Below are 71,201 nucleotides of genomic sequence, written 5' to 3' on the forward strand. Positions count from 1 at the left end.
AAGTGTAAATAAGAAAACAGAGAAGTTTCTAGTTTGTGCTGGAAGGAAGAGGGAGCCACCTGGGATTTAGTGGAGTTGCCCTGGTGGGCAGCACCAGCTTGAAGATCTATGGACTCCTGCTGGGCACCCTCAGAGAGGCCTTGACCCCAGCACTGCAAGGGAGACTGGCAGTTCCCTTCTGGGATCTCTGGCGACTGCCCTGGTCCACTTGTGTCCCTGCCGTAGACCCGCTTGACCTGAGCAGCTTGAGTAGGCCTCTGCTTTTACAGTCTGTCAAGAGCAATTGCATTTCCCTATTTGTCCACTTCCTGAGAAGAATCACATGGTTGGCTTTCCTCATGTCCTACCCAGCCCTTGTCCCCAGACCAAGCCCCACCTGACTGTTCTAAACACCTCTTTTCAATGTGGTATTCTGTTTGCTAACATGGATACAAATCTATGCCTCCCAGTCTCAGTGAGTTTGACCAATGATTTTTCTGTCTGGGCATTGTTCCTTTCCTGACCCCATGTTTGCCCCAGGAAATGAGTTAAGTCACTGCTCACCCTATTCTTGATTTTGGAAGTGTCTAGTTACTTCCAGCTACTTCCCAACTGTCATATTGGGAAACTGATAACTTCTGGGTAACTAGTATACTTACAATGTATAGTTCTCATTGCATCTATTCAGATGGTTATTTTCTAAAGTAGAAATGGTCTCTTTAAACAAACATGGCCTTCAGTGTTACTTGCAGATCTGAGAACAGTTATGCCCTGCCCCAGTTCATGTTTTGGTTGTTGGCTCTCTTTTCTCATTCCTCCCCAGTCTCCTTAACTTGTCTGTTTTACGGCAGTTACTATAATCAGCCTTGCACTAGCGCTTTGCTCTCCCCACCCTCCCCAACCTGTTAGATTGTGAGCTCTTAGAAGACAGGGGTGGCCCTTCTTGTCTGATTCCCCTTCCAGATCTAGCACAGTGCCTTGCATCAAGTAGATTTCAATAAATATATGTTAAATGGCATTGGTTGTCCTTGACTTATTTTGTCAAAGCTTGGTTTATCAGTTCTTCCTTTTTTTCTCCACATTCTGGACTTCCAGCCCCTGTCTTGCCTCCCCCCATGCCCTGCAACTGCCTGCTGGGTGCCTATAGGAGAAGGGGGGATCCCTGGAGACAGAGAGTTGGTCTTCCTGGAAGTTCGAGCTGTCCCTTGGCAGAAGGGGCCTGTCATTTAGCCAGGTGCCTCCATTCACCACAGCTGAGGCTCTCCCCTAGGTCTAAATTCCAGGTGGAAGCAGAAGACCAGCTTTCCCCTTAGCTTCTCCCCCTAGGAATCAGAAGTGAGGTGACAGAAGGGGCTTTTGAGACTTAAGAATTGTCCAGCCTCTGTGACCTGCATAGGAACAGGAGGGGGGAGGTCAGTCTTCTTGGTGCTCAGTGACTGGCCCCCTCTATAGTGTCCGTTGCCTCAGAAAAGGCAGGCGACAAGGACAGGCTGCTGGTTCCCTGACCGTCTGAAATGCAAACAGAGCTCGGCCTTGAAGTCAGCTGCCCCATTCTGGAAGGCCAAGTGAAAAATGGGCTCCAGGAAGTGCGTGGGTTGGCCCCTTCTGGGCCACAATGTGCCCCAATAGGAGAGAGCTGCATTTTGGAAAGGGGCATGACTCCACCTACCAACCTGGTCTCCCTGGAGGTGCACAGGCAAGGCCTATGTCTTCTTTCCCCCAGGTCCTCTCAATTACTCTACCCAAATGCAACTTCCAGGCAGGTGGTGTGATACTGCCTCACCCAACCGAGAGCCCAGCCATCTCTGCTTGAACCACTCATTTGCTTTGCTGGTATGATGTGCTTGCCACCAAGAATTTTACCTCTTTTTCCTTCAAACATGTGCAAGCTCTGTTCGGGCAAGCTGCCTTGTGCAAAAGTCAAGGCCACAGGTCCACTTGTTATAAATGGGTCCAGGGAGAGGGGACAGGCTGGGGCTTTTATCTTGGTGTCTTGTGGGCCTCCAGTAGGAGATGGAGAGTGTTCATCTCTGCTCCTCTCTTAGTGCCTCTGCCTTCCCGAGCCCTGGAGCTTCTCTCAACACCACCCTCCTCAGTCCTCCCAGAAGTCTTACCTGAGAGTTCACTGACCCCAGACCCCCACCTCATGGGCCAGCATCCGAGCCTCCCTCATTGCTAAGGAGGCTCCCACCCACGGCCCTCTGTCTCAGTTCACTTCCGCCCAGCTCACATACCAGCTGAGAGGGGCCACTGGCATTGTCTTAGTCCATTCAGGCTGCTGTAATAAAAATACCATGAACTAGGTGGCTTCTCAACAGACGTTGATTGCTCACAGTTCCGGAGCATGGGAAGTCCAAATCATGGCTGGCAGAGCTAGTATCCAGTGAGGACCTGCTTCCTCATGCATATGTGGCTGTGTCCTCCTGTGTTGGAAACAGTGGGGGAGCTTTCTGGGGTCTCTTTTATAAGGTCACTGATTCCATTCATGGGGACTCCACCTTCCTGGCCTAGAAGCCCTTTAAAGTTCCCACCTATGGAACCCATCTCATTGAGGGTTAGGATTTCAGTGTATGAATTTGGAGGAGACACAGACCTTCAGTCCATAGCAAGTGTGTAAGTAGAAAGGGAGTGCTTCTGCTAAAATGCAGACTAGTCCCAAGAGTCTCCTAGCCCACTAGCCTGATGCTTCCAGAGCTGTTTCAAGATCCACCCTCCCCAGTTCTTCCAAGAGAGGCTGAGCATCTGCTGGGTACCAGCCCTGCTGGCCCAGGTCGTGATCAGAGCTCTGTGCTAAAAATGCATTTCATTCAAAAGAGACAGCTGGGCTGCCACTAGCCTCACACTGAAGGGCATCATTGATATGAGTCTGAAGTGGCCTAGCAGGACTGGACAGAAGCCATCACACTGGTGATGGGAGAAAGGAGAGATGCACATGGGGAAGAGTGCCCTGCCCACCATTAATGGATGTGAAGGGACTTGGGCTTTGCTTGGGTTTGTACATTTGTGAGTTTGATTTACCCATTGGTGAGCTGTTTGACCTTGTAACCACTGAGAACATATTATTGCTTTAATTCAGATATTTTAAAATATGTAATAAAAAATGGCCCCCAAAGTTTTCAGACAGGACAGTGGAGAAAAACCCTGTATACTCCCTCACCCCTCACCCCTTTTCTGAGCTTCATTCAACAAGCACTTATTGAGCACCTGTTTGCCAAGCTCCAAAAGAGATGATGCAATTCCTGCCCCCAGGGGCAGAGCACCAGAGAAAGCCAGACATATAACCAAAATGTCACCACAAGTGGGACCTGTGTTCACCAAGCTGGGCTCCTGGGATTTGGGCAGTTAAATGGAATCTGGTTACACTTCACTTAAAAAAAAAAAAAAAAAAAAACTCCAGAGCCAGACTCTGTGTATAAGATTAGCAAACGAATCGCCCTCCCTCCATCCTCTGGTCCTGTTGATTTTACATCCCAAAGACCACCCTGGCTCAGCCTAGCCTGGGAGTCAATGGTGGTGCCCATGACGCTGCTCAACCTGGTGGAGCAGCTCCAGGAAGTGGACAAGGAGCTGGTGGGTATCTCTGTGGAGCTGGGGGACTGGTGTGCTCAGAGGATTCTGTGGCACGTGCAGGTGGGGGCAGGAGGCTGACGCTGGCTGCCAGACCAGTCCTGTGGGGCTGGGGCACAGGGCAACCCTCATTCCCCATCCCTGGGCCCACACCCACCTTCCGAGCTGGGGGCTGATTTTACAGACTGGGAGACACAGGGAGGTGTAGCCCAGAACTCTCCAAAAGGGGTGGGGGTGGCGGGGAGGACCCCAGCAAGCCAGGTAGGGGTGAGGCCAGGAGGGTGGGGTCCAGACCCCAGCCACGTCAGGGGCCACAAAACCTGCTCAGGCTCGGCTTTATCCCAGGCCTCTGAATGTTCCAGAATAGCCACTTCAAAGTCCAGTGGGAAAGTGGCAGGGCCTGGGGGATGGGAACGTAGGCAGCCTTGGCCTTGACTCAGAAGCCTCCACCCTCCCAACGCAGACCAGGAGCCACCTGCACTCAGGAAAGCTGAATGGGATACGCTGAATTGTGTGGGGTGGAGACTCTCGACCTTGAACCTCAAAAAGTCTCACAACACCAAGCCTGACAGAAGAGCACAGAAGATGGCCAAGGCCAAACCCCATATCTCACTGTCAGGGAATGAACTTCTGAGATTCAGTCATTCTGAAATTTTCTCCAAGTGTAACTATTATTACAATTTTGTGATCCACTTTCATCCTCCGACTTTCAGGAACCATGCTTCTCAGTTGCCTGTGACTGATCCATTTGGTTCCTGTGCTGCACATTTGCCTGGTTTACACTGGCCTCAGCATGACCTCTAATGCTTTGCAAGAATTTGAGAAGAAAGATTTCAGTAGCATGTTCTCCAAAAGGAAATTTGTATTTAGGATTAACAGTTTGGTCAAATCTCAAAAACCCATCGTCTTTAGTCACGAGAAACTTCGGCCTCTATAGCACTTCATGTGACAAGATTTCCTTTAAATTTTCTTTAGCAGTTTAAGCATTTTTTTAGTCTGGTTTGTCTTGAGAGTATTGTTTTTCTCTAAAACTTGATTCTTTATTTCATACATTCACATTCTTTATTATTTCAGAGTCAGAGATGATTTATCAAACCCAGTTGTACACAACTTTGGAGATTTTCCTTCTGGAAAAGTTTACAAAATGAAAATTCCCCATAGGACTTTTTCTGAAAACATTTATGACCTAAACGGAATCAAACAACTGAATACTAAATTTCATTCTTAAAGTTTTTTTACTCAATGCAATGAATGCTGTACTGGTATACCAAACCACTGGATGACATTATTATTCTGTTTTACCATAATTTTTTAATGTACAAGCATTCTCTGCTTAACATTCTGTTAAATTTATTTTTAATGACACAATCAAAAGATGGATATAATCTCCTTTTAAAATATTAAGTAGGGATAAAACAGACATACTTTTAGCCCCTCTCTAGGCCCCAAAGTATTCTTCCTGACATTTTCTGCACATCTGCATGCATAAAGGTACATATATATGTATGGGAGAGTTTCTCATACTATATGATTATTCTGCAACTTGCTCTCTTCATATAACTAAGCATCTCTGGGAAAGGTTTTAACAACAGCTGAGCATTGCACAGCATGGATATAGCACAGTTAAATGGTAAAGAATCTGCCTGCAACGTGGGAGACCTGGGTTCAGTCCCTGGGTCTGGAAGATCCCCTGCAGAGGGAAATGGCAACCCACTCCAAAATTCTTGCCTGGAAAATTCCATGAACAGAGGAGCCTGGTGGGCTACAGTCCGTGGGGTCTCAAAGAATCGGACACGACTGAGCGACTACCACTTTTTTTTCCTGGTCCTTAGTGCACATTCAGGTGCCTTGCAGGGGTTTGGAAACTAATGCTGCATGGGCAGACTTGCCCCATCACCCAGGACGGATGCTGTCATGTAGGGCAGCTCTAGACACCTTCAACAAAGAGACCAGCAATAATGTGGTGGTTTACAGAAGAGCGAAGATTTTTCTTTGTTCACCGAAGTCTGAGCTGAGGGGTCCAGACTGATGGGGCAGCTCTGCCCCACACAGTCTCTCAGGGACCTTGCTGCTCCTAAGTTGCTTCATTTGTGTCCGACTCTGTGTGACCCCAAAGACGGCAGCCCGCCAGGCTCCCCCGTCCCTGGGATTCTCCAGGCAAGAATACTGGAGTGGGTTGCCATTTCCTTCTCCAATGCATGAAAGTGAAAAGTGAAAGTGAAGTCGCTCAGTCGTGTCTGACTCTTAGTGACCCCATGGACTGCAGCCCACCAGGCTCCTCCATCCATGGGATTTTCCAGGCAAGAGTACTGGAGTGGGGTGCCATCGCCTTCTCTGCTCAGGGATCTTAGGTCCTTGAATCTTGTTTATTCTCTTTCCTGCAGACCAGGTTACATCCCCACTGCAATCCATAACCCTGTCAATATTCATTTATCTTTGCATTTCTTGGGGAAAACCCTATTTGGGCATGATAAAGGATATGGCTTAGTATCTCTCTGTTTGTGTTCATAAGACATACTCGTCTCTTTCTCCCAACCTGGAACACATATTTGATGGCCGGAGCTTCAGCTGCAATCTTGGCACAGTAACAAAAATGCCAAGAAATTAATAAAAACCTCTCTTGGTATCCGTCAGCAACTAACAAAAGCTAGCAACTTCCCACTTCCAAACATCTTAATACATGAGAAAAATAAACTCGGTGTGTTTAACCACCTGTTTTTTGTATCTGTTACTCCATCAAACACAGTTCCTATGTTCCAGTGCCTATGGAGTTAACCAGTGTTATTAGTTTCTTGTGTATCCTTCTAGAGATATTCATTTTATTCCATTATTCTAGGTATATATTTTTTACTTTTATTATAGAAATTTTCAGACATACACAAAACAGCAAATAGTATGGCATGTACCCATCATCCAGCTTCAACAGTTATCCATCAATATTCTATGAATGTACATGTGCACACATACGTACATATTCTTGTTTTACACCAATGCAGCACACTAGCCACACTCTCCTTTGCCTTCCTTTTTAAAGTTAACCATATATGCTGGAGATGGTTCCATATGAGTACCTAGTGTCTTCATTTTCTTCATGTCTTTTTAATGTCTAGTATTCCTTTCTCATTTCACACATATGCAAATGTATGTGTAAAATGAATGCCTAGATGTGGAATTGCTTGGGCAAAAGGTATATGAATTGGCAATTTTGAGAAATGTCACCAGGGTACCTGCATAGAAGTTGTGCCAGCCCCAACTCCAATCGGCCATGCAAGAGAAAGCCAACGCGGTATGCTGGCAATTTTCTACCGCTGCCAAACTGGTAAGTGGAGAAAGGTAGCTCACTGTCATTTTAATTTTTCTTATTTAGAAGTCATTTGCATTTCTTTCATATAAGCTGTATTCATAGTTTTTGCCCATTTTTCTATTGAGTTATTGCCATTTTTCTCTCTATTTTGTATGCATTGTTTAGTGCAAAAGCTAGTCTCTTATCTCTTATCTTCTTTTCTTTTCTGGCTTCTCAGGTCTAAGTCATACCTTAACAGTTCTTTCCTCCTCTAACATTATGTTTTAAGTCTACCATGGTTTCTTCTAGTAGTTTCATGGTTTTGCTTTTTTAATCTTTAAATCTGATCCATCTGAAATTTAGTTTGCTGTATATTGTATATGCCTGTATGCAGGACAAGAAGCATGGAACAACAGATTGGTTCAAAACTGGGAAAGGAGTACATCAAGGCTGTGTATTGTCACCCTGATTATTTAACTTCTATGCAGAGTACATCATGAGAAACACTGGAATGGATGAAGCACAAGCTGGAATCAAGATTGCCAGGAGAAATACCAATAACTTCAGTTATGCAGATACCACCACCCTTATGGCAGAAAGTGAAGAGGAACTAGAGAGCCTCTTGAGGAGAGTGAAAAAGCTGGCTTAAAACTCAGCATTCAAAAAACGAAGATCATGGCATACGGTCCCATAACATCAGGGCAAATAGAAGGGGAGAAAGTGAATGCAGTAACAGATTTTCTTATTTTGGGTTCCAAAATCACTGTGGACGGTGACTGCAGTCATGAAATTAAAAGACGCTTGCTCCTTGGAAGGAAAGCTATGACAAACCTAAACAGCATATTAAATAACAGAGACATTGCTTTACCGACAAAGGTCCTTATAGTCAAAGTTATGGTTTTTCCAGTATTCATGTACAGATGTGAGAGTTGGACTATAAAGAAGGCTGAGTGCTAAAGAATTGATGCTTTCAAACTGTGGCACTGGAGAAGACTCTTGAGAGTCCCTTAGACAGAAAGGAGATTAAACCAGTCAATCCTAAAAGAAACCAACTCTGAATATTCATTGGAAAAACTGATGCTGAAGCTGAAGCTCCAATACTTTGGCCACCTGATGCAAAGAGCTGACGTATTGGAAAAGACTGTGATGCTGGGAAATACTGAAGGCAGGAGGAGAGGGGGACAACAGAGGATGAGATAATTGCATGGCATCACTAACTCAATGGAGATGAGTTTGAGCAAACTCCCAGAGATAGTGAAGGACAGAGGAACCTGGCTTCCTGCAGTCCATGGGGTCACAAAGAGCTGCACATGACTTAGCAACTGAACAGCAACAACAAATATTGTGAAGTAGGGATTCACCTTTATATTTTTTCCCAGATGGCCACCTAGGTGTCCCAACACCATTTATTGAGTAACTCATTTTCCCCTGAACTATTTTTAGCATATACTAAATTCTTGTTTCTATTTTGGTATATTTTAGACTTTCTCTTATTTCTATTCTGTCACTCTATCATACACCATTACCATACTTCTAAAAATTACTGTACATTTATTATGTTTTAAAATCTGATGGAACTAGTACTCCTCTCATTTGTGTGTGCTCAGATGCTCAGTTGTGTCCACTCTTTGCGACCCCATGGACTGTAGCTCGCCAGGCTCCTCTGTCCATGGGATTCTGGACAAGAATACTGGAGTGGGTTGCCATGTCATCCTCCAGGGGATCTTCCCGACCCAGGAATCAGACTCGCGTCTCTTACATCTCCTGCATTGGCAGGTGGATTCTTTACCACTAGTGCCACTTGGGAAGCCTTCCTCTCATTAGTCTTCCTTTAAGAATATTTATGACTATTTTCACTTTTTTAGTTTTCCATAATAATATATGAAAATCACCTTGTCAAGTTCCAACAAATTCTATCATTTCTATCATTGTATTTTCAGATGATATTTAACTTATAGATTGATGTAGGGAGATTTTGTATCTTTATGAAGTTAAATTTTCTTGTCTGAGAACATGGTAGACCTTTACATTTATTCAGATTGTTTTGTGTCCCAAAGCAACATTTTTAAGTTTCTTTACAGAGGTCTTGCATATTTCTTGCTTAGTTTATTTCTAGATATTTTATCTTTTTGGTTGAATGGAATTTTTTTCTTTCATTACGTCTTCTAGTTTGTCACTTGTCTAAATAATTTTGTACCCAGCCAACTTGCTGCATTCTCCTTAACTCTCTGTAACATTTTTAAAGTAGATTCTCTTGGATTTTCCATATATCGAGGCATCAGTTCAGTTCAGTCACTCAGTCATGTCCAACTCTTTGCAACTCCATGAACTGCAGCACACCAGGCCTCCCTGTCCATCACCAACTCCCGGAGTTCACTCAGACTCACGTCCATCGAGTCAGTGATGCCATCCAGCCATCTCATCCTCTGTCGTCCCCTTCTCCTCCTGCCCCTAATCCCTCCCAGCATCAGAGTCTTTTCCAATGAGTCAACTCTTCACATGAGGTGGCCAAAGTACTGGAGTTTCAGCTTTAGCATCATTCCTTCCAAAGAACACCCAGGGCTGATCTCATTTAGCATAGACTGGTTGGATCTCCTTGCAGTCCAAGGGACTCTCAAGAGTCTTCTCCAACACCACACTTCAAAAGCATCAATTCTTCGGAGCTCAGCTTTCTTCACAGTCCAACTCTCACATTCATGTCCTCTGCAAATGGTCTTCCCGTGTGGCGCTAATGGTAAAAAACCCATCTGCTAATGCGGGAGACCTAAGAGACGTAGGTTCAATCCCTGGGTTGGGAAGATCCCCTGGAGAAGGAAATGGCAACTCACTCCAGTATTCTCGCCTGGAGAATCCCACGGACAGAGGAGTCTAGCTGGCTATGCTCCACTGGGTCTCAAAGAGTCGACACGACTGAGCAGTTTAGCATGCACGCACGCACGTGCATCCTCTGCAAATAGTCATCATTCCAATTCTGCTTTGTAATGTCTTACCCTTTCAAACTGTGATGTACAACATCAATGGCAGAGAAGGGTGTAAATCATATGTTTTACATGCCTTTCCTGCCCTTTAAATGAAGTGGACATACTTTCAGGGACTTCCTTGGTGGTCCAGGGGTTAAAACTCCATGCTTCCACTGCAGGGGGCAGTGGTTGCAGAACTAAGATCCACATGCTGTGTGGCATACTGAGAAAAAAAAAGTGAACATACTTTTTATTTAAAGCGAAAAGAAAGAAAGTGAAGTCTCTCAGTCGTGTCTGACTCTTTGCAACACCATGGACTGTAGCCTGCCAGGCTCCTCTGTCCATGGGATTTTCCAGGCAAGGGTACTGGAGTGGGTTGCCATTTCCTTCTCCAGGGTATCTTCCCAATCCAGGGATCAAACCAGGGTCTCCCACATGGCAGGCAGACACTTTACCATCTGAGCCAACAAACTTTTTACTTAACTCTCCACAAATTACTTAGCTTGCATGTGCCATCTGTTTCCTGTTGAGCCACTGACTTGATTCAAATGTGTAGTATTTTTTAACCATTCAATGAAACATTATGTAATGTCCATCATGTTTTTGTCATGGAACCCTGGGTATTTGAATGTGTGTTTCTTCATTTCTAAACACATGGGGGTTTTCCTAGTGATCTTTTTGTTATGAGTGTCAACACACCCAAGAACACATCTGTAGGTGAGCAAGATGAGCCTATTACTCTTGGCAGTGAGGAAAGTGCATGCCATGGGGAACTGTGTGGGGTCTGAAAATAAGAGTGTTAGAAAGAACTTAGGACTTCCCTCATAGTCCAGTGGTTAAGAATTCGCCCACCAATGCAGATGACATGGGTTTGATCCCTGGTCCAGGAAGATTCCACGTGCCACGGGCACCTAAGCCCATAAACCACAACTTCCAAATCTGGTGTGCTGAGAACCTGTGCTCCACAAGAGTAGCCACTGCAATGACAAGCCTGTGCACTGCAACTAGGGAGTAGCCCCCACTCACCACAACCAGCAGAAGCCTTCCCGTGGTAACAAATACCCAGCACAAACAAAAATAAATAAATAAAATTTAAAAGAAAGAAAGAACCTATTGTAACATTTGGGATTTTGTGGAGAATCCAAGGAATCGAAGGTTTGCTTTAGATGCAATCAGAAAGCAAGGACAATTCTATGACTGAAGATGTCAATAAATCTTCTCTATAGGAAGATCAATATAGCAAGGTGAAAGTTTTGATTGGGAAAGTCAAGTAAGAGGGGATGTTTGGTATCTGCAGGTTGCATCTTGACCTCAATTTTATCTGGGCTTAGGAAAAAATCATGAAATGGCTTTGCTTCATCTCATTTTATCATGGTCTCAGATTAACCTTGTCTGAGATTGGTATTCTGTGAGAGAGTTTACATCCAGTAAAAGGAGAGCCAGGCCAGCTTGCAAATGTCAGGAGTTGCTTGCAAATGTCAGGAGTTCTGTTCTTTTTTGCTCATGGGCTTCTAGCTTAGTTTTCATAGATCATGCTATGAATAATTTTGATCTTCTGAAACATGTTAAGACTTGCTTTAGTTCCAGTATGTGGTCAGTTTTTGTAAAGTTCCCTTATGTGTGCAAAAGAATGTGCAGTATGATGTTGGGTGCAGTGTTCTATACATGTTCACTAGACAAAGCTGTCATGGTTTCAAATCCATATCCTTACTGATAATTTTGTCTGCTTGATCTGTCAATTACTGGGAGAGGGCTGTTAAAGTCTCCCAGCTCCACGTATGAATTGCTCTTGCTAAAAAAAAATTTGAATCCAAATTTGGTCAGCCCTCTAGATTCAACTCATAATTAACAGGAAGTAATAAGCTCAGAGGAACTTGTTAAACTGCCCCACAGGGATGCAATCATCAACATACAGACTGTGGGAACTCTACAGTACAAACAAGACAATTTTCTCAGCAAATAAATTGCAAGATTAAAAAAAGATAAAGGAAGAACCTATAGATTTAAAGACACTTGAAAATATATCATTCCACTATGGACCTCAATTGGTTCCTAATTTAAACAAACTATCTATAAAGAAAAAAATGTGAAAATGGAGAATTTGAACACAGACCTGGATATTTGATAGTAGTAAACAATTGCTGTTGATTTGTAGTGTGATAATGGTATTGTAGTTGTTAAAGAGTCCATCTTTTAAAAGTACATAGTTAAAATTGCATGTGACAATCCATCACCTTTACTACATCAAAATATTTTATAATCTTGATGCTATTATAAATTAAATGTTTTCTATTTTTATTTGGAAATCATTTCCAACTTACTGAAAAATACCCAGATTAGAATAAAAACAACCCATACACATTTTAACCAGATTCACCTACTCTTAATATTTTGCCCCATATACTTTATCATTGTCATCCTCTCTATTTTTTCTACTAAAATCAAGAGTTGTATCTTCTCCCCCATTTGTTTATTCATTTATTTATCTCTGTATTATGGGTTTGGACTCACAGGTTTCCATCTTGCAGTGGCTTATGATTTGTTACCCTCCTTACTTGTTTGAGCACTTCTTTACTTCCTACCCCAATTCTGATATCAACTATTTCTTCAAGGAGCCCTAGTTTCTTTTAGTGAGGAATGGTATTAGGGACCAAGATCTGAGTGTTGAGTATGTTAGTTTCTACTGGGCTTTTTTCACTGAAAGGAGCTAAGAAATATATGTGTGTACCTATTAGTATACACACATATTTAATACACATACACATTTACAAGTGAAAAAGCTGGCCTAAAACTCAACGTTCAAAAAACAGATCATGGCAACCAGTCTCATCACTTCATGGCAAATAGAAGGGGAGAAAGTGGTTCCAGTGACAGATTTTATTTTCTTGGGCTCCAAGAAAACAAATTTTGTGACTGCAGCCACAAAATTTAAAGACACTGGCTCCTTGGAAGAAAAGCTATGACACACCTAGAAAGCGTATTAAAAAACAGAGATGTCACTTTGCCAACAAAAGTCTGTATAGTCAAAGCTATGATTTTTCCACTAGTCATATATGAATGTGAGAGTTGTTGGACTATAAAGAAGGCTGAGTGCCAAAGAATTGATGCATTTGAATTGTGCTAGAGAAGACTCTTTTTTAAAAAATTTATTTATTTTTGAAAAACACCAATACAGTATACTAACACATATATATGGAATTTAGAAAGATGGCAATGACGACCCTGTATGCAAGACAGGAAAAAAGACACAGCTGTGTATAACGGACTTTTGGACTCAGAGGGAGAGGGAGAGGGTGGGATGATTTGGGAGAATGGCATTCTATCATGTATACTATCATGTAAGAATTGAATCGCCAGTCTATGTCTGACGCAGGATACAGCATGCTTGGGGCTGGTGCATGGGGATGACCCACTGAGATGTTATGGGGAGGGAGGTGGGAGGGGGGTTCATGTTTGGGAACACATGTAAGAATTAAAGATTTTAAAATTTAAAAAAAATAAATAAATAAAGACACAGAAAAAAATAAAGATCATCAAAATTTAAAAAAAAATTTATTTATTTTTGATTGAAGGATAATTGCTTTACAATGTCAGGTTGGTTTCTGCCAAACATCAACATGAATCAGCCATAGATATACATATGCCCCCTCCCTCTTGAACTTCCCTCCCACCTCCCTCCCCATCCCACCCCTCTAGGTTGTTACAGAGCCCCAGTTTGAGTTCCCTGAGTCATACAGAAAATTCCCATTGGCTATCTATTTTACATATGATAATGTAAGTTTCCATGTTACTCCCTCCATGCATCCCACCCTCTCTTTCCTCCCCCTCCCCCCTCCCCACACCCCTATGTCCATAAGTCTGTTCTCTATGTTTGTGTCTCCATTGCTGCCCTGCAAATAATTTCATCAGTACCATCTTTCTAGATTCCATGTATATGCATTAGTATATGATATTTGTTTTTCTCTTTCTTTCTTACTTCACTCTGTATAAGAGGCTCTAGGTTCATCCTCTTCATTAAAACTGACTCAGATGCATTCCTTTTCGTGGCCAAATAATATTCCATTGTATATATGTACCACATCTTCTTTATCCATTCATCTGTTGATGGACACCTAGGTTGCTTTCATGTTCTAGGTATTGTAACTAGTGCTGCAATGAACAATGGGGTACATGTGTCTTTTGCAATTTCGGTTTCCTTAGGATAAATGCCTGGAAGTGGGATTGGTGGGTCATATGATGCTTCTATTCCTAGTCTTTTAAGGAATCTCCATGCCGTCTTCCATAGTGGCCGTATCAATTTACATTCCCACCAAAAGTGCAAGAGGGTTCCTTTTTCTCCACACCATCATCCGCATTTATTGTTGTAGACATATTGATGATGGCCATTCTGACTGGTGTGAGGTGATATCTCATTGTAGTTTTGATTTGCATTTCTCCAATAATGAGCTATGTTGAGCATTTTCTCATGTGTTTATTAGTCATCTGTATGTCTTCTTTGGAGAAATGTCTGTTTTTGTCTTTTATCCACTTTTTGACTGGGTTGTTTGTTTTTCTGGTATTAATTTGTATGAGCTGCTTGTATATTTTGGAAACTAATCCTTTGTCAGTTGTTTCATTTAGTATTATTCTCTCCCATTCTGAGGGTTGTCTTTTCACCTTGTTTATAGTTTCTTTGGCTATGTAAAAGCTTTTAAGTTTAATTAGGTCCCACTTGTTTACTTTTGTTTTTATTTCCATTACTCTTAAGAGGTAGGTGGAGAAGACTTTTGAGAGTCCCTTGGACAGCAAGGAGATCAAACTAGTCAATCCTAAAGAAAATAAGTCCTGAATATCCATTGGAAGGACTGATGCCAAAGCTGAAGCTCCAATACTTCGGCCACCTGATGCAAAGAGCTGACTCACTGGAAAAGACCGTGATGCTCGAAAGATTGAGGGCAAGAGGAGAAGGGGACAACAGAGGATGAGATGGTTGACTGGCATCATCGACTCAATAGACATGAGTTTGAGCAAAACTCTGGGAGACAGTGAAGGACAGGGAAGCCTGGCTTCCTGAAGTCCATGAGGTCACAAAGAGTCGGACACAACTGAGCTACTGAACAACAACAACATACAGATACATGTGCACATGTGCATGCGTGCACATCTATACCTTCATTCTACATGCATCTCCCTCCCCGGCTTCTTATTTTTCTTCCTCTATTCCTTATCTGTACCTCTCTTCTTTTTTTAATATAAATTTATTTATTTTAATTGGAGGCTAATTAGTTTACAATATTGTATTGGTTTTGCCATACATTGACATGAATCTGCCATGGGTGTACATGTGTTCCCCATCATGAACCCCCCTCCCACCTCCCTCCCCATCCATGTATATTATCATATGTGAAACGAATTGCCAGTCCAGGTTCAATGCATGATACAAGATGCTCGGGGCTGGTGCACTGGGATGTACCTCTCTTCTTTCACAGTGAGAACCATGACTCCCAGCAATGACACATTCAGTCATTTGCCCCAGCCTATAATATAGCATACTTCCTTCATACTTCCCAGCACCATAAACAAACCTGTAGGAGCATGGGCCTCTAGGCAGCCCCTTTGGTTCTCCAACCTTTCCCAAGAGTGAAGGTAAATAGTCAAACAAGCTTAAAATAATTTTTAAAAATAGTGTTTATGAGTTACTTAGTGTTTTATTTCCTCCTCATTGTGGTTATGGTATTCAGCTGACATCCAATCAGGTTCATTTGTTTTCAGTTCTAGGGTTTTTCCCCCTTTCTTATCCTTATTGATTTTGTTTTCTGAATATGAAGAACATTCAGTTCAGTTCAGTTCAGTCACTCAGTCGTGTCCAACTCTTGGCGACCCCATGAACTGCAGCACGCCAGGCCTCCCTGTCCATCACCAACTCCCAGAGTTCACTCAAATTCATGTCCATCGAGTCGGTGATGCCATCCAGCCAGCTCATCCTCAGTCGTCCCCTTCTCCTCCTGCCCCCAATCCCTCCCAGCATCAGAGTCTTTTCCAATGAGTCAACTCTTCGCATGAGGTTGCCAAAGTACTGGAGTTTCAACTTTAGCATCATTCCTTCCAAAGAAATCCCAGGGCTGATCTCCTTCAGAATGGACTGGTTGGATCTCCTTGCAGTCCAAGGGACTCCCAAGAGTCTTCTCCAACACTACACTTCAAAAGCATCAATTCTTTGGCTCTCAGCCTTCTTCACAGTCCAACTCTCACATCCATACATGACCACAGGAAAAACCATAGCCTTGACTAGACGGACCTTAGTTGGCAAAGTAACATCTCTGCTTTTGAATATGCTATCTAGGTTGGTCATAACTTTTCTTCCAAGGAGTAAGTGTCTTTTAATTTCATGGCTGCAATCACCATCTGCAGTGATTTTGGAGCCCAAAAAAATAGTCAGCCACTGTTTCCACTGTTTCCCCATCTATTTGCCATGAAGTGATGGGACCGGATGCCATGATCTTCGTTTTCTGAATGTTGAGCTTTAAGCCAACTTTTTCACTCTCCTCTTTCACTTTCCTCAAGAGGTTTTTTAGTTCCTCTTCACTTTCTGCCATAAGGGTGGTGGCATCTGCATATCTGAAGTTATTGATATTTCTCCCTGCAATCTTGATTCCAGCTTGTGTTTCTTCCAGTCCAGCGTTTCTCATGATGTACTCTGCATATAAGTTAAATAAGCAGGGTGACAATATACAGCCCTGACGTACTCCTTTTCCTATTTGAAACCAGTCTGTTGTTCCATGTCCAGTTCTAACTGTTGCTTCCTGATCTGCATGATCATAAAAGTGAAAAGTGATCAAAAAGGCATATTTAGAAAAATATATCTACACCTTCCTCACACACCTCTTCTGCCCCATTACCCCACTCCTTACAGATAACCAACTTCTTTGTTTTCTGTATTATCCTTTCCTTGTTTCTTTTTGTAATGATTAGCAGATGTATATATATTTCCTTATTTCCCCTTCCTTATTATACAAAAGGCACCATACTCTATATTCTCTTTGCACTTTCTTTTTTCCACTTAAGCACAACTCTTGTCTTTTCTCTTGAGTGAATTTTAGGATTTTATCTTTACCTTTGATGGTCTACACTGTCACCACAGTGTAGAGTGGTTTAGGATGTGTTTTCTTTTTTCTTAAACCTTGCTTGGTAAGCTGTTGAAATTTGAGGACTTGTATCTTGATTCAAATCTGGAAAAATTTTAACCATTGACTCCTAGAACATTTGATCTCTCATATTCACTGGTCTTTCTAATTGGATATCCTATTTAATTTTGGAGGGCCTTGACTGATTATCATCCATGCCTCATTGTCTCTCTGTGCTATGCTTTAGGGCAAGAAGTTTCTTTTTATATTAATATTTCTCTGTTAGGGACTGAAGTGGCCCCTGCCTCAAAATTCCTATGTTGAAGTCCTAGTGCTCAATATCTCAGAAGGTAACCCTATTTGGAGACAGGGTCTTTACAGAGGTAATCCAGTTAAAATAAGGTCCTTGGGATAGCTCTAATGTGACAGGCACATTTATAAAAGGGGACACTTGGAGATGCAAACACATACGGAGGAAAGACAACACAAAGACACAGGGCACAGAGAGCCTCTCCAATCCCAGAAGAGAGGCCTGTAACAAACCTTCCCTCATGGCCATCAAGGAGGAACCGACCCTGCTCACACCTGGATCATGGACTTTCGGCCTCCACGACTGGGATACAATATGTTTCTGTGGCTTAAAACTACCCAGTTTGTGGTACTCTGTTCCAGCAGCCCCTGCAAACCTACCCCCAAAACAACAGTTCTCTTCAACTCTGTCTGTTCTACTACTTGACTTGACAAATGAGATTTTCTTTCAGTAGCCATTTTAAATTTCTAAGCTCTTACCTTAGTCTTTCTTCTATGTCTTCCTACCTTTGTTTTATGACATCCTGATCTTGTCCTAAGGGTGCTATTTCTTCCTTTATCTCTTTGACATGATGGAGGACTCTCTGGCAGGGCTTTGAACTTCTTGGTGTGGTTTATGGTTTCAGTCTGGGACTTCATCCTTAGAGGGAGTTCTGAGCATGGCTGATGCTTGCCTGGTCTGGCAGTTGCTTTGTTAGTCTCTTGGCTCAGGAGGATACCTCCCCGCTTGCAGGTGATGCTTATCCCGGCTGTCCGTCACAGATGATGCTGGCTGGGCATTCAGTACTCCCTTTCTAAACTATTCTCTTTTGGCTTCCACCCCCAACTCTTGTCCAGGTCATCAATGGCCTCCAAGGTATTAAATCCAATAGGCACATTTATGTCCTCATTTCAGTCAGTCTCTCAGCAGAGTTCAACACCGGTGGAAACTTTCCCTCCTGGAAGCACTATTCTCTTGGCTTCTGTGACACCACACACTCCCAGTTGTACTTTCAGCTTTATCTTCCTACCATTCTCCCCCATGTCCACTCCATTCTGGCCTTACCAGACTCCTTTCTATTCTCGCCACATGGCCTTTGCACTGTTTCCTTTGCCTGGAACACTCTTCTCCCACACAGCCACATAGCTCATATCTTAGACTGGATTTCCCAGAGCAGACCCTAAAATGAGGATTTAAGTGAAAGTGGTTTATTTGGGAAGTCATCCCAGGAAGGCCACTGGGAGAATGGGGAAATGAGGCAAGGAAGGAAGGAAGGATGTCAGCACTGTGGGCAAGGGGATCGCAAGCCTGAGATGCAAGACAGCTGAGGTATTTATCCTCCAGCTCCCATCTGTCATTGCCTGAGGGCTGCTTTCAGGACCATTGACCCTCGCACCTCCAGCCAGCCCCTTGATCACAGCCCGGCAGGATCCTGAGCAGAGGACCAGCCAAGTCCAAATACCTAAACTAGGGACTGAGTAAAGTTGCTCAGTCGTGTCTGACTCTTTGCAATCCCATAGACTGCAACATGCCAGGCTCCTCTTTCCATGGGATTTTCCAGGCGAGAATACTGGATTGGGTTGCCATTCCCTTCCAGGGGATCTTCCTGACCCAGGGATTGAACCCAGGTCTCCTGCACTGCAGGCAGACTCTTTACCATCTGAGCCACCAGGGGAACCCAGTGACTGGGAGATAACAAACATATGCTGTTTAAAGCTGTGAAGTTTTTAGTCATCTGTTATGGGGCAATGGAAAACAGATACCTGGGGACTTCCCTGGCCATCCAGTTGTTAAGACTTCACATTTCCAATGCAAGGGGTGTGGATTGGATCCCTGGTTGAGGAACTAACATCCCACATGCCTTGGGGCCAAAAAAGCATAAAACAGAAACAAGATTATAACCAATTCAATAAAGACTTTAAAAAAAGGAAAAGAGGGCTTCCTTAGTGGCTCAGTGGTAAAGAATCTGCCAGCCAATGCAGGCGACAGGGGTTCCATCCTTGATCTGGGAAGATCCCGCATACCGCAGAGCAGCTAAGCCCATGCACCACAATAATAAGCCATGCTGAGTCTGTGCTCTAGAGCCCAGGAGCCACAACTACTGAGGCCACATGACATAGTGACTGAAGCCCCTGTGCCCTAGAGCCTGCACTCTGCAACAAGAGAAGCCATCACAATGAGAAGCCTGCATCAGCCCAACTGGACAGTAGCCCATAGCCTTCACAGCAACAAAGACCCAGCACAGCCAAAAATAAATGTAAAAACATAAATTTTTTGAGAACAAAAACACACACCTGTTGTAGAGAGCTGATTGGTGGCCCTCCCCCCAAAAAAGGACATATGCACATGGAACCTGGGAACATGAGCTTATTTGGATGAAAGAGCCTTTACAAGGGAGATGACACGAATGATCATTCCAGATGAAGGCAGACCCTAAGTCCAATGACTGAGTTCACAGAAGAGAAGACAGACACAAACGAGAAGCCACATGGATGGATTGAAGTGACACGGCCACAAGCTGGCATATTGGCATGAGACAGATTCTCCCTCAAGGCCTCTGGAGGGAACCAAGTCTGCCCACACCCAATCTCAAACTTCTCCCTCCAGAACAGGGAGAGAATGCATTTCCATTGCTGTAAGCCCACCCCCCCGCCCCGGTTCATGGCCCTTTGTTATGGCAGCCCCATGAAAACCATACCCTTGTAAGTATGCCAAGCAGCAGTGCCCAGGGAAGAAAGTGATGGAGTTCCAGAGTCCAGTAGGGATGGGAGTGGAATCAGGCTTGATCCTAAGGAAAAGGAAGGCTTTGAACACAGGAGATGAGTGAGAGAATACAGAAGATGGGCTGTTTCCATCTGAGGGGCAGTGTTGGCTCTGGTGACTTTTGTGTGCAAAAGGCTGAGGGGACATTGAAGAGCTGAGACTGATTCTGCTGCTGGTGTGGGCCTCTCTGATGAAGGCTGCAGGGAGGCCGCCCAGTGGCTTTAAGCAGCTGAGGGCAAGCTGCAAGTGGCATGTGCCAAGGATCCCTCTGCTGCTGGGTAGAGGAGGGTTTGGAGGAAACCAACCTGGAGGCCAGGAAAGCCAGAGGGGACAGTCCCCATTGTTCAGAGGACAGAGCAAGAAGGAAGGAGATGGGAAAGAGGACCCTCGAGGATGGAGCCAGTGAGACCGAGAGAAGGTAAAGCTGGCAGGAGAGACAAAATAGGAGTGAACACAGAGCCTCTTTGAGACCAAAGAAGGGTCTCAGTTTCACAGTGAGGTAGACTTTGCTCCATGCTCAATAACCCAAAGAAAGTAGGAAGTGCAGCCACAGCAGAAAACCAGGTGGTTATGGAAGTGCCCCCGGTCCCCCAACTGTTTGAATCATCGGGCGGTCCTCAATGGACCGATCAATCCATCAACTTGTCCCTCTTAGGTGACTGCAGTGGCCCTTCCCTCTGTAGGCTGATTCTGAGCTCATTAGACCCCTAGCTAGGCCAGGGCCTTTTCAGTCCTTCTCACTTTCTGAGTAAGCATATTGGAATTCTAGGTACGAGGGAATCAGCTGTTACAGGCGTTGAGTCTTCTAGGCCAGCTTCCCATGTCTTACATTCCTTTTGGATTGTACTGAAAATCCCCAACAGACTGTAAAATTTTCCAGAGAGGGCAGGCTCTGCCCCGGTGCGTTCCCAAGGCTTCTGCACCTCTTATAACTGCTCAGGCCCCTGTAGCCAAGGCCAGTGAACCTGTGGTGGCCCCTGGGAGATGTCCGCATTCTAACCCCTGGAGCCTGTGGATGGAGAACTTTACAGACATGCTTGAGCTCAGGACCTTGAGATGGGGAGAAGACTCTGGGTGATCTGGGTGCACCTTAACTGCAATCTTCTGTATCCTTATAAAAAGGATGTGAACAACAGAAGTGAGAAGGCAATGTGATGGCAGCAGAGAGAGAGTTGAAACTGTTCTCCTGCTGGCATTGATGATGGTAGGAGCCACAAGCCGAGGAGTCCAGGTGTTTCTCTAGAGGCTGGAAAAGATCAGAAGTGGATTCTCCCCTAGAGACTCCAGAGGGAGCACAGCCTTGCTGACACCTTGATTTTGACCCAATGAAACTGAGTTTGTTTTTCTGATGCCCACCCCCACCCCCCAGCCGACTGTATAAACTCCTTGGGCACAGGCTCCTCCTCAAGTCCTGAGAGGGGCACTAGCTATATCGTAGCTGTAATTTTATGTTCTTTCCCTTGTAGCTCAGCTGGTAAAGAATCTGCCTGCAATGCAGGAGACCTGCATTCGATCCCTGGGTTGGGAAGATCCCCTCGACAAGGGAAAGGCTACCCAATCCAGTATTCTGGCCTGGAGAATTCCATAGACTGTATAGTCCATGGGGTCACAAAGAGTCGGACACAACTGAGCAACTTTCATGTTTCACGTTTCTTAAAGACAACAGCCCTCCAAATTGCATCAGCTTTAAGCTCTGCAAACATTGGATCCACTTGTGGCCAAGCACCCACTGGGACTTGGAATGAAACCCTCATAAATGGCTCACTGTGGTTGGCAGAATTCCTCCTCTGAGCCCCCTTCTGCATGAGGCCTCAATCTTGTCTGAGGAAGACTTGAACAAAACACTGACGTAGTTTTGAACAGCTTGAATCTGCCTCCCTGGGATGACTCTATCCTCCTTAAAGTGCCTGCCTGAGAAAACTCAAGGCTGGCCAAAGAACTTGCAGTTTGCTCCAGCCTGCACCTAAAGATGGATCCTTATTTCCCAGCCTGTGTGGGAGGGCAGGAGCCTAACTTTGAGAAGCACCAGTTAGAGAACCCATGCAGGTTTCATGTGGACCAGCCTCTCCTTAAAATGCCCAGTCCACTCTGTATGGATTGGAGTTGCACTGAGTTCATGCTAGGCTCTTTTCCCCACTGCAGTAGTAGATGACTAATTAGCATCTGTTCTTTTGCTGCTTCGACTAGGGTTAGGCTTTGATTTTCTCTGACCAACCCCAAGTCCCAGCCCCTGGGGTATCCTCCCTGTGTGATGCTCCAGCCTACAAAGTTGATGGGCCACCATGCCCATTACTGGGTTATGTTCTAGGTCACAGGTGACTTCAAAAGAGAGAAATTATCCCCAGTGGACCTGACTTAATCCCATGAACCCCTTAAATCTGGGCCCAGCAGCCAGAGACCAGGAAGTTAAAGATTCAAAGCACAAAAGGGATTCAATAAGAAGGAAATTCTCCTGCTGGCTTTGGAGATAGAGGAGGCCTTGGCGAGCTGAGAGCAGTTCCCAGCTGATAGCCAGTGAGGGAACAGGGACCTCATTCCTATAGCCACAAGGAGCTGAACATGCCAGTGGCTTTGATGAGACTGCAGAGTAGAAGGCGGCCTGGTAGTTGTAATTTTATGTTCTTTATGTACCTCCAGTGCAACCTGAGAACCCAGCTACATCATTCCGAGAACTTCTGACCGATAGGGCTGTGAGCTGAAAAGTAGGTGGTATTGGTGGCCACTGAGTTTGTGGTAATTTGTTACACAGCCATAGCTAACTAATACACTTGTCACTCATGATGTGGCACCTAGCTGAAACACATGCCTGCGGCAGGCTAACATTCAAGAGAAGGGACGCTGCTCCTTTTCTTCCTGTAGATTGTAGCACAATAGTCACTTTCTCGGGGCAAGTTTTCTGCCTTTCTCCTCCTAGACTATATTTGGATTCTGTTCTGCACTCAGGGAGCCTGGCACTTTCCTACACAGCTCTTTGTCTCCATTTGTAAGTGGCCTTTTTACTGTGAGGTGACTTTCCCATGTCTGGGTTGTGACATCCATGAGGGCAGGGAGATGAGTCTCAGCAGCTAGCAGGCCCACAGTTAGTGCTCAACAAATGGGATGGATCAGCAGCCACATGGGAGGCAGGGGTGTCGAGGAGGTAGTCGGGGCAGCCCCTGTACTCCAGGCAGTGAAGAATAGGAGCCCAGAAGGGGCTGGGCTTGTGTTCTCTCCCATCAATGTCACAAGACGAGGTGGTGGGGAGGACAAAATCAGGAGGTATGGGCCCAGTGAGAGCGCTTGGCTGTTGAGGGGAGGGGTGGGCAGACCCAGGGTGTGCCCACAAGAGCAGAGAACCAAGGGGGCAAGGGGCACAGACAGCAGGGATAGTTGAGACACGTCTGACTGGAAGGGTCAGACTGTATACACAGGTGGAGGCATGCAGGTACATGGAGTGACTCTGAAGGGCAAAAAAGATGGGGGGACAGGAGTGTAAGATGGCAGCCCCTGGAGGCACACCTCAGCTGAAGCAGGAGGTGAAGGAGAGGAGGGTGAGGGCCAGAGGAGGCCATGGCAGAAGGGCTGGGGAGGAGCCCAAAGGAGAATGTGGAGGGCAGTGCAGGGTAGGGGTGCGAGACCCAGGGAGCTGGCATTATAGTACCAACCAGCAAGAGTGGCAGGTGAGGCTGGTGGGTTCAGCTGTAGCCAAGATTTTTTCAAATGGACCTCGGGGGTCCAGGTGGAGATGGTAGGGCCCAAAGGGAGCTCTCACTGTCCCCCACAAAACTCTGGGTTCCCAGGTGGGCCAGAGTGGGTGCTCCATGGATGTGGGTGACCTAAAACAGCACCTGCTGTGTGTAGGCCAAGGGCTAGGAGCTGGGGTGTTTGGTGGTGGCAACGTATTCCCTGGTCTCACGGAGCTCATTGTCATGAAAGGGCAATGGGCATCTCTCCAGGAAGGAAGTGGGGTCATGATGTAACAGTTCTGGTGAAGGGAGCCTCAGTTTGGGTCACAAGTACCACACAAGGCCTTGGCACATGAGTCCCACTTCCACGGAACCCCCCTTCCTGCCCCTTGCTGCCAGTCCTTCAGGTGACAGATTCAAGGTCACCTGCTCAGAGCACCTTCCTTGAATCCCCCTGCCCCCACCCTGTTCATCTCTATCTTGTCTGTTCACTTTGGAGCACTCTGCCCTGTCCATTCTTTTCCAGCATGTGAATGGGACCTTCCATGAACGTCCAGGTCCCTGAGCCCATTCTCTGGGCTCTCAGGTACCCCACAACCCAGGCTGGTGCGGGCCAAGCCTTGGTGAGTGCTGGCAGACTAAGTGAAGGGAGGGGTTGTAAAGATGAAATGAAGTGAAGGGTGTAAAAATGTCCAGCGCCGCATCTGCTAGAAAGTGCTTTTGGCATTTCCTTGAACTGTGAGATCTGAGCGGAATGTCAGTTTCAGAAAGTTGGTAACCACAGCAGTGGAGTTGAGAGTGTTCCTCATCAGGCAGGCTTTGATCACTTGACCATGTGGCTCCAGAGGTTGCCCCCAGCCCTTCCTGGGCACCACTGGCCTGAGTAACGGGAATCCCTAAGTTAGAAAACATGTTTCAATCAGCAGAGCTGCTGATCAAGGACAGATCTTGTCGCCCCTGGCCACCCTCCCAGGCTCTGCCCCTGGAGCTCTGCTTACTGACTGAGCACCAGTTCAAGGCATCAGGCCCTTGGCTCCAGAAGCCCAGAGGAGGCCCCTCTCACAGTCTCTCTTTCCTGGAGCTACAGCTTGGGGCCCGCCACCCTCTACATTTCACATCGTCTTCACAAACACGTCCTGCATTAGGTACCAGAGAAATGGCCACCCCTCCTCCAACTCATGTATCCTAACTTGAATCAGGGCCAGGGGAGGCCCCATGACATTTGAGGGCTGTAGGGAACATATGTTTTTGAGGACTCACTAACCCAGCGTGGTTACTTGTGTGTTCTTACTGATCATGATGGATGGGAAGCCACCCAGGACCTGGCGTTACACTTTGTGTTTCCTTTTGTCCTGGTGGCCTTTTTTAAAAAATGTCACTTCACACTGTTTACAATAGCTAGGACATGGAAGCAACCAAAATGTCCATCAGCAGACGAATGGATAAGAAAGCTGTGGTACATATCTCAGCTATTTTTAAAAATGCATTTGAATCAGTTCCAATGAGGTGGATGAAACTGGAGCCTATTAAACAGAGTGAAGTAAGTCAGAAAGAAAAACACCAATACAATATGAACGCATATATATGGAATTTAGAAAGATGGTAATGATGACCCTATATGCGAGACAGCAAAAGAAATGCAGATATAAATAACAGACTTTTGGACTCTGTGGGAGAAGGCAAAGGTGGGATGATTTGAGAGAATAGCATTGAAACATGTATATTACCATATGTGAAATAGATCGCCAGTCCAGCCTCGATGCATGAGACAGGGCGCTCAGGGCCGGGGCACTGGGATGACCCTGAGGCATGGGATGGGGAAGGAGGTGGGAGGGGAGTGCAGGATGGGGAACACATGTACACTCATGGCTGATTCATGTGAATATATGGCAAAAACCACTACAATATTGTAAAGTAATTAGCCTCCAATTAAAATTAATTAATTAATTTTTTAAAATGTCGCTGCTGTGGGACCCCATTACCCAAGTTCAAACACATGGCACTGCCTTGGGATAGACACCAGGAGGGATGTGAAGCTGCCATCCCAAGTTCTGACATCAAGAGCAACAGTAAGAGGGTGTGAAGTCCACCCCCTCCCCCCTACCAGCCCTCCCAATGTGGACCACACATGCACACACCCACCCCAGTCCCCAAGCCCTCCCTGACTGTGACCAGGCAGTCTTCTGGCCCTCCTTGCTGCTTGTATTCTCTTTCCACCATTTTCTCCCAGAGGCCAATAGCCAGTCCCCTCCATGGGGCCAGGGGTGGCGCAGGGGGCATACCCAGACAGTGCAAGGTGACACTCGCCTTCTTGAAGACCACAGCCCATGGGCTTGTGGGGCCCTATGGCTCTGGAGCTGAGCTGAGACCCACTGACTGCGTGGTAGTTCCAGGCCCATGCTTACCAAATCAGAGAGGGCCGTGCTACCCCACTCAGATTTCAGGGGGCCAGAGATGACACCCATGAGGTAGGAGGCAACTGACATTTGGCCTTGGGCCTAGAAATTAGAAACATGATCAAATCTCAAGCTATAAGGTTTTGTTCCACAACCTCCTTTCATCAGAGCTGTTCTGTCTGAGACCCACCCGTGGCAGGTGGCCACCTGGCTCCCACAGTGAGCCTGACTTGGAGCACACAAAGCTTGTTTACAAAGAGCAGGATGGCTTATGCATATTTGCAGACTGATAAACTCCCGCAGGAAGGTCAGGTAGGATGGTCCTCTTGTGACACGTGGCTTTACCAGTGGCACCGTGTGCCTGGGGGCTTCCCTGAATGCTCAGTCAGTAAAGAATCCATCTGCAATGTAGGAGACCCAGGTTTGATGCCTGGGTCAGGAAGATCCCCCAGAGAAGAAAATGGCAACCCGCTCCATATTCTGGCCTGAAAAATCCCACAGACAGAGGAGCCTGGAGGGCTCCAGACCATGGAGGTGCAAGAGTCAGACCCCACTTAGCAACTAAATCACCACCACCATGTGCCTGGCTGGCTCTGTGTGGCAAATTACTTATGTCAAACTTATGATGGACTCTGTGCCTCTTAAGGACATGGGTTCCAGACTCCACCAGGATTAAAGCCCATTTCATGATGCAGAATCACCATGCCCCAGCGACAAGGAAGCTTAGCTCGGCAGGCAGAGCCCTAGCAGGCTGCGTGTGGTTTTCCTCGTAAATCCCATCTCCCGTGTCAGATGAGTAGTCTGCTGTTGCCGTGGTGAATTGGTATTATACTGTGACCTTGATTCTGAGCAAAAATGTACGTTGCCTTGACCGTGATTTACACAAAACTGGTTGTCTAGGAAACAGCACAGTTCCGAGAACAGGAAGGGCTAGATCATTTGGGACTTTGACTGGAAGCCACACAGGGTTACCTTGTACCCAGGGGCATCTCACCTTTCCTTGGGGGGCCTCTCGTCTTAGTGTTTCTGTATGTGACACAGAGAGAGGGAGGGGGCGGGGAGCAACACAGAGGCAGACAGAAAAGGGGGAGAGCTAGCCTGCATCTGCCCCCCAGGAAGTTTCAAGCCACTAGAAGCCTCTCCAGCTGTGGTTACAAGTGAAGGGGCTTGCAGCGCCCTCTCCCATCTCTGACTGGGATGCTGCTGGGGAGGGGAGTGACGTTCCTCAATGCTTTTGGCCTCCTGCCCATTTGCTCTCACTCGACAGAGCTCCAGAGCTGGGGAGGTCACCCCAGGCTCTGGAACATTACTGCTTCCCATGGAGGGTGTCTGGTTCCACCTGTGAGAAGCTCACACACACACACACAGCGCACCCAGCACACCCAGGGCAGATGGATGTAGCTGAACTGCACATGGTCTCAGAGATGGCTTCCCAGGGCAGCTGTGAAAGCTGCCTTGACCTAGAAAGAAGCCTTGGAGGAGGGCTGCTACCCGCTTGTGGGAACAGATGCCAGTGTGGCAGGGGAGGCAGTTTCCAGCAGGGCACACTGAGTGAGAACCCAGCAGAGGCTGCCCGTGGGGGGCATGGCCTCCTCTACCCCAGCACCCTCCCTTCTCCCAACCCAACTAAGGAGCAGCCCAGGTTAGGAGCAGCCCAGGTTAGGAGCACATCCCCCACACCTAGGTACACACACGTGCTGATCACGAACCCCCATCAGTTGCCCAGGCTGAAAACCTCCCCATCATCCTTGACTCCTCTTCTTCCTCAACGAGGAGCCCACGCCCCTCTCCAGGCAGTCAGGAATTCCTGTTCTCTCAGCCCCTCCTTGGATCCCCCGGTCCAGCCATCCCTCCCTCTCTACTCTCCCTGACAATGACTCCCGGCCCAGGTCCCATCCTCCATCACCTGACAACTGCACACAGGATAGGTACCATCAATACTTCTCAAATACATAACTGAGGAGGCCTCGCTTTACTGAGATATCCACTTCATTGCTGTAGTCCAGAACCAAACCTGAGACATCTCTGAGGTGTGCCTGTACCACACTAATTTGACTGGGGGCAAAGAAAAAGAAATGGCAAGACCCTTGAACTTGTACTAAATGCTTCTTTCCAAGGAGTATTAGTTCCTAAAAGATCTCACAAAAGTTAAAGAGTAAAATTCTGAAGAATGCTAAGTTTTCTGAGATATTTGAAGGATTATGTTTAACGATATCTTCCAACACAGTATCCAATGACTCTTGGCTCTAACAGATGAAGAAATCATTTCACCATCTTCCTCCTGCCCTCTCGGTTCTCCACTTCTGGTTTTGGTTAGATTATTGCTTTTACATTGTCAAGGTTTCAAAAATTTGCATTCTGTCCTATAGTAGGACAATGATTAATGCATAATTCCACAATTATGGAATATTAGTTCTGCATATAAATGGGTTCAGTGATCGGGATAGTTCCTTCCATCTCCAAGGTCTTACTTTCAGTTTATCTTTTAGTTGGCTATCCTTGATTGTTCAGTGGTAATTTCAACTTTCTGCTTTTAGACTTGAAGGACAAGTTGGACAAATGGAACATTCTCAGAGCAAACTACCTTTTCCTCAAAAGTTTAGAAAACTTTCCCCACTGGCATCCGGCATTGAGAACTGATTACGAGATGTCTAAGGCCAGCGTGACTTGTCCCAGGAAGATATTCTTCTCTTGATTGTTCTCTTCTCTAGAAAACCCATTATATATGTGCTTCACCTCCTTTGCTGCCTCCCAGACTGTCGTCTGCTCTCCAATCTTCTCTCTCCCATTTTATATTGTGTGACTTCTTCAAGCCGTAATGCTATGTCCCCACATCGTCACTATGTGTGTGGTCACCTTGGTCACACTGACCTGAATTGCTCTCACTGTGGCTTTCATCTCAGCAATATTTTTATTTTTTATTTCCATTCTTTTCTGAACTCTGCTACCTTTCTTTCAGTTCCTTCTGCTTTCTAATCATCCCTTCTTTGAACTCTATATCTCTTCTTCAAATTTTATTTTGAGAAATCATGTTTTCTGAAACTTCTTTGAGTTTTATTTGGGGGGGGTTGCTTTTTTGTTTTTGTCTAGAGTCTTCCTATATTTTTCAGGTATTAATGATTCCCTTTATGATGTGCTTTTCTTCTGTTTGCTCGCATTCATTTCCTCCTCTTATTATTTCTGTAATTGGTGCCGTTTCCATGCTACAAATAGGACTCATGTTGGGCTGTGAATGCCCTGGCTTTTGCCAACAGGTCCACATCATCTCCCTGGGTCTCCATAGTGACATTCCATGGCTCCAGTGCTCTGTGTCCTTAATTTTCCTTGATCTAACAAGACCTTCCAGACTGACCCAGGACTTTGGGGCAGTCTTATTCCTCCTCCACTTCTGAGAAGGCATTTGCTCCCTACCCCTGTGCAGACATAGCAGTGTTTGGCTGGAGAGCTTCCTAATTTATGGCCTGGGGATGTAGTTGTTTTTCTCTTTGAAGCCAGGCTAGCCTATCATTTTTCTGTGAAACTAGGTGGAGGGGTGGGAACCCAATGTTTGGAAGAATTTCCTTTCTTAGGTCAGTATCTACCACAGGCAGCTAGACTCAGGCAGGAGCACAAAGCACCTGGCTCCACCAGCTCCCTGACTCTGGACTGGGAAGGAACCCAGGCTGGAAAGGCCTAGCTTATCCAAGCTGAGAGCTTCTCTGTGGGGAAGAATATGGCTAGAGATGACTGTCCTCTGCCCTGCCCTCTGCCAGCCATCATACTTGTGAGATCACATGCAATGTGTCTGTTAACATCACACTGGGTCACTGGGAGATGTGTCATGGCCAGGAGGCAGCCCTCAGCTGGCTGCCTCTCAGGGGCCCCAGGAGGGAGCTGAAGACAAGCACAGAAGGAGATGTCAGCTCTCTAAACACGGCTGGATGTGGAGAATGGGCTCTAGCCCTTTGATGAGCAAGTTGAGACTCCTGGAAAGTCCCAAGTCCAAGCAGTTCTTTAAACGTGGACCCAGGGCATTAGGTGGCAGACTTTCTCAGCCACCCAGAAAGAAGTTAAAGAAAAAGTAGCCCGAAGTAACTGCTGAAAGGCAAAGACAGACTGCAAGTTGCCCAGGAAGACAGAGCAGAGCAAGATGCAACAAAGAGCCAGCAAGCCTGTGGTCAACCCGAACCTGGGACCCTAAAGAGCAGGGAATTCTGGGAAAACTAGTTGCAGTTCAGCCCAGGGGACATGGTACACTTAACAAGTGCTGTCTCCCCATTGTAGATGCCTCACTGTTTCCTCCAGGCTTCCCTCATAGCTCAGTTGGTAAAGAATCTGCCTGCAATGCAGGAGACCCTGCTTCAATTCCTGGGTTGGGAAGATCAACTGGAGAAGGGACAGGCTACCCACTCCAGTATTCTTGGGCTTCCCTTGTGGCTCAGCTGGTAAAGAATCTGCCTGCAATGTGGGAGACCTGGGTTCAATCCCTGGGTTGGGACGATCCCCTGGAGAAGGGAACGGCTACCCACTCCAGTATTCTGGCCTGGAGAATTCCATGGACTATACAGTCCATGGGGTCACAAAGAGTCAGACACGACTGAGCAACTTTCACTTTCCTTTCACTTTCACTGTTTACTCCACCCCTCCCCACTGCCCCTCTATACACACCTGCAAACATCGGCCTTCTACCTCAGAAGCACACGTGTGCACTCGGGTCCCCAATGCGCGCCCCCCTCCCCAGCCCTGAGGGCACCTGTCTCCATGGGCACCAGAGGGCAGGACTGAGTTGGGGGATCACTGCAGGGAAACTGCTGGGGCCCAGCCTCTTGGGGACCCAGCAGAGAAGCGTTGCCCTGCAGCTGTGGCAAGATTCTCGGGCAGCCCAAGATGGTGGAATGCTCCAGATGCTAAGATTGGCAGCTTACGTGAAGATGATGGACACGGTCTCCAGCCTGAAGCCTTCTGAAAGCCAGGGCTTTGGGGCCTGCCAGACAGCCACCGGGACACAGGCTCACAAGCTCCCACGCCACCCTGAGCCCAGATTCCTGCTCACTCGGAAGTCGTTGGCCCCCTGGAGGACCTAGCTGTTGGCAGAGTCCCTGGAGCCCTGCTCTGGTGAACTTGTCCCTAAAGCCCAGCATGGCTACTGGGATGTGTCCACAGAGCAAGACTCAGGCCCCCACACCAAGGCCCCTGTGGAGGAACTGCTCAAGGCCAGTTCCTCAGTGCCTCCAAGGGTCAGGTACAAAGTTTCACTCCCCCCAAGCATCCACTCTTATAGCTGAGTCTCAGGGGCTATTGGCTGAATACAGTCTCCCCCTCTGCACACAGGAACTGGGCGGGGACCGAGATGGGCCAGCGGACTGCAGGAGGCACCAGCAGGATCTCCCTGGGGCTTAGGGAGGGTGTCCACATGGTGAGCTGCCACCCCTTGGCAGCAGAGCCGTGGACATGGCCCTGCCCACTAGAAAGGGTGTGTCAGGGAGTGGAGGGCATGCCACCCCGCAGGCCTCCACCAGCTGCCCCAGGTCCCAGCAGGGCCAGAAGGGGCTACGCCAACGTGGGCTTGGACTGCAGGGCAAATGGAGGGCGGAGGGAGACAGAGAGGGAAACGTGAAAGGCAATGTCAAGGTCTGTAGAGATGTCTCCAGCCACCCCATTTGAGACTTGAGTAAAGTACCCGAAGCTTTGGGGAATGGGAACAGGGGGGCACACTGGGGACAGGGGCTCCCCCTGCAGCCAGTCTGCTTGGCACCCTCAGTTGGCTGGAGTCAGCTGACATCTTCTTCCTCCAGCTCACGGGGAAGATGGAAGCCGGTGGAAGTCTCAGGCTCCAGTCAGCAAAGGTGATGTGGCCTGAGAGATAAGCCCTTCCATGCCCACACTCGTTCACACATATATGTAGCCACACACACACTCACACACGCTCAAACATGTTCACATCAACCCTACACACTCACACCACACAATCACGCACACACAGTCACATACACCCGCATATGCACCACACACAAATGCATACACATACTGAAGCTTTGCCTGGAGATTCCCAATCCCAGGGCCTCCCCTAGGGGCTCACAGACTCCTCGCCACTGGCAATCAGCCCTCCCAGGCAGCAGGAGGCACCAGCTGGACATGCATGCGTGTGTGCCCTCAGACTTCAGTTCCAAGAGACAAGAGGTGAAGACCCACCCTTTGTACCTCTGCCTGCTTTGCCCTAGATCTGCCCTTGGGGCATCAGCCCCAGCTTTCCAACTCCTGGCCACCCGGCAGGTGCCTGCTAAGGTCTGGGATCCTTTCAGCGAGTGTCACTGGGCAGCCTTCGTATCACTGACAGACTTTAGCCATCACATCTCATTGTGGCCAGTGGGAGCACAAAGGGAATTAGCCAAAGGATGCCCAGGGTCCCATCAGCATTCGGGGAGGGCTGGAGAGCCAGGCCCAAAGGCTTTGCAGAAAGGAACAAGGCTCTGAATCATGCCACAGTGATGGACAGGCGAGGACACCTCTCTGGCCCCCTCCCTCCCACCACTTCCCAAGTGGCGCTAGTGGTAAAGAATCTGCCTGCCAAGGCAGGAGGCATGAGAGATGCAAGTTCGGCCCCTGGGTCCGACAGCTTCCCAGTGCCCTTAGTGTCAGGTCAGTTTCCCCCCTTCAGAGAGCACCCCTGGCCCTCCCCCTCACATGACTGGGCCTTCACCCTTGCAGGGCTCAGTACGCTGGTCCTGTCTTCTCTTCAAGAGTAAATTTGTTTTCAGGTGGAGGTGGTGTGGGTGTGTTTGCACCTGCTCTCCCAGAAACCCTACCAGTGTCCAGGCCTGATTTTCCACTGCTTTAAGCGCTGTCACTGTTGTTGCACAGTGAGGTTTTCCCATTTTACAATCCCTCAGCTTAAAATACATTTGGGTTTTTTCAAAATTCTATCAGACTAATACTAGCTTTCTCACCAAGGAGGCTAGAGACCTCCAGACTTGCCAGTTCCTTGTTTTGGAGCCCCACTCTGCATCCCACCTCTTGAGCAGCCCTGGGTCCCAGGCACTTGGATGCCAGGGGCACCTGCCCCTAGTAAAAAAGAAAACCAGGATCGTCGCCATCCATTTTCAAAAGACAGAGGACTATTCTGTCTCTGTCAACTATAGTTGTGTTCAAAAGACACAACTATCCCAAAATGAGAACAAATATAACCTCAAAATGTTATGGTTCACCTATCAAATGGAAGAAAAACCCTCACCATGTCTGGGTCTTCAAAGTACCTCAGGGTGCTGAGCAGGAACCTATTTTGCACCCCCCCCCCCGCAACCCTGCTGGGACCGCAACGCAGTGCTGACTCAGGATACCAGGCCACTGTCACTCCCCCAACCCCCAGCCCCACCCCCAGCAGCCCCTCCCCTCCACTGTCCAGAGCAGAGACAAGACTCAGCTGAAACATTCAGTAAAGTTTATTGAAGCACAACACAGACTGAAACCACTGAAGACAGGGAATGACAACACAGGGAACTTCTGATGGCCGCTAGAGATCACAGTCCCGCCTCCCGTCCTCCCAGAGTCCCTAACGAGGTGCCCTCTCTCCCGCCACACAGTGGCCCTCCCTCCTCACACCCTCTCCCTTTCCGAGGGCCTCACGGGCAGTGTCTTGCCAGGACGGTGGGCACTGGCAATGCCCGATCCCCCCAGGGCAGCCCCTCCCACTCGGCACCACATGCCCTATGGCAGGCACAGGACAGTCACACAGCAGGATACTGCACCAAACCGGGAACACCAAGTCCCAAGGAAGCATGGCATGGCCCAGCAGGGCACAGGTCCGTGGGCCTCCTGAAGCCCCGCTGCGAAGCCCCAATGCAGATATTCCTTCCTGAGGTCCCGGAGTGGTCACCAGTCAAGCCCTCGTCCATCTCCTCCTTCTCACCAGCTCCTGGGAGTGGGCTGGGGTGTCTCTGCACCACGGTGGGGGGAACTGCTCAGAGAATAACACATGCACATCTCCAGGAGACCAAGCAGAACTGGGCCTGAATCCACACTGGGGAAGCACACGCTGAGCTGAGGACCGGGCCTTGGCTGGTGCTGAAGCTCAGAGCACGTGGCAAGGCTGGCTCAGAGTGGCTGACCGGGTAGGTGGGGACACCCGGCCTGGGTTCACGGGCACCTCAGGGCTCTACAGGGGTTGGGGGGGGAGTTGATGACAGCTCAGGGATGTGTTTTGACAGGGAGGGGAGAGGGGCTGGGCCAGGGAGGCGTTCCTTGAGATCTGGGTCACTAGGAGACCTACAGGGACACATCTGGACTTCCCAGGACAGGGAGCAGCCTGTCCCAGGGGATGCTGAATAGGGGACCCCTCTTGGGGGGGGTGGGGAGGCCAAGGCACCATGACATGGCCCCTAACGTGGGGCCAGGCGGCTGCCTGACCTGGCCTCTCCCTGCTTCCAGGCCGGGGGGCCTGGGACCTGCTGAGCCTATTGACCAGAGGAGAATCCTAGGGGGCTCATCTCTACAGCCCCTTCCTCATCTCCAGACTCCTCTGGGATGGGCGTGAGCCCCTTCTTGGGGGGCTCCTCAGCCTCCTGGTCTCCTGCCTTGGGGAGACCCTCTGGCTCCCAGCCAGGACTTCCTGGGGCCACCGGGGTAGCCCCGCCCATCCAGGCAGTGGCGGAGCCCCAAGGGGCCTCTGAGGGTGCTGCTTGACCTAGGCCCAGGGGGCTGGGAGCCCTTCCATCTTCCTGAGTGGTCTCCCCAGGGGCAGAGGCTGCCCTGGCAGCACCACAGGCTTCAGGAGCAGCCTGGGCAACCTCGGCACTGCTGCCAACTGCCTTACTGGCCTCTTCACCCGTTGGGAGGGCCTCAACACCACCTTCCTTGGAAAAGGCAACCTGGGCAGAGGTATCTCCACTGGCTGGGGAGGCCTCACTTCCACCTGCAGCTGCGCCCTCAGTGATGATCATATGGCCTAGGGCACCAGCCAGGTCTCCGAGGACCCCATGGGCCTCCTCCTCCACTGGGAACTGCTCACCCATCGCTGGGTCAGTCTCCCAGGTCTCCGTCTCCCGAATGAGCTGCAGCATCGCCACGAAGCTGGGGGGTCTTCTCTCCATCCGCATCCTCTTCAGCTTGTTCTGCATCAGGTTGTTGGGCCAGGCCCGCATGAGCACCTGTCGGGCACGCAGCTGATCTGCGATGGCTGGGTGCATGGCCCCCTTGCCCAGGGCCGACTGCAGCAGGCCTTCCAGGCGCATCACAAAGGCAAAGAGGCTCTCCTGGGGCCGCTGGGCGCACGTCATGAACTTCAGCCGAGCGGTCACCTGGGGATCTTTGCTCCCGAACGCCTCCACCAGAGCCATCAGGCAATCCTGGGCTGCCAGGTTGGGATCTTCTGCCAGAAGGCTGCACAGGAGATCCAGCGCCGGACCCCCCAAGCTCTCCACCAGCCTCCTCCTCCGCTCCATCTCGGTCACATGGCGCCACAGGTACAGCATGTCGTTGGCATGATTCAGCCAGCTCTCAAAGGACTCTTCCCCTTCACCCGGCTCTTCCATCCCGGAGAAGGTTCTCAGCTCCAGGTAGCCCATATTCTCTAGCATGGGCTCCAAGGCCAGCTGCCACTGAGGGGACCGGGCCCGTGGCTCATCTATGGCTCCGGCGATGCCTGCAGCTGCAGCCTCCATGGGAACTCCTGCCTCCCCGGGAACTCCTGCCTCCCCGGCCGCTCCTGCCACACTCAGAGACCCAGCCACACCTGCAACTCCCATATCACCTGCCGCTCCCTCCTCATCGGATGTTCCTGCTTCATCTTCAGCTCTGGCCTCACCCTCAGCTCCTGCCTCACCGGCCACCCCAGCCTCATCTGCAGTGTCTGCTTCACCTCTACCACCTGCCTCATCTTCAGCCCCTTCCTCATCTGCAGTGCCTGCCTCACCTGTACCACCTGCCTCACTGGTAGCTTCTGCCTCACAGGTAGCTCGTCCCTCGAAGCCAGCTCCTGCTTGCCCTGCAGCTCCTGCCTCCCCTGCGGCTCCCTCCTCATCTATGGCTCCCTCCTCACAGGAGGGCTCATTCTCACTTGAGGCTCCCGCCTCACCTGTGGGTCCATTCTCACCTGCGGCTCCCTCCATACCTGCAGCTCCCTCCTCACCTGCATCTCCTATCTCACCTGCAGCTCCCTCCTCACCTGTGGGTCCATTCTCGCTTGAGGTTCCCTCCTCGCTTGAGGTTCCCTCCTCACCTGCTGCTCTCACCTCACCTGTTCCTCCAACATCTGTGGCTCCCTCCTCACCTGAGACTCCCACCTCACCTGTTCCTCCAACATCTGCGGCTCCCTCCTCACCTGCGGCTCCTACCTCACCTGTTCCTCCAACGTCACCTGTGGCTTCCTCCTCACCTGCTGCTCTCACCTCACCTGTTCCTCCAACATCTGCGGCTCCCTCCTCACCTGCGGCTCCTACCTCACCTGTTCCTCCAACATCTGTGGCTCCCTCCTCACCTGAGACTCCCACCTCACCTATTCCTCCAACATCACCTGAGGCTCTTGCCTCACCTACCCTACCAACCACTGCTCGTCTCTGGGGCTGTGCAGGGAAATTGGGTCTATCCTGTGACTCAGCATCAGGGGCCTGGGGCAGGCAGACAACATCCCAGGGGCCCCCTTTGCCTGGTATTTGCCGGGGGATCAAGCTGCGGCTTAAATACTCGGCAAACTCGACCAAAGCAATCTTCGACCCCAGATCCTTTCTGAAGACCTTGCCCAGCACTCGGTATCTGCCCAGGGGGCCCAGGGCAGCCTGCACAGCATCCTTGAATTCTTGGTCTTCGCAGTCATCTGGGATGCCCAGGAGGAGCAGAGAGCGCTCCTCATTCACGCCCATCCACCTGCACCAGTCTCGCAGCAGCGCCAGTGGCATCACCATTTTTGAGGACCTAAGGGTGGGGAAAGTAAGTGATAAAGGGGTGTGCACAGACTTTTGAAGTGTGGGAACAGGCTTGTGCATGCAAAGGGGAGCGAATAATGTTTGGGCCACACAGCCCACCCCACTGCCCCTCACAGCAGCAGCTTGGAGCACTGCCCCAACCTGTTTTGTTTGGTTGGTTTTAGGAAACTTTTCTGATAAATGTATTTACAAAACAAGCCACAAAATTCTGTAAAACAATATATATATATATTTACAAAACAAAACATTTTCTACATTTCTGGCATCAGTTTTAGGAAGTTGCCTTTTTCCCAAGGAATTTTTCAAGTTTTTTAGCATAATTTTTTCTATCATAGCCCTATATTCTCTTTTTAATGTACATCTGACCTGTAGTGTTAGCCCTCTTTCATTCCTAATATTGGTATTTAGCATTCTTTGTATTTTTCCTTGATTCGTCTTTCTAGGGCTTTCTCAGTTTCAAACATATGGCTTGGTTTATCGTGTCCATAATTTGCTTTCTACCAGCAACTTCCTCTCTTAGCCCAATTATTACTTCAGTCAACTCATTTTATGCTTCTTTCGCTCTTCTTCTTCTAGCATCTCTATAGGGACTGTTAGGTCACTGATTTTATGTCCTCACTCTTTTCTAACATAAGAATTTAGAGTAATACATTTTCCTCCTATTGCTTCTTTAGCTGCCTCCCACTAATTTGGGTAAGTTGTGTTTTTTCATTATTCAGTTTGAAATATTTTCTAAGTCCCTTTGTGATTTTTTTTTCTTCAATCCACGGATTTCCCAGTATTTAAAGATATATTATCATTATTTACATCAAATAAAATTCCCCTGTGGTAAGAGAACTTATCATGTAAAATTACAATACGTTTAAATTTAGGTGTGGTGTATCCCGGTGAATGTACAAAGCACCCTCATGAAGAACCTGTATTTTGTGTGGAGACCAGGGCCCCGCCCCTCCCATCACTGCAATTCTGGCGACCTGGAACCTCTCCGTTCCTAATACAGTGCGCCAGAGGCCCCCCCACCCAGAACCCCCACAAATCCATTTGCCACGGCAAACAGCCTCCACCAGATCACAGCAGCTCCAGCGCCGCTCACTCACCCGACTTGGCCAGGCGGCTCTTCCTCGCCCCCTTCAACTCCACTCCCCTACCCTGCCACTTGGCGGCGCTCTCCTCTAGGCCCTGGAAGCAGGGCGCCCCCACATGTTTAGAAATCAGACTTCCCCTCTCACCTCCCCACACCGGGGAGTCCTCCCACAAGCACTATCTCACACTATCTCATCCATGTAGAGACTGCCCCTCTTGCCTCCCCCGCAGAAAGGAGCCAGAGCTCCCTTCCGGCCACCAACGTCCTCTCCCCCCGCCCCGCCCCCTGCAGAGCTGGTACCTCCCCTAACGGTTTCCAAACCACATCCACGAGTCCACCCGATCCACCCCTCCCCTCGGCCCCTTCCTTCACCACAGGGGGCGGACATTAGCCCTTCGCTCATGTTCCCCTCATGTTTCAGCATGGGGGACCCCCTCTCACGTCCTCCCCACTCCCTCAGCCAGTAGTACTCTCTTCTGGCCTCCAAAGTAGGCCTCACCCACTCAGCAGGGAGCCCTTCCTTCTGAGACCCCCACAAGTTTAACCATTAGCCACCCCCCTCTGCACCCCCAAACCAAAAGGCCCCCCCACCAGCCACCCTCAGAACCCCTACACTGAGGAAACCCTTCCCTCAGCCCCTCTGAAGCCTGCCGCTGTCTGCGGCCTCACCCGGATTCCCAATCTAGTATGTGTTGGCCCTCCCCCACACCTCCACTCCTTGCTGGGCCAGCTAAGGGACCCCCACCCGGGACCCCTGGTAACTGTGGAGTCCAGACCCCAGCAAAGTCTCCGCCTGTCTACTTACTTTCTCCGACTCTGTAAACGACTCTCGAATCCTGCTCAGAAGGGTCTGAAGAACTCGGCTCAGCAGCGCAGCCAGAAACCGTGCAGCGCACTATCCCGAGCCCTCCGTGCGAATGCCACCTGGGTTTCCTCCGTGCTCCCGGAAGCCCCAGGAAGATGAGGGGGAAAGTTCTAGGCAGCTGTTTACAAGGAAAATGATTGGATGAGAAACGCACGAGAGGAGGCTCTTTGCTACTGTATCAATAAGCGGTGAGCCTAAGGACTTGATGTTCCAAGGCCTGGCGCACCGGGAAGCAAAGATGGCTTCCCTGATGGCGCAGATGGTAAAAAAAAAAAAAAAAAAAAAAAATCTGCCTGCAATGCGGGAGACCTGGGTTCGATCCCTGGGCTGGGAAGATCCTCTGGAGAAGGACACGACTGAGCGACTTTCACGTCACTTCATTTGCTTTCCACCAATCAAAAGGTCTCCCTGCAAGGCAGCTGAGTTGCAAAAGTAAACTTGCAGATGGAAAACCCATCGCTGGCAAATTGGTTAATTTCTCTTTATGTGCGTGTTAAGTTGCTTCAGTCGTGTCTGGCTCTTTGCAACCCTATGGACTATAACCCGCCAGGCTCCAGTGTCCGTGGGATCCTCCAGGCAAGAATACTGCAGTGGGCTCCCATGCCCTTCTCCAGGGAATCTTCCCGACCCAGGGATCGAGCCTGCACCTCTTAGTCTCCTGCATTGGCAGGCAGGTTCTTTACCACTAGTGCCCCCTAGGAAGCCTGTTATAGTTCATCTTATAATGTGACTGATAATTTCATAATGCTGTTCTGTATATTACTGATTTTTGTCTAGTTTTATCAACTAGCCATCTTCTCTCATGGTAGAAAGAGGATGAGGGAACTCTCTGGTGTCCCTTTTATAAAGTCACTAATCTCTTTAGTTAGGGTTCCACCCTCGTGGGCTAATCACTTCCCAAAAGCCCCACCTCCAAATCTCATTGCTTTGGGGGTTAGAATTTAATAGGTGAATTGGTGGGGCGTTTACAAACATTCAATACATAGCACTGTCTGTTCATCAATTTTTGTCCTTATGTTCCCTTTTTTCCTGCCTGAGGTAATAATTTCATAAAGGCTTTTAGCTTTCTCTCTTTTTATTTATTTATTTTAATTGGAAGATAATTACTTTGAAGTGTTATCATGGTTTTTGCCATGCATAAATATGAATTGGCCATAGGTATACATGTGTCCCCTCCATTCTGAAATCTCCTCCCGCCTCCCTCCCCACTCTATCCCTCCAGGCTGTCACCTTTCTCTTGAATCAGCATTAAGCTGAGTGGACTTAACACTAATGCTGATCTTGCATTCACACACTGAGATATTTCTCTTTCTCTAGCTCCTCCATCACTTTTTCACACTTCTGCCATATTATTGTTCACATCATCGACACAACTGACTTCACATGTTCCATGATTTTGTCATAATGCTTTAGAATCATGCCAATGGGTGAATGAGTCATGTTATTAGAACAAGTGATGTCTACCACCTCTCACCTTGCTCCCTCTCTCCATTATTTTCACTTTTGTTTCCATTGTTATCACTTGGCACTTCTCAGTACCGGCTACATCACCACTGCTTTTATGATTGAGTCTGGGCATCCTGGGCTTGAAATACAGATACTGTACTCCATACAGTACTGTACAGTAAAGTACACCAAAGTACATCCACTTGTAGAGGGTGGTCACACATGACAATGTACACCAGAAACGTGAGCTAACTTACATGATTGGACATGTGAATAGACATTCACATCTTTGGAAGTTCCCCACTTGAATGCTCTTCTGTAGGGAACTTATTGGATATCTTTAATTTTTCACTGCCTGATTGTGGTTAACATTGTACCACTTCACATAAATGTACGGACATTTCTACAATATAATTTACAATATTGTGATGTTTTCTGCCATGCATAAATATGAATCGGCCATAGGTGTCCCCTCCATCCTGAGCCCTCATTCCCGCTCTACCCCATCTTTTATGCTGTAGTTACCATGTATATTATATCCACATGGATTATAAACCTTACAATATACTTGCTAACTGTATTGGTTTTGCCATACATTTACATGAATCTGCCACGGGTGTACATGAGTTCCCAATCCTGAACCCCCCTCCCACCTCCCACCCCATATTACAACTTTTAATAGTCATATGTATAATAAAGAAATTAAGAGCAAACAAGTTTTTTTTTTTTAATGTTTAAATGTCTTTTGTTGCTGTTCAGTCACTAAGTCGTTTCAACTCTTGGCGACCCCATGGCTTGCAGCATGCCAGGCTCCTCTGTCCTCCACTATCTCTTGGAGTTTGCTCAAATTCATGTCCATGTTTAAATGTTTACACCCATATTTACCATTTCTGATGTTCCTCATCTCTACCCAAAGACCAAGATTTCCCTCTACTATCATATTTCTTCATGTGGAAAGATATTCTTTAGCATTCTTTTAGTGCAGATCTATTGGTGAATTTTCTTAGCTTTCATCTGTCTCAAAAGGTACTTATTTCACCTTCATTCTTTTTTTTTCCACTTTATTTTTAAGTTTTTTATTGAAGTATAGCTGATTTGCAATGTTGTGCCAATCTCTGCTGTCCACCAAAGTGACTCAGTTATACACATATATACATTCTTTTTTATATTCTTTTCCATTATGATCTATCACAGGATATTGAGTATAGTTCTCTGTGCTCTGCAGTAGGACCTTGTTTTTTTAATTATGTATTTTAATTGGAGGCTAATTACAATATTCTGGTGGGTTTTGCCGTACATTGACGTGAATCAGCCATGGATGTACATGTGTCCCCATCCCAAACCCCACTCCTACCTCCCTCCCCCTCCCATCCCTCTGGGTTGTCCCAGTGCACTGGCTTTGAGTGCCCTGTTTTATACATCAAACTTGGACTGGTCATCTATTTCACATATGGTATGTGCTCAGTTGTTAAGTTGTGTCCAACTCTGCTACCCTGTGGACTGTCGCCCACCAGGCTCAGACTTTGTCCATGGGATTTCCTAGGCAAGAAAACTGGAATGGGTTGCCATTTCCTTTATCACATATGGTAATATCACATGTAATATCACATAAATTATCACATACGGTAATATCATAAATTATCACATATGGTAATATACATGTTTCAATGCTATCCTCTCAAATCATCCCACCCCTGCTTTCTCCCACAGAGTCTGTTCTTTATATCTGTGTCTCTCGCTGTCTTGTGTAAAGGTTCATCTTTACCGTCTTTCTAAATTCCATCAGTTCAGTTCAGTTGCTCAGTCATGTCCAACTCTGCAACCCCATGGACTGCATAAATTCCATAAATATGCGTTAATATACTGTATTGGTGTTTTTCTTTCTGACTTACTTCACTCTGTATAATAGGCTCCAGTTTCGTCCACCTCATCAGAACTGATTCAAATGTGTTCTTTTTAATAGCTGAGTAAAATTTCATTGTGTACACAGCTTTCTTATCCATTCATCTGCTGACGGACATCTAGGTTGCTTCCATGTCCTGGCTATTGTAAACAGTGCTGCGATGAACATTGGGGTATACGTGTCCCTTTCAATTCTGGTTTCCTCAGTGTGTATGCCCAGCAGTAGGATTGCTGGGTCATATGGCAGTTCTATTTCCAGTTTGTTTGTTTGTTTTTGTAAGTTAATTTATTTATTTTAATTGGAAGCTAATTACTTTACAATATTGTGGTGGATTTTGCCATATATTCACATGAATCAGCCATGGGTGTACATGCGTCCCCCATTCTGAACTCCCTCTCCCACCTCCCACCCCATCCCATCTCTCAGGGTCATCCCAGTGTACCAGCCCTGAGCGCCCTGTCTCATGCGTCAAGCCTGGACTGGTGATCTATTTCACATATGGTAATGTACGTGTTTCAGTGCTATTCTCTCAAATCATCCCACCCTCTGCTTCTCCCACAGAGTCCAAAAGTCTGTTCTTTACATCTGTGTCTCTTTTGCTGTCTCGCATACAGGGTTATCAGTACCATCTTTCTAAACTCCATATATATGCATTAATATACTGCATTGGTATTTTTCTTTCTGACTTACTTCACTCTGTATAATAGGCTCCAGTTCCATCCACCTCATTAGAACTGATTCAAATGCACTCTTTTTAATAGCTGAGTAATATTCCATTGTGTATATGTACCACAGCTTTCTTATCCATTCATCTGCCGACGGACATCTAGGTTGCTTCCATGTCCTGGCTATTGTAAACAGTGCTGCGATGAACATTGGGGTACACATGTCTCTTTCAATTCTGGTTTCCTCAGTGTGTATGCCCAGCAGTGGGAATCCAGGGTTGTATTGCAGGTCTATTTCCAGTTTTTTAAGGAATCTCCACACTGTTCTCCATAGTGGCTCTGCTAGATTGCGTTCCCACCAACAGTGTAAGGGTTCCCTTTTCTTCTTGTTGTTTATGCATTCTAAATGTAATTGCTTGCCATCAGGTTTGGCCTTTGTCTGTCACTCCCTTAGTGTCTGGAGTTTGGAGGACACCACTCAAGGCTCCACATACCCCCCAGGCCACCTCCCACCACTGGCTTGGGCCCTCCCTCCTTCCTGAGGCTTGGCTTCACCCTGGACCACTTTTCCAGGCCCCTTCCCTGCTAGGATCCCTGGGACTCACTGCAGAGTGGCTGAATCAGGGCTTGCTGCCTTCAGGGCCCTGTCTCTGCCTGCACCCGCCCCACTCACTCCTGCCACAATAAGGAGAGGTGGATGGAGGAGAGATGGAGTAGGATGGGCCTGGGTGGATTGCTTCTGGAGCTGCCGGGTGCATCCACAGATTTCTGTTACATGACTTTCTCTAGGCTGGGCATGTGTTTGAAATTCTTGATTAAAAAAAACTGAGAAACCTTCTAGGGATGGCATCTAGAGGCATTCATGATGGTGCCTACAATACAGCCTCTAACAAAACCAGGCTGTCTCAAACCCCTGGTAATAGAATTGTTTATACCAAGAAGGTTGGGAAAGCACCAAAATCCATGTGTGGTGTGTGCCCAGGCAGACTTAGGGGCGTTCGTGCTGTGAGACCTAAAGTTCTCATGAAGTTGTCTAAAATGAAGAAACATGTTAGCTGAGCCTATGGTGGGTCCATGGGTGCTAAATGTGTCCATGACAGAATCAAGCGCCCTTTCCTTATTGAGTAGAAGATTGTTGTGAAAGTGTTGAAAGCACAAGAACAGAGTCAGAAAGCTAAACAGGACATTAAGGAAGTCTCTTCTATTGCTGGATTGCTCCTCACCCTGAAAAGTTTTTTTTTTTAATGAATGGTCATTAAATTCTATCAAAATCTCTTTTTTTGTTTTTTTTTTATTTGGCAAAATAATGATCACATGGTTTTTCTCCTTTATTTTATTGATTGCTTTCCTACTTTTTCTAAACTTAAATGATCTCAAATAGTTTATGGATTCAATTTGCTAATATTTTATTTAGAATTTTTGCTTTTGTGTTTATAAGAGAGATTGGCTCATAATTTTCCTTCCTTGTAGCATCCTCTTTGTGGGCCTGAGTTTTCTTTGCAGAAAGATTTTTTTAATACAAAGATAATTACTGTAATATAAAATTTTCTATTTCAAAAAAATCTAAATAAAAAATGAAGCATTTTTGAGTAAGAAAAAAATAAAAAAGCCTCAAAAAACCAAAAACTGGAAAAATTCTAGAGGGAAATGAATCTCCTGATACATGCTGAGGACACTCAGCAATTACACAGTGTGGCGGATGTGGGGTGCACTCCAAGAGGCTCCCGCCCCACCTCAGGCTTTCACTCCGTCCTTCTGTGAATGTTGGATGCCAAGGCTCTCTAAGAATTGCCCAAAACCACAAAAGCTGCCTTCCCCAAGGTTGAGCTTAGCACACATCCCATTACTAGTTGCTAATGTGGGATACAAACGTCCAGCCCCTTGCATCAACTGGCTCAATCCATTCCCTAGTGGATGAGTTTCCTATGGATCCAAAAATAAATAACCACAAATCAGGTGGCTTAAAACAAGAGGAATTTATTCTCCTGGCTCTTGAGGCCAGAAGCCCCAAATCAAGGTGCCAGCAGGGCCGTGCTCCCTCCAAAGGCTCCAGGTTCCTTGTCTCTTTCATTTTGTGGGGCTCCAGGCATCCCTTGGCTTGTGGTTGCATCCCTCCAGTCTCTGTGTTTGTCTTCATGTGGCTTCTCTTCTGTGTGTGTCTCTCTCTCCTCTTCTGTCTCTTATAAGGACACTTGTCATTGGATTTAGGGCTCACCTGATTTCATGCAAAGATGGACTCGATAAAGGACAGAAATGGTATGGACCTAACAGAAGCAGAAGATATTAAGAAGAGGTGGCAAGAATACACAGAAGAACTGTACAAAAAAGATCTTCACGACCAAGATAATCACGATGGTGTGATCACTCACCTAGAGCCAGACATCCTGGAATGTGAAGTCAAATGGGCCTTAGAAAGCATCACTACGAACAAAGCTAGTGGAGGTGATGGAATTCCAGTTGAGCTATTTCAAATCCTGAAAGATGATGCTGTGAAAGTGCTGCACTCAGTATGCCAGCAAATTTGGAAAACTCAGCAGTGGCCACAGGACTGGAAATGGTCAGTTTTCATTCCAATCCCAAAGAAAGGCAATGCCAAAAACTGCTCAAACTACCGCACAATTACACTCATCTCACACGCTAGTAAAGTAATGCTCAAAATTCTCCAAGCCAGGCTTCAGCAATACGTGAACTGTGAACTTCCAGATGTTCAAGCTGGCTTTAGAAAAGGCAGAGGAACCAGAGATCAAATTGCCAACATCCGCTGGATCATGGAAAAAGCAAGAGAGTTCCAGAAAAACATCTATTTCTGCTTTATTGACTATGCCAAAGGCTTTGACTGTGTGGATCACAATAAACTGTGGAAAATTCTGAAAGAGATGGGAACTGGTGACCTGCCTCTTGAGAAACCTATATGCAAGTCAGGAAGCAACAGTTAGAACTGGACATGGACCAACAGACTGGTTCCAAATAGGAAAAGGAGTACGTCAAGGCTGTATATTGTCACCCTGCTTATTGAACTTATATGTGGAATACATCATGAGAAATGCTGGGCTGGAAGAAGCACAAGCTGGAATCAAGATTCCCAGCAGAAATATCAATAACCTCAGACATGCAGATGACACCACCCTTATGGCAGAAAGTGAAGAGGAACTAAAAAGCCTCTTGATGAAAGTGAAAGAGGAGAGTGAAAAAGTTGGCTTAACGCTCAACATTCAGAAAACAAAGATCATGGCATCTGGTCCCATCACTTCATGGCAAATAGATGGGGAAACAGTGGAAACAGTGTCAGACTTTGATTTTTCTGGGCTCCAAGATCACTGCAGATGGTGATTGCAGCCATGAAATTAAAAGACGCTTACTCCTTGGAAGAAAAGTTATGACCAACCTAGATAGCATATTCAAAAGCAGAAACATTACTTTGCCAACAAAGGTCCGTCTAGTCAAGGCTATGGTTTTTCCAGTAGTCATGTATGGATGTGAGAGTTGGACTGTGAAGAAAGCTGAGTGCCGAAGAATTGATGCTTTTGAACTGTGGTGTTGGAGAAGACTGTTGAGAGTCCCTTGGACTGCAAGGAGATCCAACCAGTCCATTCTAAAGGAGTTCAGTCCTGCGTATTCTTTGGAAGGACTGATGATAAAGCTGAAACTCCAGTACTTTGGCAACCTCATGCGAAGAGTTGACTAATTGGAAAAGACTTTGATACTGGGAGGGATTGGGGGCAGGAGGAGAAGGGGACAACAGAGGATGAGATGGCTGGATGGCATCACCAACTCGGTGGATGTGAGTTTGAGTGAACTCTGGGAGTTGGTGATGGACAGGGAGGCCTGGAGTGCTGCAAATCATGGGGTCGCCAAGAGTCGGACACGACTGAGCGACTGAACTGAACTGAACTGAACTGAATCATCCAGAATGATCTCATGTTGAGATTCTTAATTTCATCACATCTGCACAAGACCCATTTCCCGGAAAACTCAACATTCACAGGTTCTGGAAGTTAGGGCGTGCACATATCTTTTAAGGGGCTACCCTTCACCCCATTATACCTCTAAAGACCAGGTCCAGGCTTATCTAGCCAGACTCCTGGTGAGAAGACAAGAGTGGGCATCAGAACCTGCAACCAGGGGCCACAGGGGACCTCCCTGCCTCTGATCCAGGGACGGGGCCCTGAAGCTATGCTGCATTTGACCTCCTGAGAACCCTGCCCCCTGAGGCCAGAAGCACCTGAGTCGGGGGATCCCAGCTTTCCTCCTAAAGCAGGGTCAGGCAGCAGCTGTCTTAGGAGCATCAGCATGGGGAGGGCTTCTTGCTGCAGTCCTGTGCTCTGCTTGTGGAAGGAAGGGTCCCCACTTCATGCTTAATTCCCAATGACCAGGGCCAGGAGAGACAGAACAGGCAGTCCTGGTGTTTTTTGCTGTGGATTTTCTTCCACAGCCTTTCTCCTATTCTCAACTTTGGGAGGAACTCATCATGACCAAGTGCAGGCATGTGCATTCAGCCGTGGATTCCAACCCTAGTCCTGTGGGAAAATGCAGATTCCAAGGCCCTGGGGGACCCAGGGAAAGACTAAAGCATGCAGTAGCTCTTCCCTACTCCTCCGTCTCTGCCCACTGGTCTCCCCAAATCCCCTCTCACTGCCCCCCACTTTCTTAGCTTCACCCTTCTGCCTCAAATGGGCTGGTCCCTTACTGGAATGCTGTGGCTGAGCCACTTGGTGCTGACTGCAGCCCCCAGGGATTCTGTGAGCCCCAGATGGATGGACTGATGGACGGATGGACAGACGGACAAAAAGTAAATCCCTGCAGTCTTGAGACATGGGAGGTGCGTGGCTAACACTGCCCCTCCCCTGCCCCCTGGGGGATGGTCTTAGACTGGCTGCAACCCCCAAGGGCTCTAAGCAGCCCAGACTGAAAGCGGAAGTGCCCCGGGGGACACAAGAAGCCAAGCCAGACCCCCCACGGAGCACGCCGAGGGTGGATGCGGGGCCGGGCTTCCCTCCTGCTGTGCCGCGCATGCTCCGTGCCCCCCCACCACGCCCCATCCCACTCCGCGCTGCCCCGGCAAGTTGAACAGACGGACTGCTGTGCAGGACGCGCCTCCCGCACCGCAGCCAGAGGTAAAGTCAAGCCCCGTCGCCCCCTGAGGGTGGTGCCCTGGAGGGCTGCTAGGAGGTGGTGGGCCTTGGCCTCGGGCTTTCTCCAAGTCAGGGACGGGGGCGCGGTGGGCGGGGGGGAATGGAAGGACGGCTCAGAAGCCCGCGAGCCAGGTCTCAGCAGGTGGTTAGGGACGCCCTGGGAGCTGGCGAGCGCGGAGAGCTGACGAACAAGCCCTCGGGGCTTCCCTCCCCCTTCCTCTCGGTTTCTCTCTTCTGACTGCGGTTCGCCGCTAACTCTAGGGCTGCTCGGAGAGCGTCGCGACGCGGGTAAGTTTGGATTTTGCGCCTCTGCGTCAGGTCGCGGCACTCCCGCCCAGGGACACCCAGCCAACCGTCTGCGAGCGTGAGCCCCTGAGGGTCCCCGGACGGGGCCCCTGCGGTTCTCGGGGGGTGGGGAGTTGTGTCCCTGAGTGGTGAGGGATGTTAGCGGGGCCGAGCACGCGCGGAGAAGGTGCGAGAAGAGGAAGCCAGGGGCCGAGCGGCAAAGCGTGCTGGGCTCTGGACAGAGGTAGCAGTGCCAGCCCTCCCGCCCCCAGACAGCGGCCAGGCACTCCCGGGGACCAGGCTGCAGCGGGCACTGCAAATCCAACCTTGGGGAACAAAACCCGCAAAGTCCTGCTGGGGGCGGGGTGGGGGGGGGAGGGGTCCGATTCTAGTGGCAAGAAATGGGCAAGAAACAGTCAACGTTTGTGATTAAGAATCACAGAGTCAATGTATGGCCAAAACCACTACAGTATTGCAAAATAATTAGCCTCCAATTAAAATAAATAAGTTAATTTTAAAAATAAGCAAACAGAAAAGAATCACAGAGTATGTTAACCAGTGCTAAGTGCTGCGGGGCATAAATAGAGAAGAGAGGTCGGGTGCGGGTTTAAGCAGTGTGGTTAGAAGGCAACCTTTCAGAAAAACTGAACGGAGGTGGAAGATCGTTGGGGCCAGAGGCAACAGCCAGTGCAAAGGCAAGAGCCACTCTGGGCTAGCGTGGAGCAGAAGAGGGCAAGGTCCGGAAGCTCCTCCACATGAGTGAGACAGGCACTCCATGAAGGGCTGGGAGCAGGTGGCATCTCTCTGTTCCCCACTCCCACCCCCGCAAAGAGCAGAGCCTGGAGACCCGGGTTGCGAGGTTGCTCCTAGAGGCCTTTGCTGGCCCCGAGCAGCTCTCAGACTGGTCCTCAGGCCTTTTCCCTGGGTGGCTGGCAGGTGACACGGATCTCCGGGAAGGCTGCCTGGCACTGAGTGGAGGCACTTGGGGTCTTGAACTACCAAAGCCCAGAGGAAGTTACAGCAGGGCAGAAGGGGGCCAACCCTAGTGGCCCCGTGCGTTCCTCTCGGTGGACGACAAAGCCCAATTCCCTGACCCATCCTCAGTGGGACTGCTGCATGCCTTCCCTGGTGTTTGTTTCTGTTTTCTTTTTCTGGGGAAATAGCCCCATCTCGTGGTCTTCAGAAGATATCAGCACTGAAGCCCTCTGCTTCTCCGTCTGGGACCCACGTTTCCACCTCTCTCCATCCCGTGGCCCCCAGCCAGGCTCAGCTAGTGACGGAGAGTCTGCCTCCCCTCTGTGGGGTGGAGCAGCCTGGAAGGGGCTAGCGGGTTCCCCAGACTCCTAGGACCTTCCCAGCTCCTTGCCCCAAGTGCTGCTATCTGAGAGGCCCTCACCTGCATACCTGGTGTCCTATCTCAGGGAAACCTGAGCCCCAGGGCCTAGAATCATCCTTCAGCTTCTCCCCTACTCTGGAGAGGCCAAAGTGTCTCAGGAGAAGCCCCCCTCCAGTTCTGCAAGCTCCTTCCATATCTTTTCTTCCATTCCTACTTGAGAAGGTCACTCTGTTGCTACCCGGGGCTTTTAGGGCGTTAGGGTCTGTGAAAAGGACTTTCCTGTAGCTCAAACGGTAAAGAATCTGCCTGTGATGCAGGAGACCCTGGTTCAATCCTTGGGTCGGGAAGATCCTCTGGAGAAGGGAATGGCAATCCACTCCAGTGTTCTTACCTGGAGAATTCCATGGATAGAGGAGCCTGGTGGGCTATAGTTCATGGGGTGGCAGAGTCGGACACGACTGAGCAACTAACACACACACACACACACACACAGGATCTGTGAGCACAGGGCTTGTCATATTTCTTTCCAGGATTTGAAACTATGCTGCCAGTGGGGTGCTAGGTCCCAAGGATAGACGCTGCTGTGTGTAACCAGCTTGATGGCTGGCACCTCTGATGCGCCTTGTGGTACAGAACTTAAGCATCGGTCTCCGTCCACCAGTGAACTGTCCATGACGTGTTTCTCTTGGGCAGTCACAGTTCAAGTGTCTTCTCTCTTGTTGGGATATGGGATTAGAGAAAACACCTCTTCCTTACAGTTTTTCTGTGTTTTTCAAAATGGATGGTGACCTGGCAGTACGGTCATGATAGAGAAAAAAAATAAGCTTGTGATGTGTTTGAAAACAATTTGGCACTAGTCTGAAAACCCTTGCTAATATCAGTATTACATACACACACACACGCACACACAGACACACACACACACCTTCAGCTTGTGCAGGCCTCTCAGTGAATGATGGTGGTTTCCCAGTGAACATGGTAAAAGAGGATCCCTTGACAGTGACATTAAGTTGCAACACTGCAACCGTCACCAGTAGTGACTTCCAAACACTTTGATCACCCCGAAAAGAAACTGTCCTCATGAAGCAGTCACCCCACCCCACCCAATCCCAGCCCCTGGCTCTCTGACTCCCTGGATCTACCTATGACTCTCTGGATATGTCATATGTTTTATAAGATTTAAAGATTTTTTTTATAGTGAGCTACAGAACAGTGGCACTCTGGAGAGATGACAGGCAGAAGAAGGGGTGAGTGCCGTGGGAAGGCGCACCTGATAGGGGTAGCTAGTGTCCACAAGGTCCCTTGGTGGTGGCTAGTTTGAATGGTTTCTCAGGCTGCAGGACACAGGGACTGTCCTAGCTGTCTGGTACCTGGCCCCAGAATGTGAGACTTCAATAAGTGGGACTTGGGCCATGGGTTTAGTGGCCCAGGAGAGAGGGGCCCTGATATGGGAGGTCAGTGGGGTGGGAGCTTAGCAAACTGCCTGAGAAGGTGAAAGGAAAAGAGATTTTCTCTTTTTTTCACAATACTTTAAATATTTTTAAATTTAATTTATTTATTTTAATTGGAGGAAAAGAGTTTTTAGTCATAATCTCAAAGCTCGATCGAGAAAGCTCTTGTGAAATCTTATCTTGCATCATATAAATAGAATCATGCAGTAGTTGCTGTTGTTGTTCAGTTGCTCAGTCATGTCTGACTCTTTGCGACTCCATCAACTGCAGCACACCAGGCTTCCCTGCCTTTTACCATCTCCTGGAGTGTGCTCAAACTTGTGTCCATTGAGTCGATGATGCCATCCAACCATCTGTCGCCCCCTTCTCCTCTTGCCCTCAATCGTTCCCAGCATCAGAGTCTTTCCCAGTGAGTCAGCTCTTTGCATCAGGTGGCCAAAATATTGGAGCTTCAGCTTCAGCATCAGTCCTTCCAGTGAATATTAAGGGTTGATCATGCAGTATGTGGCCTACTGTGTCTGTGTCTGGTTTTTTTCACTTGGCATCATGACACCAGGTTCACCCACATGGTAGAGTGGATCAGTATTTCATTCCCCTTTGTGGTCAAATAATGTTCCATCTTTGTCTAGACTTTGACTTTCCACTCTTCTGTTGATAGACACTTACTTGGGTTGTTTCCACCTTTCGGAGATTATAAATTGTTCTGCACTTAATTCACCTGGGTGGACAAGTTTTTTTTTTTTTCTTTTGGTGGACAGGTTTCTTTCTTTTTTTTGGTGGACAAGTTTTTGTGAAAACATGTTTTCAATTCTTCTGAGCATATACTCAGGAGTGGAACTACTGGGCCTGATGATAACTATGTTTACTTACTAAGGAACTACCAAACTGTTTTCCCTTTTAACTTTGACCACTGTCAAGCAAATGGACAAGTAGAATAGTCTAACCAAGCCCAGTACCCACCTCCCAGGGATAACAGTGGCCTCCAGCTTGCCTTATGTGCTTGTTTCCCTCCCTCACTCTCTCTTCCTCCCTCCCCCTCTTTCCTTCACTCTTTTGTTTTCATTAAAATACTAGAAAGTCACTTCACAAGCCCTGTTCTCCCCAAATGGTTCACTGTGCATCTCTTGAGAAAGACATTTTCTTCCCTGACCCAGGGGCCACGATTCACTCACCATGTGGGCAGCAGTCGCCCCACTCTCACCCCCCAACTCCCCCTTTGATTCCTCTTTTGTTCATGCTAGCATGTCATCAGGGACTCCCACTGCACTTGGCTATTGACCACTTAACTCTTTTTTCATCCAGAACAATCTCCTTTCCCAGCCTCCTCTTTCCCGTGTGACACTAATTTGCAGAGAAAACCAGGAAACAGCCCACCTTCTGGATCAGTGCTGGCTGCTCCATTGTGGTGCCTTTAACCGGTCCCTCCATCCCAAGGTCCTCTGTAAACCAGAGGCTGAGCCCTAGGGCAGCATAGAATCAGGTCAAGCTTTGGCAGGAGCCCTACTGAGCACTTCCGCCAAGGGAATGTACATCCCATCTCTGGGGGACATCCCAGCTCTGTCCCACCATTAGGTTCACTTCATCTCTTGTGACCAGCAGTAAATAGGGAAGACATTCTGACATCATGTGGCCAGCAGCCCTCAGCATTTCACCTCATGGTTTTGTTGCAGGAAAGGGGACCCCTTCCAGAGGCCGAGAGTGGGCTCTTGTCTGACACTCAGAAATGAATTGTCCAAGGAGACACACATCCTGAGACTTTACTGAGACTTTACAAGAGATTTTACTGAGAAGGGGAACCCAGGCAGAGAGCAGTAGGGTAAGGGAACCCAGGAGAAATGCTTGGCCACATGGCCTGCAGTCTCGGGTTTTATGGGTGGGATTAGCTTCCGGGTTGTCTTTGGCCAGCCATTCTGACTCAGGGCCCTTCCTGGTGGCACATGCATTGCTTAGCCAAAATGGGTTCCTGCAAAGAGGATCCTGACACATGTGACATCCCCTTTTGGCCTTTTCCGAACTCTTCTGGTTGGTGGTGGCTTGTTGGTTATGTGTTCTTACCAGGACCTCCTGTCGTAAAATAACTCATGCAAATGGTTATTGTGGTGCCTAAGATTTTTATCCTATTTTTCCAGTTTCTGCCATTTTTCCCCTTGAAGTTAGCTCTAGTTCTAACTCTTCTTACTGCTCCTTTGAAGGTACTATATCTCCTCAAACTCTTTCTCCCCCATGCCGGTTGTAAAGTTTTCTCTTTTTCTTTGGTTTTCATCAGTAAACTATGTTGTGCCTTCATATAATTTTTCTTTTTTATTATACGAATTTTCTTCATATAATTCTTTCTTTCTTTCATGTATTTCTCTTGCTTGATATTCTTAGAGCTTCTTAAATCTGTTGGTTAATACCTTCCTCTTATATTTAGAAAATCTTGTAAACGTTTGTTCAGATCTGTTCTCTGCACAGATCTTCAGTTAGAGTGTTTCGTATGTCTCTTATTGGTCTTTTCTGTTTTTCCACTTTTTTGTTTTTTAATGTCTGGGCTTTTATTTATGGTATTTTGTATCGACATGTCATCCAATTCAAAATTCTGACTTTTGTGTTACTCTCCTGTTGGTGGTGGTTTAGTTGCTAAGTCGTGTCCGACTCTTTATGACCCCATGGTCTGTAGCCCGCCATGCTCCTCTGTCCGTGGGATTCTCCGGGCAAGAATACTGGAGTGGGTTGCCATTCCCTTCTCCAGGGGATCTTCCAGACCCAGAAATCAAACCCTGGTCTCCTGCATTGCAGGCACATTCTTTATCAACTGTGCTATGAGGGAATCCCTATCTCCTGTTAACACCATTTATTGAGCTCACTTTAGACATTTCAGTTAAAGAATATCCTTTTGATTCTATTCTGATACAGATATTAATTGCCTAGAGAAATATGTCATCTTTTCATGTATTTTTTCCATCTCTTTCACTATTTTCTTTAACATATTAATTATATTTTAATGTCTTAGTTTGTTAAATATGTAAATTGCTTATTTGGTTCTGTTTTGTGTTGTTTTTCTTCTTTTTGAGATTTGTTCTTATGGTCCTATTTCTTGGCAATATATTTATTTTTAGTTAAATGCTAGAAATATAAATAATCCTGCAATATCTACAGTTAAATGTTAATTTAATTCATATTTTAGAATCTTTAAAATTACAGATACTCCTGAAGATTATATGTTCCCCTGGAAAAGTTTCACCCTTTTTTCGCTAGGTTGATAAAATGGAAGTTGGCCCCCTTAATTCAGGCAAGTACTGAATGGAGTGCAGGTTGGGTTTTGTTTTAGTAAGGCATCAGCTGCCTTTGATTATTTCTTGGCTTTCATCTGAAAACCTAGTTTGTTCACCAGACTTCTTCCCTTAAAGGTTCCTTAACTCTTAAGTTTTGTATCATCACATGAGTTCCCTGAGCTCTGCTTTTCATACTTTCAGTTTAATTTTTGGGCCTTTTTAGCTTCAGAAGTTCATACATACCATGAGAGGAAAAGACAACCATATGCTTGAGATGTCTCATGTCTCTGATCTTGTTACTACAGCCTTCTCAGACTGCTTTAAACTTCTGCTCAGGACAAACTGTAATTCTCAGCCTGTTCCCTGTGCCTTGAGTTGTCCAAAAAAAGAACATTAAATTAATTATCCATGGTTATCTCCTGAACTTTAGTCCCTCTTGTTCTCACTGCTTGGGCAACTCTTAGGTGCTTTCTAAGAAATGATTTTGTATTCATCTGGCTTTTCCAATTTGGGGAGGAATTATTGGTTTGTTATAAGCTTTTTATCCCAACTTGGAGGTTAGTTACATAGCTACTTGCAAGTGATTTAGTATTAATTTTGCTCTAATCACTGACAGTTGATGGTGTTTCTTTAAAATAAAAATGTACTCCTTTAATTGGCACAAGGACATTTCAAGTTGACTGTTTTTGTCATTTGTCAAGCTATTTTTCCCCCATCATTCTACTATTTCTGCTTCTCTGGTGGCTCAGACAGTAAAGAATCTGCCAGCAATGTGGGAGACCCGGGTTCGATCCCTAGGTTGGGAAGATCCCCTGGAGGAGGGCATGGCAACCCCCTCCAGTATTCTTGTGTGGAGAGTCCCCATGGATGGAGGAGCCTGGCAGGCTACAGTACATGGGGGTCGCAGAGAGTGGGACACAACTAAGCAACTAAGCACAGCACATTGTTAACTGACAGCTCATTGTGGCTGATAAGGAAATTTGGGGCGATTTAAATTGTTCCAGGGACCCTTTCCCCTTGCCCTCTCTTGGAGGACAAACAGGCTATGACACCCACTCCTCCCCCCACCGCCCAGCTGGGGCCCATCTTCGGGCTGGGTATGGGCCATGCCCTTTGCCTGCTACTCTCTTTGCTCACCCCCAGTCCAGAGCTCTCAGCCTGTGCTCTCAGAAAGCACCCTCTCTCCCAGCATTGGAGGGGGTGGCCTCCATCATGCATTCCACCAGCTTGGTCTTTCTCTTTCTCTGAGAGCAAGTCTGTTTACAAGTGAAAGTGACGTGTATTTGGAGTTTTTTTTTTAAGAACCCTGAGCTCGATCTCCTTCTGCGGGGCTTCCCTGGTGGCTCAGTGGTAAAGAATGTGCCTGCCAATGCAGGAGACACGGGTTCGATCCCTGGGTTGGGAAGAACCTACATACTGCAGAGCAACTGAGTCCATGCACCACAACTACTGAGCCTGTGCCCTAGAGACCAGGAGCTGCAACTGCTGAGGCCACATGCTGCAACTACCGAAGAGAAGCCACTTCAGTGAGAAGCCCATGCACTGCAACTGGAGAGTAGTCCCTGCTCTCTGCAACTAGAGAAAAGCCCATGCAGCAACAGAGACCCAGCACAGCCAAAAATAAATAAAATTTTATATATATATATAGATAGATAGATATAGATAGGCTTCCTAGTGGCTCAGACAGTAAAGAATCTGCTTGCAATGCAGGAGACCTGGGTTCAATCCCTGGGTCAGGAAGATCCACTGGAGAAAGGAATGGCAACCCACTCCAGTATTATTGCCTAGAGGATTCTATAGACAGAGGAGCCTGGTGGGCTACAGTCCATGGGGTTGCAACTAGAGAAAAGCCCATGCAGCAGCAAAGACTCAGAGGAGCCAAAAATAAATAAATAAAATTGTGTATATATACATATATATGTATATATAAAGAACCCTGACCTCAGGGGCAAGAGAGTGGCAGTGGGGCTTCCAGGGATAGCTTGAAAGTCAGGACTGAGGGGCTAGTCATGTGGTAGGAGGGCTGAGAGAGGAAGGAAGTGAGAAAAAGAAAGAAGAAATACACTCCCTTAACAGTCTGGCAGCCTGGCTAGGCGGGTCCAGCATGAGGAGAGATGGAATCCTTGTCTCCTGAGGAGAAGGGGACAGAAGCTCAGCTTTGAAAAGTGTTATGCGTTGAATTTTGTTAGCAGCTCTGATTGGGGCCTTATCTGGACAAGGTCACACAGTGCATAGGCTCAGCTCACATCAGTCTCTCTCCACCCTCTTAGCATCCCCGTGCCCCCACGATGGCAGCCATGCTCCTGACAGCCAGACCCAAGGTGAGTGGGGCTCCCTGACTGTGGGCAGCCCCTTGGCCTGGCATCCCCCTCATCAGCCTCCGTTTGTTGCACTTTCCTGTCCCATTGTAACAGCTCTTAATGAGCTCTCTCGGCCCCACCACGACACATGTTTTTTGTTGCTGCCAGCTCATCCTGGGGCTCATGAGGGTGAATTCCCCTGAAACCACAGCGATGGCTTGTTTTAGGTGCCAGTATCTTTTGAGGATGTTGCCATATACTTCACCAAGGCAGAATGGAAGCTTCTGGATCACAGACAAAGGGAGCTGTACAAGCAAGTGATGCTAGAGAATTACCACCATTTGGTGTCACTGGGTAAGGATCCTTTACACAGTCAGGCCCCCATCCTGTCTCAGAATTCAGTTTATTTCTGAGTTCCTTTTCTTGCTGGTTACTATGATTCCAAGAATAAATGCATTTCCCCATCAGGTCAGTAATCCACTGATGTCCAGCTTTTACCTCAAAGACAGTTTTATCTAAATGGTTTTAGGCCTATAGGTATTTTGATATAAAATCGGGGGTTAACTAGACCTCATCTACCCAAAAGATAGGTGCAAGTTATGCTTGAATATTTATATGCATTAATTTATACTTATTTTTACCAAGGTTGCCTGTTATGTACATTTCATATAACAGAGTTTAGAAGCATCTGTTCCTTGCATCAAGCCATATAGAGCCCAGGGCATAGAGGCCCAGGACTTGGTTTTCCAGTCTGGAAAAATCTGGAAAGAGCTGGCACAGGCTTCTCCACTGTGCCCCCCTTGGTTGTTTCTGCCCCTCACCAGGCAGTGAGGTTTGGTGTAAGGAACAGAGACATCTCCTCTCTTACATGGTGAAACAGGCAGCCTTTCAGCTCTGTTCACTTCTTGATACTCCCTGCAGCTTTGCTCCAGCCCTCTGTCTGCCCTTCAGTGTCTCTCCACTAACTCCCCACTTCCCACAAGGCTGCCCATCTTGCAGGCCAAATAATAACATGGTTACCCTCTTGGCCCAAATCACCACCTACTTAAGACTCTTCATACACGCCAAGCTTCTTCGTACACTCAGAGCTCTTTGCCCCTAGAGGGACTGTGCCTTTTCTTAGGACCTTCCCAGTGACACTTTCTAGAAAGTTCTTTATTCTCTGGTCCTGAAGATACTAATGCTGGACTGAGTCCAGGAGTGATTAACCTGCTTCCTCTCCATGGACAGGATTTTCTTTCACCAAGCCTCAGCTGATCATCCAACTAGAGCAAGGAGAGGAACCGTGGGTAGCAGATGCCCACAGGATGAGGACCACCACAGGGATGCAGGCAGGTGAGTGAGGGGAACTCTACTGGCTTGCCTGAGCCATTGGCAAAGAGCAGCAGTTGATGGAGGGTGGCATGGTCACTTTGGGTTAGGCATTCTCTTTCGTGGCAGTTTTAAATTTGCCATGGAATCCTCTGTCTCACAACAGCTCTTCTATCTCTAGCTCACTGCTGCCTCCTCCCCTCTTGCCTTCCTGTCTGCTGATGGTCATCTTGCTTTCTCTCCCATGTCCTCAACTCCTGATTCAACTCTTCTCAGCCTTGGAGTGAGGGTGAGGTTAAAGAACAAACCTAAATTGAGACCCAGGAAGGTGATGACACTTGTTAGTGCTCTCTATGTCTTTCCAGGTGACAGGATGAATAGCAAGCTGACAATTTCAAAGGAAAAAAATTGTCCAAAAGAACTCCCAGGGGCCAATCTTCAGGTTGGCAACATAAGCCAGGTAGCCGGACAGTCAGAGGAAACACTTGAGCACAGACAGAAACGTGCCTGTTGTCCACAGACAAGTTCCAGCAGGTGTGACCCTCCTGGGGAGAAAGGCCAAGGCAGCTCCCCAGGTGAGGGAAGAGAGATGCAGGGAAGCAGCTGCGGAGGTAAGCAGGATTTGGTTGTAAGACATCCGAGTTCCAAAGACACAGAGAGGCGGTTTGTGTGTCAGCAGTGTGGGAAATCCTTTACCCGGAACTCCAACCTCGTCAAGCACCGAGTCATCCATAGTGGCGAGAAGCCCTTTAAGTGTGGTGAGTGTGGAAAACTCTTTCGGCGCAACTTCTCACTCCTAGAGCACCAGCGCATCCACAGCGGTGAGAAGCCCTATGCATGTGGCGAGTGTGGAAAGACTTTCACACGTGGCTCCAACCTCACCAAGCACCAGATCATCCACACTGGCGAGAAGCCCTATGGGTGTGATGAATGTGGGAAACGCTTTGGGCGCAACTTCACACTCATGGAGCACCAGCGCATCCACAGCGGTGAGCGGCCCTACTCCTGTGATGTGTGCGGCAAGGCCTTCAGCAGGAGCTCCAACCTCATTGAGCACCAACGCACACACAGCAGTGAGAAGCCCTACACGTGCAGCCAGTGCCAAAAAGCCTTCAAGGGCATCTCCCAGCTCATTCACCACCAGCGTGTCCACAGGGAAGAGAAGCCATTCGTGTGCAAGGAGTGCGGAAAGGCCTTCCGGGGGCACTCAGGCCTCAGCCAGCACCACCGGGTGCACACTGGTGAGAAGCCCTATGAGTGCAGTGAGTGTGGGAAGACCTTCAGCCGGCGATTCAACCTCTTCAAGCACCAGATAGTGCACACTGAAAAGAGAATCTACGCGTGTCAAGAGTGTGGGATGGCGTTCCGCCACTGCTGTGCCTTCCTGCAGCACTGGCGCACCCACAGCCGCCCACAGCCCTGTGCCTGCAGCCACTGTGATGACTGCAATCAGGCCTCCAAGGAGAAACCACAGCCTGACCAGCAGCCGAGAATTCACCAGAACCGCTTGGAGGGGAACAACTCAGAGATGGAACTGGCCTGCCTGGGCCTCCAAAGAGCCACTGCAGAGTCCCACCCAGAGAATGAGAATCACCTTCAAGACTCCAGCTGTGCCACTGCCCCCAGCACCACCATCTGACTGGGTGCTCTGCAAGAGGGCTGGCTTTAAGATGGGCCCTCCTAGTCCCCCTCCCTTCCCTCGTTGATGATGCAATTGTAGCCCAGAGACTGCACCGCAGACTGGCCCCTTATCACATTTGTATTCTTCACTGGAGCAGCTGAAAGTGCTCTTGCCCCTCGTGCCTGGGGCCTGCATGCTGTGGGTGGGAGGGAGCAAGTGCTTTGAGTTAAGTAGTGACCCATATCATCTCATGGGGGCCTTAACTTCATCCCAAGACTTGTTAGTGTTTTCAGGTAGAAGACACGAAGAGCACTTTAATCCTTTAAAAGCTTAGTAGTGGGAGGGACTTGACAGCACTCAAAATTGTGGGCTCCATATCAAGGCTGTGGCTGGACTGTGACATCACCTAAAATTCATCAGAAATGGTCTGAGAAAGGACTCAGAGACTGCGACAGTAAAGTGCTCATGCCCACTTTGTGTGCCCACACGTCAGCCCACGGAGAGTGGCGTCTCCCCAAGGGGTAAGTCACAGGACACCCTGCTTTTGTGCTGAGCAGTGGCCCATACTTTTTCCAGGCCATTTGACTTTGTGCCTGAAAGCCGCAGCCTCCCACAGGCACCGCCAGCTGTTTCCAGGAGAAGCAGCACCCAGGACCCATCTTTTCAGAGCTCAGGGGATTTGGGGGGATGGCTTTCCTGGGCCCTTCAAAGAGGATGAGGCCTGGGGACTCTCGGCTTCCCCTCCCAGAGAGAGGAGCCCTTGGGCCCGGGTCCCTCCCAGCTGCCACCAGCTGCCTTGCTGCCTTTCATCTCCTACCCGCACCCCAGCTCAACCCACCCACTGCCTCCAGATTCGGCCTGCAAGGGCCGGGCTGGTCTGTCTGCTCCTCCTCCCCACCGTCAGTGCCTAAAGCGCCCAACTTAAGTTGCTTCTCCCCCTGAAACAGCAGCCCCTCATGCCTGGTGCTGATCAGGAGGAAAGCAGGCTGGGTTAGGAATTTGCACAGAGCAAGCCCAGTAATGGCTCTCGCTTTCACATGATGTTTGTTACAGTATTAGAGGTTCAGTTGCTTTTAATGTTTCTGTATTCAGGTGTAATGTAAGTCATAGTAGAAATTTTTGCTATAGGGGAGTGTCAGGGAATCGCCCCTTAAATAATAATCCTTCCAACCCTCTCAGAAGACCTCAGGAAGGAGAAAGGGGCCTACCTCAGGCCTGACGGTCAGTTAGCTTGCTGGCAAGCCTGGCCCGTCTTCTCACTCCCTCCCCTATCCCTGCAGAGACAGGGTGAAGCCTTCAAATGGCACTTTACTGCAGGCCACCCTCTGCCCACCCTACCCACAGAGACTCTGCAAGGGAGTTTGTGCTGCCTGGGGGGAAGCTGCTGGCAGGTCTGGATTGTTCTGCCCACACTGTCCCCAGAGATGGGACCAGGAATTCTGCCCTTTGCCTTTCTCAGGATGCCCTGCATCCTGGTTGGATCACCACCTGCCAGCCTCCTTCACCACCCGCCAGGGTTTTTGGCTCAGTCACACGGGCTGCCAGAGGGCAGGCAGGTGGTGGGTGTGCTGGAGATTTCCCCCACTGGGCCTCTGAGAAGCACGCACTTCCCCTGCCAGAAACTGGGCTTGGAATTGCAGGGCTCCTTCTGCACATGCTGCTTGGAGCATCCACTGCTTGGACGACTCTGGAAGTGAGAGGGAGAGAAGGAGATAGAGATCGAGTCATTTCATACAGTTATATGACCATCACTTGTGCACATTTGTGACTTAGGTAAAGTTCTTTAGTTGTTGTAACTTGCTTTTATTTCAGCCTCTTTTTGCTCTGTGTGTCACGTTGTCTTTGAGCCCAGCGTTTAGTAAATATTTGTGAAATGAATCTTGTCCCCTTATCGCATTGACCTCAGGTTTTAGACTACAGTTGGCTCCAACCTTGCCTTTTGGCAGTGGAAAGTATTTGCAGCTTTGGATTTTCCACCAGAAAAAGACATTTTAAAGGAGTGTTGTCTTTGGACTCTCTGGTGAGGTCACTGGGAAGCGTGTTGTTCATCTGAGGTGCCAGACAGTCTGTCTTAAGGCAGCAGGGCCTCAGGAAGCGCATCCCCACAAAGGGCAGGGGACAGGGGCCTGAGGCCATGTGCTCGGGCTCTGGTCCCCTTTTTGTTCAGCTGAGGTGACCCAAGGTTGGGGCAACAATTGCTGCATGACGGGCCCAGAAGGAGTGTAAATCCATGCACAATGCTATCCATTTCCATCGCTCTAGAAAGTGAATGGCTTCACTCCTATGGGTCAGTAACCAACTTTTAATAAAGAAAAGGTGTATCTCCCCAGTACAGCATCATCCCATTGGTTCCACTGGATAAGCTGACTAAATTTTGAACATGAGCACCTTTTTTTACCTTGGGACCCACCTAGAGATGACTAGATACTGGGGTACAGGTGGTGATGTCCGATTTTTCAATAGAAAGTGGACTTGCCTGGAGAGATGCAAGCAGAGATGCCAGGCACATGTGCTCTGGTCTCGGTGCCCTGAAAGGCTCCAGGGTTTCTAAGTGCTTACCGAGGTATGTGACATGTATAAGTGATGCACCTTTGTTTGGCATTTCTTCATCTCATCTCACTCCTCTTCATTAGATTTTCACGCCTCTTCATTAGCACATGTGGTGGTAATCAATCGGGTATGCATCAGGAACTAAATGGGTATCGCATGGAATCATCCAGAGAGTGTCCGGAAAGGATGCTTGCTATTTGCCTTCTATCGTGCTTTGAAATCGGGCTCCCCTCTGGCTAGGTGGGGAACTGCGATTGTGGCCTGCACTTGCTTTCTGATGACGACTGGTATATAAAAGCTGAGACTGTTGGGGAATGTCTTGCCTGCTTTTCACCACCTGCCCCCCAACAAAATTCGCACTCCACACTTCTGGACTGGGCTTCAGCTCCGGAGATGACCTTGTCGGACACTGGATCAGCCTGTAGCACATGATTTGCTGTTGCAAATTTGGGACACTTTTCAAGAGCTGTTTAAGTGCTGCGGCAGTATCTTCTCATAACTGGTAAACTGTCCCCAACTGAATTCTTTGACTTTGGGTGTAAACAAACAAGGAAGGTCTGGGTGTTGGTTTGAAGTAACAGCAGTTTGGTGAAAGGTCTCAGGAAAGGGTGCTGACCTAGACTGGGGGAGGGGGAGCCAAGACAGTGTGTCTGGGCTTGAAGGGAAGCCAGGACCCCTCCAAGCGGAGCTGCACAGAGACCAAGGGCAGCCGCCCAAGGCCACTGGCACTCCTAGAGCAGGAAGGCAGAGCACCCCATCACTGACCTGGTGTCTTAGACCTTTTGTTTACATTGCCTGCAAGGCTTGTTGCCATTGTTGTTGAATGTCCTTAGTTTCTAACTCTTTACTGGATGGCTTCCCCCTCACTCCTGGGGCTGGTTCTGGCCTATGCTGTGGCAACCTAGGGGAAGCAGGATGCCCAGGCTGGAGGCAACTCCCTGTGAACAGTTGCAGAGGGGCCAGGACCCCGCTTTTGCCATCCCTGCCTCGGTAGGGGGACACGGCAGCTTTCAGCTCAGGATGTCGAGTCTTTGCCTGGTTAGGTAGCAAAGTGCTGTGTGGAGGTCAGGGTAGAACTTAGTACCAGGTAAACTCTGAAGACGAGAAGTAGAGATCATGGGATTTCTGGGAGGATGGAGGGCTTTCTGTAGGGCAGACATAGAGTAAAGGGTCATTAGAACCAGAGCACGAACAGCTGGGAGTGTCAGACGAAGAAGTTTGGTCTATAGCTGGCTCCTGAAGAAGAGCAATTTTTTGTAACATGAGAGAATTATTCTAAGATCAAGGAAGAAAAAAGTTGCAGATGATAACTGCTAGAGTTTGTGAATTTACACATTGAAGACCACTAACTGTACACTGGAGTCATCTAGACAGTTCTGAAGAATTTTCCATGCAGGAAGGGGAGAAAAGGACAGAGTACTCAGCGGGGGATGGGGGGCATGGGCAAACAGGAGTGCCCAAAATTGCAAAGCATCCCGGGTCGTGGCTTGCTGCCATTTATTCCCTCAGGTCACTTCCCACTTGTACCTGTACTTAGATGGTTTCCTCTTGTGCTAGCCACAGTGTGTCCATGACATCACAACACAAGGATCCTCTAGGATTTAAAGGTTGCTGGTTCATCTTTCAAAACCTGCACATATTCAGACTGTACATTTGGGTGAGTTTTGATATGTATTCACCTGTAAAACCACAGCAGTGCAGATGGTGAATGTATGCCCATCACCCCAAAAAGTTACCTTGTCTTCCCCAGTGCTCACTCCTTCCTACCCCTTCTTGCCCCCCCTTCTCACAGCAATTGTTCTTCCTGTCACTCCACATTGGTTTGCCTTTTCTAGAATTCTGTGTAATTGAAATGATGCAGCATGCACTCTTCTTGCCTGGCCTCTCAGGCCAGGTTGTTGTGTGTTTGTAAGTTCTTCATTTGTTAATCACTAAGTACTAGTCTTACTGTCTGAATGGATCAAAATGATTTTGGTACATTCTTGGGTTTTCCAAGCTTTGGCCTTGACAAATAAACCTGCTGTGAAGTTTTGTGTGCAGTTTTTTGTGTGGACAGATGTTTTCCTTTCTCCTGCATATATAGCTAGGAGTGGAATTGCTGGCTCACATAGTAAGTCTGTGTTTAACTGTGTGAGGAACTGCCAAAGTGTTTTCCAAAGCAGTTGCACCATGCTACCTTCCCACCAGAAGTGTATGAGGGGTCCAGCTTTGCACATCATCCCAACACTTGTTTTTTGTCCATCTTTGTGATTCCAGACATCCTGGTGGGTTGAAGTGGGATCATGTTGTAGTTCTGGTTTGCATTTTCCTGATAATTAATGATGTTGAGCACCTTTTTACAACCTCATCAGCCAGTCATATATCTTAACTGGGTGATGTGTGTGTTTAAATCTTTTTACTTTTTTTTTTTTTTGGCTGCACTGTGAGGCTTACAGAATCTCAGATCCCTGATCAGAGATTGAACCCAGGCCTTCCACAGTGAAAGCGCTGAGTCCTAACTGCTGGACCGCCAGGGAATTCCTCATGTTTTTTTTTTAACTTGGGCTGTCTGTTATTTAATGTAAGAGTTCTAGATACAAGTCCTTTGTCAGATATGTGTACTGAAGCTATTTCTCCCAGACTGTGGCTTCCCTTTTCATTTTCATAGCTGTTTCTTGATGAGAAGGAGTAATTTTATCTTGATGAAGTCAAATTTATGAATTTTTAAATTTTATAGCTTGTACTCTTCATATCACAGTTAAATCTTTTCAAAACTTGAGCCACTAAGATTTGATCCTCAATTTTCTTTTTCTTTTTTTTTCAATTTTCTTAAACAAGTTGCATAGTTTTGTTGTTCAGTCACTCAGTCATGTCCGACTCTGCAACCCCATGGACTGCAGCACGTCACACCTCCCTGTCCTTCACCATCTCCCAGAGCTTGCTCAAACTTATGTCCATTGAGTCAGTGATGCCGTCTAACCATTTCGTCCTCTGTTGTCCCCTTCTCCTCCTGCCCACAGTCTTTCCCAGCATCAGGGTCTTTTCAAATGAGTCAGCTCTTCGCATCGGGTGGCCAAAGTATTGGAGCTTCAGCATCAGTCCTTTCTATGAATATTCAGTGTTGATTTCCTTTAGGATTGACTGGTTTGATCTCCTTGCTGTACAAGAGACTCTCAAGAGTCTTCTCCAACACCACAGTTTAAAAGCATCAATTCTTCAGCTCTCAGCCTTCTTTATGGTCCAACTCTGACATCCATACATACATGACTACTGGAAAAACCATAGCTTTGATTAGACGGACCTTTGTCAGCAAAGTAATGTCTCTGCTTTTTAATACACTGCCGAAGTTCATTATAGCTTTTCTTCCAAGGAGTGTCTTTTAATTTCATGGCTGCAGTCACCCTCTGAAGTGATCTTGGAGCCCAAGAAAATAAAGTCTGTCACTATTTCCGTTGTTTCCCCATCTATTTGCCATGAAGTGTTGGGACCAGATGCCATGATCTTAGTTTTTGAATATTGAGTTTTAAGTCAGCTTTTTCACTCTCTTCTTTCACTTTCTTCAAGAGGCTCTTTCTTTAGTTTCTTTTCACTTTCTGCTGTTAGGGTGGTAACATATGCATATCTGAGGTTATTGATATTTCTCCTGGCAATCTTGATACCAGCTTGTGCTTCATCCAGCCTAGCATTTCACATGATGTACTCTGCATATAAGTTAAATAAGCAGGGTGACAATATACAGCTTTGATGCACTTTTGTTATAGAAGTTGCATAGTCTTAGTTTTTACGTTTAGGTCTATGATCCGTTTCATTAACTTTGTGTATGGTGTGAGGTCAATTCACAATTCATTTTTTCTATATAGATATCTAGTTTTTTTCAGATCCAACTGCTAGACACCTGTCATTGGATTTGAGACCCACCTGGCTAATCCAGGATGGCCTCATCTCAAGATTTGTCATATAATTATATCTGCAGAGACCCTTTCTCCAAATAAGGTCATATCCACCGAGTCTAAGAATTGGCATATCGAGGTCCCCGTAGAGCCCAGACAGGAACATTGTGGAACCCAGGGAGCTGGTGGAGGGATGAGGGCAGTGGGCAGGGGCAGCAGGTAGGGCTCAGAGGTCATAATGAGAATCTCAAACATGCCAAGCCTCTAGGCCAGGGTTCCAAGGAGCAGGAGCTGGATTGTCACTGACACTCACCACTCAGCTGATGTGTGCCCTGCCTGGGTTCAATCCATCCTCCTGGCACAACTGTACTGTGTCCATTTTACAGAGGAGGAAACTGAGGCCACCCTGTGAGGTCCTGTCTGCTGGTCACAGAATTGGGGAACAGGGTGGGTAGGGGCAGGGCCCAGCACCCAGGCTCTTCCCCTGGGCAAAGTCCTCGCACATCACCAAGAATCAAGGCTCTCTCCTGACTGCTGGGTACCTCTCACCACCTCCAGGGTAAGCACATGTAGGGGAAAGGTCAACAATTCATTGCTCGCTCTTTCTCCACGAGCAGGATTTCTAGCTTCTCAACCTGATGTCCCCTGGCAGGCAGGTAAGAGGCTCCATGGGGTCAGCGGATGCGTTTTCAGTGTCTCCTTTGTTTTTTGGAGAAGGAAATGGCAACCCAGTCCAGTACTCCTGCCTGGAAAATTCCATGGATGGAGAAGCCTTGTGTGCTACAGTCCATGGTGTCGCAAAGAGTCAGACACAACTGAGCGACTTCAGTTTCACTTTTTTTTTTTTTAATCCCAGTTAAATGGAAGGTTATACAGCTTCCCTGACCCCGTGTAGCCTCTCACCTGCCACGGTCACTGGCCAGCCTTCTGCGGGGCTGCCCACTCCTCGTGCCCGTCCTCCCCACAGGCTTTTTCTCACCTGGTTATGGGCCAGGCCCCCAACCCCACCCCAGGCTTCTGCCAACACTGATGGGGTCCACTGACCACTGTGGGTGACAGCCCAAGCTAGGCCTTTCTAAAGATGCACCATCTTGCCTTGGGAAGGCCTACCAGCTGACATTGTCCACAGCACTCCCTTTCCCCTCGAGCCCTGGTTATGCCCAGATTGGTAGCCGAGGCAGAGAAATGGCAGGGAAGCCAGCCGGAGAAGGGAAAATCCCCCATGGGTGGGCCTTTGGGAGGTCATGTGCTGAGCCCTTCATTCAGCAGAGAGCAGCCCCATGAGCAGAGTCCACACAACTCATCAGACACCCGAGTATCCCCAGAGAGGCGAGTCATGTGGGGCAGTAGCTGGGAAGCCACAAGGCAGCCCGAGGGCGGCGGGCAGGGCTGCAAGCTGAGATTTGCAGTGGAAAGACTGTGGGAAAGCCTCAGCCAAGCTGCTGGAAGGAAACCTTTCTGCCCTCCCTTTCTTTAGACCACTACAGAGATCCACCTCCCCTTTGTGAACCCTGGAGCTGGCCCGCCTCCTGCCAGCCTTACAGCTCCGGAAGGCTCTTCTTCAGGGCCTTGGAGTCACCTCTTTGAAATGCAAATCTTCAGGCTGAGGGAAAGCTTTCTGGTCCTGAGGATAAAGGCAGTTCCCAGCACAGAGGGCCAGCCAGATCACCAGGAGTCTTGGAAAGGACTGCCTGACTTAAAAGACTGAGGATTCCTTCTGGTTTTGTGATGGGGAAACAATGAAAACAGTGACGGGGTTTATTTTGGGGGGCTCCAAAATCACTGCAGATGGTGATTTCAGCCATGAAATGAAAAGATGCTTGCTCCTTGGAAGAAAACCTATGACCAACCTAGACAGCATATTGAAAAGCAGACATTATTTTGTCGACAAAGGTCCATCTAGTCAAAGCTATGGTTTTTCCAGCAGTCATGTATGGATGTGAGAGTTGGACTATAAAGAAAGTTGAGCGCCAAAGAATGGATGCTTTTGAACTGGGTGTTGGAGAAGATTCTTGAGAGTCCCTTGGACTGCAAGGAGATCCAACCAGTCCATCCTAAAGGAAAGCAGTCCTGAATATACATTGGAAGGACTGATGGTGAAGCTAAAACTCCAATACTTTGGCCACCTGATGTGAAGAATTGATTCGTTGGAAAAGACCCTGATGCTGGGAAAGATTGAAGGCAGGAGGAAAAGGGGACAACAGAGGATGAGATAGTTGGATGCCATCACTGACTCGATGGACATGAGTTTGAGGAAGCTCCAGGAGTTGGTGATAGACAGGGAAGCCTGACATGCTGCAGTCCATAGAGTCACAAACAGTTGGACATGACTGAGCAACTGAACTGAACTGAGGAGTGAAGTTGTTTGCTTTCATTTCCACTTTTGTGGAGAGGACTCTGGGTGGGCAGGGTCCAGGGGTAGGAAGCCTAAAGTGGGAGGACGTGGATCTGAGGTCTGGGGCCCACCCTCCCCTCCTGGACTGCCTGGGACTGTGATGATTCATCTACAGAGTGGGTGGGCTCCCCAAGTTTGAAACCAGATTGATTACCACAAACCAGGGCATTGCCTATTGAACATTCCTGAAATCCCAGAAAAACCTCTTAGAAGCTTCAGAATATAAGGAACCAGCGACAATAGAAATGAATTGTTGACTAAAAAAAAGCAAAACCTAAAAGTTGAGAATTATGTTGTATTTGGGGCCATTACCTTTCAGAGAGCTCTGAGAAACTGTTCCAGAGAGGTTAAGGAGGAGCCAGATTTTGCTTCAAAACAACAAAATGGTAGTCAGACACCAAAAAATTGCTGCTAGTCACAAAAAACAGACATTGCAAGTTAATGAATTTCATGCTTTTCTATGTGGAGGAGAGATTCAAGGGTCTGGGCTCATTGATATCATTCCTTTGATACACACATTAACTATCTAGGATCAGTATCCTATTTCTCTCCATCCTGAACTCCTCTCAGGATACACAGTACTGGGCAGCTGCATTGGCTGATGGCTTGATCGCTGGCATAATTGCTTGTTTACTGAGATGGCAGGCAACTCTGGAAGCTGGAATCTGGGGCCACATGCAGGCCACGGGTTCCTGTCCCAGCCACAGCCAGTCACCCAGCAAGGGAAGAATGAGGACCCAGAAACTATCTACACAGCACACAGGACAAAAGCCTCAGGAAAGAAGAGGAGACGAAGGAATCAGTGGTGGGTGGTCACTTTGCAAACCATGTGGGTCCATCTCCACAGACAAGGTAAAGCACATAAAACAAGGCTGTGGAGCAGTTATTGTGCCAGCAGGTTTCTGTGCCAAGTTGGCTAGGCTAGGGTTCCCAGTGTTCAGTCAAGGTATCCATCTGGATGTCACTGTGAAGGGATTTTTGAGATGAGATTAACAGGGAAATATAGTTAGCAACTGAGCAAAGCAGGTCAGTCTACATAATGTGAGTGGGCTGCATGAAATCAGCTGAAAGCCTGATGACAAAAACACCGAGGTCATCCGAAGAGGAAGGGATTCTGCCTCCAAATGGCCTTTGGACCAAGCTGCTACTCCTCCCTGAGTCTCTGGCCCGATGGCTCATTCTGCAGACTTCAGAGTTGCCAGCCCCCAGAAATATATAAGCCGATTCCATATGTACATATATCTAGAGCTCTCCAACTTGTCCTGTTTCTCAGAAGCACCCTGACTGCTACAGTCATAAAGCCATACGAATACATGGCAACTAAGTGCTCGGAAAAAAACTACTAGACAGGTGGGATGATGTCAGTAAAATACAATGATAATGGAGTATTTTAATACAGTATCACAGGGTTGGGCTGATCTAGTGGACAAAAAAAAAGAGAAATTCAATAGTGCAATTATCAAACTAGAGTCTAGAGAAATAGTGAAAAGCACACATCTCTGAGGACATTAATTTTTTTCAGTCTGTTGGGCATTTTAAATGTTTCATGCATTTGACCTCTGTTATTGGTTGAATTCTGTTAAGAGTCCTAACCCCCAGAACCTTAGCACATGACCTTTGGAGACCAGGATTCACAGAGATGTTCAAGTACAGATGAGGTCAGTAAGGTGTGTCCTACTCCAACAGGACTGGGCCTTTATAAAACGGGGACATTTCAATTTGCGGTACTTTGTTAAAACTGCCCTAGAAAGCTAATAAAGCCCCCACCCCAAAATCTTAAGCAATATATCTTCAGACCACTATCCAGTACAATTTGAAATACACATATAAAAGATGACCACAGTCTCAACAACTTGGAAACCAAGACAAACTCTACTATGCAAGCAGGAGACAGGTGAGGAAATGAAAAGTGAAATTTGAAAGCATCTCCCAATGCAAAGCAAAGAGGAATGTTTAGTGACAAATGTCCAAGACACAGGAAAACCTCGTTCAGGGCACAATTGCAGACTTTGAGTGCCTTACTGATTCAAGATGGAAGCTGACAAAGGAGATTAGTACTCCTCTTAAGAAATTGGGTGGGGGTGGGGGGAGAACAAAAACTGAGCCAAAAGAAGATAGATGGGATTCGTAAAGATATAAGCTGAAGTCCTGTGCACATGGTGCCCCATAGCCTGTGGACTCTCCACGGAAAGACATCTCCAGCCCGCTGCTCGTCTTCTGTCCTCATCTCCTCGTCCCGCTGCATGGATAGTTCTGTTTTCAATCAATTACGCTCCTGATCACAGCTGCATCCGCACTGGCAGACACGGACGTGGCTTGGGAGCGACCGACACTTTTTGACGAGGGGCAAATGGCTGGCTAGGGTGAGTTGGAACAGTGGAGTTGGTTCTTCAGGTCTGGCCCTGCTGCTCAGCATGGTTGCTGTGAGTCCCGAGTTCAGCCCTGTGGATGCACACAGTCTGAAACCACTCACCAGCCCAGGAACCTGGGGCAGTAATGAGCAGAGGTGTGCCAGTCTTTGTGTATGCACATGCATTCATTTCTCTTGGATAAATAGATACTCAGGAGTGGAATCATCAGGTCATTATGGCAGGTGAGTGTTTAATATCTTAACATGCGGCCAAACTGCTTTCCAAAGTTTCTGTCCCATCTCCCACCCCCACCAGTGGTGCCTGAGCCTCCCAGTTCTTCCCCATCCTTGTCAACACTCAGGATTGTTGGTCTTTTGTGTCGTAGCCATTCTAGTGGATGTTAAAAGTTCAGGGTAATCCATGGTGGTCCAGTGGCTAAGGACTGCTTGCTCCCAATGCAGGAGGCCCAGGTTCAATCCCTGG

The 71,201-nt window shown here is 47.9% G+C and overlaps 2 protein-coding genes across 2 annotated transcripts; one reads left to right on the forward strand and one right to left on the reverse strand.

The window, feature by feature from the left end:
* Positions 1-34,434: 34,434 nt before the first annotated feature.
* Positions 34,435-36,873, reverse strand: LOC138071706 (paraneoplastic antigen Ma6E-like). The gene is made up of 4 exons (XM_068963162.1): positions 36,405-36,873; positions 36,036-36,143; positions 35,963-35,999; positions 34,435-35,908 (listed from the first exon to the last, which is right to left on the reverse strand). Exons 1-4 carry the CDS (start codon positions 36,871-36,873, stop codon positions 34,435-34,437), a joined length of 2,088 nt encoding a protein of 695 aa, XP_068819263.1.
* Positions 36,874-56,609: 19,736 nt separating this feature from the next.
* Positions 56,610-59,571, forward strand: ZFP92 (ZFP92 zinc finger protein). The gene is made up of 4 exons (XM_068963163.1): positions 56,610-56,642; positions 56,849-56,975; positions 57,852-57,956; positions 58,298-59,571. Exons 1-4 carry the CDS (start codon positions 56,610-56,612, stop codon positions 59,569-59,571), a joined length of 1,539 nt encoding a protein of 512 aa, XP_068819264.1.
* The last annotated feature ends 11,630 nt before the right edge of the window (positions 59,572-71,201 follow it).

Source organism: Capricornis sumatraensis, chromosome X (genome assembly GCF_032405125.1).
Source record: "Capricornis sumatraensis isolate serow.1 chromosome X, serow.2, whole genome shotgun sequence".
Lineage (NCBI taxonomy): Eukaryota > Metazoa > Chordata > Mammalia > Artiodactyla > Bovidae > Capricornis > Capricornis sumatraensis.

What these genes read in the sequence shown, in the direction of transcription:
- ZFP92 (XM_068963163.1), top strand. Translation starts at nt 56,610, where the DNA reads ATGGCAGCCATGCTCCTGACAGCCAGACCCAAG. An exon ending in TCCTGACAGCCAGACCCAAG is followed by an intron (nt 56,643 to 56,848) that starts GTGAGTGGGGCT and finishes GGCTTGTTTTAG; the next exon opens with GTGCCAGTATCTTTTGAGGA. An exon ending in CACCACAGGGATGCAGGCAG is followed by an intron (nt 57,957 to 58,297) that starts GTGAGTGAGGGG and finishes ATGTCTTTCCAG; the next exon opens with GTGACAGGATGAATAGCAAG.
- LOC138071706 (XM_068963162.1), bottom strand. Translation starts at nt 36,873, where the DNA reads ATGCCACTGGCGCTGCTGCGAGACTGGTGCAGGTGGATGGGCGTGAAT. An exon ending in AGGTGAGGCGGGAGCCTCAA is followed by an intron (nt 36,000 to 36,035) that starts GTGAGAATGAGC and finishes AGGGAGCCATAG; the next exon opens with ATGAGGAGGGAGCCGCAGGG. An exon ending in GGGGAGGCAGGAGCTGCAGG is followed by an intron (nt 35,909 to 35,962) that starts GCAAGCAGGAGC and finishes AGAAGCTACCAG; the next exon opens with TGAGGCAGGTGGTACAGGTG.